The sequence below is a fragment of the Pongo abelii genome, chromosome 15 (genome assembly GCF_028885655.2).
Source record: "Pongo abelii isolate AG06213 chromosome 15, NHGRI_mPonAbe1-v2.0_pri, whole genome shotgun sequence".
Lineage (NCBI taxonomy): Eukaryota > Metazoa > Chordata > Mammalia > Primates > Hominidae > Pongo > Pongo abelii.
In genome coordinates this window covers 102,449,816-102,521,904 of record NC_072000.2, presented here as the reverse complement: position 1 = coordinate 102,521,904, position 72,089 = coordinate 102,449,816, and the positions used below count along the sequence as shown (strand labels likewise).

At 39.6% G+C, this 72,089-nt stretch overlaps 1 long non-coding RNA gene across 1 annotated transcript; it reads left to right on the top strand.

Annotated features, from left to right (window-relative positions):
- The first annotated feature begins 13,598 nt into the window (after positions 1-13,598).
- Positions 13,599-41,470, top strand: LOC129049973 (uncharacterized). The gene is made up of 4 exons (XR_008513452.1): positions 13,599-13,741; positions 21,840-21,988; positions 28,064-28,187; positions 41,121-41,470. It is a non-coding gene; the product is annotated as an uncharacterized LOC129049973 (long non-coding RNA).
- Positions 41,471-72,089: the final 30,619 nt, after the last annotated feature.

Here is a 72,089-nt window from a genome sequence, read left to right as displayed (position 1 = left end):
TCCATTTCTGATTTGGTTGCCTATGCTTGTGGGGTATTACTCAAGAAGTCTTTGCTCACTCCAGTGTTCTGGAGAGTTTCCCCAATTTTTTTCTTTTAGTAGTTTCATAGTTTAAGGTCTTGGATTTGAGTATTTAATCCATTTTGATTTGACTTTTCTATATGGTGACAGATAGAAGTCTAGTTTATTCTTCTGCATATGGATATCCATTTTTCCCAGTACTATTTATTGAAAAGACTGTCCTTTCCACAATGTATGTTCTTGGAATGTTTGTCAAAAATTAGTTCACTGTAGATATATGAATTTATTTCTGTGTTCTTTATTCTGTTCCACTGGTTTGTGTGTCTGTTTTTATGCCAGTATAATTATTTTGGTTTCTTTACCTCTGTAGTATAATTTGAAGTCAAGTAATGTGATTCCTTTTCTTTTGTTCTTTTTGCTTGGAATAGCTTGGGTTATTCTAGGTCTTTTGTGATTCCATAAAATCTTAAGATTTTTCTATTTCTGTGATGAATGTCATTGATATTTTGATAGGGATTGCATTGAATCTGTAAATTGCTTTGGGTAGTATGAAGATTTTCATAATATTTATCCTTCCAATCCATGAACATAAAATATCTTTCCATTTTTTTGGTGTCCTCTTCAATTCCTTGCATTAATTTTTTATAGTTTTTATTATAGACATCTGTATTAATTCGTTCTCATGCTGCTATGAAGAAATATCTGAGACTGGGTAATTTATAAAGGGAAGAAGTTTAATTGACTCACAGTTGTGCATGGCTGGGAAGGCCTTAGGAAACTTACAAACATGGCAGAAGGGGAAGCAAACACATTCTTCTTCACAAGGCAGCAGAGAGAGAGCTGAGAGGTGAGTGGAAGGGGAAGCCCCTTATTAAACCATCAGACCTCATGATAGCGTACTCACTATCATGAGAATAACATGAAGGAAACCACCCCCATGATTCAATTACCTCCTACTGGGTCCCTCCCACCACATGTGGGGATTATGGAAACTACAATTTAAGATGAGATTTGGGTGGGGACACGGCCAAGCCTTAGCAACATTTTTCACTTCTTCAGTTAATTCCTAGGTATTTTATTTTACTTGTAGCTACTGTAAATGGAATTATTTCCTTTATTTTGTTTTCAGATTGTTGGCTGTTGGCATATAAAAAAGTTACTGCTTTTTTATGTTAATTTTTTATACTGCAACTTCACAGGATTTATCATTTTTTTTTTTTTGGTGGAGCATTTAGGATTTTCCAAATATAAAATCATATTATATGCAAACAAGGATAATTTGACTTCTTTTTCCATTTTGATGCCCTTTATTTCTTTCTCTTTTCTGATTGCTCTAGCTGGGACTTCCATTACTATGTTGAATAACAGTGGTGAAAGTGGGCATCTTTGTCATGTTCTAGATCTTAGAGAAAAGGCTTTCAATTTCCCCCCATTCAATATGGTACTAACTGTGGGTCTGTCATATATGCGTTTTATTATGTTGAGGTATGTTCCTTCTATACCTAGTTTTTTGAGGGTATTTATCATGAAGGATACTAATTATACCAAATACTATTTCAGCAGGAATTGAATGATTACATAGTTGTATTCTTTGTTTTGTTGATATGATGTATCACATTGCTTGATTTGCATATGTTAAGCCATCCTCGCAAGTTTGTTTCTTTTCTCTTGCTGTTTTTATGATCCTTTTTTATCATTGACCTTTAGAAGTTTGATTATTAAATGCCTTGAGGTAATCTTCTTTGGGTTAAAGCTGCTTGGTGTTTTGTAACCTTCTTGAACTTGAATATTGATATCTTTCTCTAGGTTTGGGAAGTTCTCTGTTATTATCCTTTTGAATAAATTTTCTACTGCTATCTCTTTCTCTATCACCTCTTTAAGGCCCAGAACTTTAAGATTTGCCTTTTTGAGGCTATTTTCTAGATCCTATAGGCATACTTCACTTTTTTATTATTTTCTCTTTTGTCTTCTCTGATTGTATATTTTCAAATAATCTGTCTTCAAGCTCACTAATTCTTTCTTCTGCTTGATCAATTCTGCTGTTAAAAGACTGACACTTTTTCCATATGTCAAATGCATTTTTTCAACTCCAGAATTTCTGCTTGGAGAAATTCTTGATTCTTGCTTGATTCTTTTAAATTATTTCAACCTCCTTGTTGAATTTAACTGGTAAAATTTCCAATTCCTTCTCTGAATTATGTTGAATTTCTTTGAGTTTCCTCAACACAGCTATTTTGAATGCTCTGTCTGAAAAGTAACATATCTGTTTCTTCAGGATTGGTCCCTAGTGACTTATTTGGTTCATTTGGTGATATTACGTTTTCATGGATGGTTTTGATACTTGTGGATGTTTGTCTGTATCTGGGCATTGAAGAGTTGGCTATTTATTGTAGTCTTCACAGTCTGGGCTTGTTTGTACCCATCCTTCTTGGGAAGGCTTTCCATGTATTTAAAAGGACTTAGGCATTGTGATCTAAGCTGTATCTGCATTTCTGATTATTGAGATCCGGCATCTCAAACCTAGTAACACGGTGGTTCTTGCAGACTCATAGAAGTACCGCTTTGATGGTCTTGGATTGAGTTTCAATTTACTAATAAGGGCTTGTCCTGGACAAAGCCAGAGCAAGTAGGGATTTTCCTTGAATGTGTGATTCAGACCAAGTTACTTTAGGAGAACAAAGAAAAACAGAATAACTTACTGCTGTGTTTTGACCTTTGACAAGCCAGAAGATATATCAGATATCTTTCATATACTGACTACTTTATGTTTCAAAACCACCCACTAAACAGAGATGTACCGGAAGGAGAGATAGAGGCACCTGAGTCGCTGTGACTTAAAACTCCTCTTCTCAACACTGCAAGACCTTAGGGTTTTGTATTTAAGACTTAGAGATCCATTAATCAAGTTCCTAAATGCAGGCAGTTTTTACACATAATTCTGCCTGCTCTATGCCTTTCTAGATGATCAAAATCCAGTCTATTTTAGTAGAAAATAAATGCAAATATAGGGGACTCTTATTCTTCATGGGCAATCACTTTGTCCTCATTAGAGTATTCTGCTCACCACTTCCAGTAATGCATGTATATATATTTATTTTTATCTTTCTTTACTGTTATGAGGAAGCAGTATAAACACTCTCACCCCCATTTCCTGCCTCATCTTCAATCAAAAGAGAAATGACCGTGTCCTCAAGTCTCTGCATTCCAGCCCTGAGTACCTCACCTTGCTTCTCCTAATTTTTTGCTTATGTGGAAACCCCTTCTTCCTTTTCATCGACATTGACTTTAGGAAAAATGAAATAAACCACTTTTCACACTTATCATCATTATTGTCATTATTTACCTTAAAAATAATTGCTCAGGTCATTATACCAACTTGGGGTAGGATCTCTGGGAAAAGACTCTCTCATTCACACCTTGGTGCAGCAAACCAAGTGATACTAACACAACTGAATTATATTGTACATGGTGCCCTCCAATGTGCATCATTTGAATTATTTCTCCTCAATTCCCAACCCCTCTCCCTCTGCTGCCCCAGTAGTTGTTACTATTGGAGGGATGATGAGGTGCAGGCCATGAGAAGAAAGTTTGTCCTAGCTAACTGTGGTGAAAAACGGTCTTACTATTGAGGAGGAGTGGTTTCAATCACCCGTGAACATGAAGGCTTGGTAGTCATTAGACCTTTTCTTCAAACATTCCTATCTTTCCTTTGTGGGTATATGAAGTCTCATAGTTTTCAATGAGTTTGAGCAGATGTTTTGGGTACACTTCCAGGTAACAGGCTTCAGAGATTTTTCTCACCCTGGGGTGATGCCTGGCAATATTCCAAATAGTGGTGATTCAGTCTATCTGGACTGGTAGAACCACTACTATATGAAAGAGTCTCTAGTGATATAGGATGGACATATAGCAGGGACTGTAAACACATACTTGTTGCTTGAATTCATGGAGCTGTGGGGGCTATTTGTTATTGCAGCATAACTTAGCTTTTCCAGGATCCCAGACAAAGCATTGCAAAAGGAGGAAAGAGAGAAACTACCTGTATTCTAGATTAGGCTCCACCTGGTTGAGACTATTAAACCATGGGAAAATCAATGTATATAAACCTAGCATCTTTATCACTAAGATGTATATAGCAAGCTCTAATCCCCTACCTATTACTTCAGGTAAAGTAATAGACATTAAAAAAGCTTTTAAAAATATGAAAATTTTAAATGGCATTATGGTTAGACTGCTCTTGGACCTTGGTAGCTAATAATTTTGTAAATATTCTTTTACTGTATATATTGGATTATCATCTCTCTCTTATTTTCTTTCTAATTATAGAGTATTTCTGATGAAATAAAAATATAAATCATAGCTCAGAAACACATGCTACATCAAAGTACTAATTGAAAGATTGCTTTTCAGCTTTTCTTAAAGATTGAGTTATCAAAAGTCCTTATTATCACCTTCCCTATCTCACAGAATAGAAACATTGAAATAATATTTTTAAATTTTTAATTCTTATCAAAATAGTCTATGTATGTAGTTTAATGAGTCAAATAGTGTGTAATCTCCCACCCTAATCCTGTTCTTTTCCAAATCCAGCTTCTCAGAGCCAATCACTTGTAACTCATTTATTTGTTTATTTCTTTATATTTTTAAATGATATGCTCATGCTACTATTTTTTGACTTTTCCTTTTTAGTCATTATTTATCTCTCCTTTCTATGGAAAAGGCCACACTAAAGAGTTCGGGATTTGTCTGTGAGTGACCAGAGCCCCTGGCAGTAATTTGACTTATGCGTTCCATAATACATTCCACAGAGGGACTGCTCTGGACCCAGATAGGGTTACAAACATAGCATACCCAGATCAAGTACTCTGTCTCCAACAGGTAAGGTCCCAGTCCTGTCATATTGGTGGGAAGGCATCAGAGAGGGGAGATACCATAGATAAAAAGTTCTGTCATCAAAAAGCCACATGGCATGGATGTGAGAAGAAAGAAATGGGAAAGCTGTCTTTAGTGGATGCATAACTTCTCTACCCCTACTCTGTATAGTTCCTCTCTCCACCCTCTTTGTAAACCAATTGGAACTGGCCTCTGAGTCTGTAAGAGAGATATTGCTACCATGACAGTTACAGTTGATACAGTTATGTTACATGTCCAAGACTGGTCCAATCTCAAATCTCTTGATAAAGAGTCTATTTTTTGTATTATTTTATGTTTTTATACCCCTGATTGGCTTTATCTTGATGACAAAGAGGTAGAAGATCTACTGCCTATGTTTGAGGCTTGTTAAGAGACCAAAGATGCTGCCAGTAGATGGAATCTGTTTTGTTGGAATCCCAATTTCATTTACAGCCCTCTTAGGCCCTTCTGGAGTAAAGCAGTTGTGTCCATGGGCTGGGGAATACTCTAGTCTAATGTACCTTTGGAAATGGAAGGAAATGAGAAGTAACAAGAAGGTGAGGGAGAAAGTCAGAGAACAGCGACTGCTCTACAGTTGGCAAATAGTTTCTTTCATGTTCCATATCATATTTATAACACACCTGTGAAGTAGATGTACCTAGTAAATAACCCACATGGTGCAGGTGGGAAAATGGTCCAAGACACTTTCCAGGAGGCATCTTGGAATAGCGCAAGGTGCATATCATTTGATCCAGCAATCCCACTACTGGGTATCTACCCAGAGAAAAAGAAGGCATTATTCTAAAAAGATACTTGCACGCACATGTTTATAGCAGCACAATTCACAATAGCAAAATTTTGGAACCAGCCCAAATGCCCATCAATCAATGAGTGGATAAAGAAACTCTGAGATATACATATATATATATATATATATACACAATATATTCACACATATGATTGAATACTATTCAGCCATAAAAACAGAATGAATTAACAGCATTTGCAATGACCTGGGTGAGATTAGAGACTATTATTCTAAGTTAAGTAACTCAGGAATAGAAAGCCAAACATTGTATGTTCTCACTGATATATGGGAGCTAAGCTATGAGGATGCAAAAGCGTAAGAATGATAACAATGGACTTTGGGGACTTGGGGGGAATAGTGGGAAAGGCACAAGGGATAAAAGACAACAAATATGGTGCAGTGTATACTGCTTGGGTGATGGGTGCATCAGGTTCTCACAAATATCCACTAAATAACTTACTCTTGTAACCAAATACCACCTATACCCCAATAACTTATGGAAAAATAAAGGTTTTTCTTTAAAAGTTTACATCAGAGAGGAAAAGCATTAGAAGAACACTTAAGTAATGAGTGGCCCAGGTCACACTTCAGGGCCACCCAGAATTATTTCCCAGACATTCATTGCATGGGACAAATCAATGCTCACCAGCCTTGGTCACTTTTTCACTTTTCTTCTAAAGACTGTTGCTGTTGCTTTTTTGGAAATAAAACAAAGACACTAGCCAAAAAAGAAAAAAAGAAGAAGTTAAACCAGCTCTTTCTAGATCCCAGTTCTTCCAGGCACTAAGGACAATAAATGTTAAACAAGCTTAACACTATATGAGCTTTAAGCATTGTTGTGGCTAAGCTGATCTTACACCTTAGTTATTTGGGATCTTGGGCAAACTCCTAACCTTCCCTGAGCCTCAGTTTCTTTGAAGTATGAAATAGAAGAAATAGCTGCCTCAAGGTTTTGGGTAAGCATCGAAAGCAATGCTATTAAATATGCATTGTTTATATGTGTCTGCATTGTTGAAGTACTTTGTACATATTAACTCATGTATGACAAGCTCATGATGTAGGTTCTGCAATAATCACCATTTCGGTCTTTCAGAGTGAGAGTAGCTTCCCTGCAAGGTTGAGTGATGTGCCCAAGCTCACTGTCTCTTTGGTGGAGAAACGGAGATTTAGCTCTAGACATTGTGATGCAAGACTCTAATCTCATAACCACTATGAGGTACTAAAGCATGTAACTGGGCTGCATAGGTCATAGATTCTCGGTCAATGTTGGTGTCTTGGAGCAACATTGACTCAGCAGTTCAATAATGTCAACTAAACCTCTGGAATTTCTCCTAATCCATTAACTACTCATGTTTCCTCCTAGCACAGTTTAGATTGCTTCAGGAATATTTTTGCCAGGACCCTGAAATCCCTTACCCTTTGCCTTTCATATCTTGGTAAACTCAAATTCCAAATGAACTCTCTGACTCATTCATCTTCATTCAAGAAGCAAGTGCTGCTGAAAGAGATAACCGAGCAAGGCAGAATGCATTAATGTTCAGCCTCAAAGGCAGGATCACTACTGCTGGAAGCCCTCCTGTCTTTTCTTGTTCCATCAAGGTCCCATTTTCAAAACAGATATTTTAAACCCTTAGCACTTCTCTCAAATCTCTGCAATTACTCCCACAACACATAGGAAATGACAAAATTTTTTATTTCTTAGAGAAATTTGAAACAATAGGATGAGAATTCCCTCAACTTCTCCTGAATATCACATCTTCAACTAACCTATATCCTCTTCTTCTGTCCTGGTAACTTCAAGCAGGGAGTCCCCTCTCTCATTTGAGGTTATCCCTCACCCCTTGTTCTAAGACAGACTTCCCTGCTTGGTCAGGAATCTTAAAATCTCAATTATTTCTTGTCTGTCTCCAGCACGTTTAATGAGATCTTTCACAATGATTTTAGATAACTTACGTATGATCTTCCCATTTTTAGAGAGAAAAAAAATCATTGTTCTCAACCCCTCATTAATGAGCACCTTATCTTGAGCATCCCTTTTTGCAGACAGCTCCTAGAAAAAGTCTCTTTCTTTTTCCCTACAGTTCCCAACATTTGCTTTTTCTCCTACTTATCTGCCTTCTGCTCACATCTGCCCTCTTGATGAGTTCTCACTTGGGCCATTCTCCTACTGATCTTCATGAACTTTCATGCTCATTCTGTTAATGATCTTCATTGTCTTCATGATCTTTCCCAAGCTTCCAGAACACAGGAACACTCCTCCGTCTCTAAGTTTTTTCTTCTCAGCCTATCGTCCATTACTGTCTTTTGAATGCTGGAGTTTCTTAATCTTGAACTCCATAGTTTTATTTTGAACTTCTTCCCTAGGCCAATTCATTCAGATCTGTGGCTTTTGTGGTCATTTCTAGGCTGATGACTCTCAACTGATGGACTGAGTTGAGCTTCTTCCTCTGAGTTGTAGACCCTTACATGTAGATACCTACTCATTATCTCTACTTTGAATGCTGAGGGTTACATTAAATTTAAAATGTCAAAAGCCAAATTCTTTGTCTTCATCACTCCTCTGTCTGAATAAATGATATCACCATCAAAAAGCAGCATAACTCTGCCTCTTAGGAGCCAAGGAGACCTCTCCCAGAGACACATCCTCTTCATCAAGCCATGGTCAACACAAGGAAACTTTACCTTCTAAGGATCTCTCTACTCTTTTCACTTATACCAAGGTCCACCTGCACCCTCTTAGTTCAAGATGCCACCATCTCTCACCTAGACAAGTCAGTGACATCTGAGGCTAGATTCCAAACCTAGCCCAGGCCCTTTTCAATCCAGCTTTGTCCACACTGCAGCCCATGTGATCTTTGAAAACACAAATCTGGTTTTGTTTTTCCCAGGTCAAAACCTCTCACTAGCTTCCCATTTCCCTAGGGATAGTGACCGAAGTCCTCATTACGGTTCTCAAAACCAGCAAGTTCTAAAGCAGATATCTCTCCAACCTCATTTCACAGCGTGCCTGGTCCTTATAGTTTGCGCTCTGCCTACATGACTTGTTCCACTTGTCTGTTAGCATGAAACAAAGAACCCCACACTTAGAAGAGCCACACAGCAACCATCTTATTTGATCAGAAATCCTATGGGTAAAAAATTTAGAAAAAAAGCCCAGTGGGAATGGTTGTCCTTGCCTCTACTCTGCTCTGGATGTCTGAGACCAGGTATTGGGTCTTACATGAGCTTGGACTGGAGGGTCTACCTACAAGATGGCATCTTTCTTCACAAGCCTGGAGCGTGAGCTGAGATGGCTAAAGACAGGCTCAGCTGGGACTGTTGACCAGGGCTGGGACCTCAAAGGGAGCAAGTAGCAGTCTTTCAGAAGCAAGTGTTCAATGAGAACCTGCCAGAAACTGTCTAGCTTTGCATGACTGAGCCTGGGAAGTTACAAAGCATTGCTCTGTCATAATCTATTCACTGAGGCAGTCACAAAAGTCTACGTCATTTCAAAGGACATAAACTCCTCCCCTTAATAAAAGGAAAGGAGAGTCAAAGAATTCAGGAATCACCTTTTTCAAATGTTTCATTCCCTTTTTCCATTCCTTAAAGATATGATCCACTCTCCCACCAGGAGAGAGCTGTGCCCAGCTCTGCCCTTTCACTCCCACAACCTAATTAATCCTGTCCATCCTATTGGCCCCAGTTCCTTCTTTTCTTCTGCAAGGAAGCTCTTCCTAAGACTCGGAGCTGCTCAGATCCCCTCTTTATAGAGGCTTCTTCCACCATGCACATCTTTGCCATTGACATTCACTCACTGCCAGTGTCATTCTAATCTGAAGTTATTGATTGATGCATCACCCTCCTTCATTAGGTAATGAACTCCTCAAAGGCAGAGACATTAGTGGATGAATGAAGAAATGAAATGAGAAGGAGCTAGAAATGGAACACGCTATCTGTGACGGTGCCTGCAGAGCTCTCTGCATCCCATTATGCCTCACTCTATGGAAAGGTAGACCATTCTAGCTCACGAGGCAGGAAAGGCAAGGCCTGTCTTCAGAGCACAATGTTGGGAGGTCCTCCAGGAGACTTCTCTTGCCTTATTTCCTAATCTTTCCAAATGAATGAACAAAAACACTTTATGGCCTCCCCTGGCAGCCTCTGGCCTTTTCACGTGGCAGAAAATGAAGGTATGGTTGCCAGGCTTGCCCAAGATGGTTTGCATGTAAGCAGGAGGGCACAGGGTGAGAGGCAGTAACAAGAAACAAACCTGCAGTTACACCTGGATATTCCCCTCTTTCTAACCCTGGGGGCACCTGGATGCTTTCCAGGACAGCACCTGGGTCCCCCACTGTCTGGACAGCTGCCATGTGCCTTTGCTTCCTCCTGAATATTGGGCAGAACAGCCAGCACTGTGAGAGGAACGCAGATCCCAATGCACGAGGTGGGGTGTACGGAGGGTGGGTTCTTAAACAAGTCATCCCACCTTCCTGAAACCATGCAGTCACATTTTCCCTGCTTCTTGATTTTCTTCTCCAAAGCAACTCTTCATCCCAAACACACACACACACACACACAGGCACAGGTGACCCCTCCAAATCCCTAAGTCCCAGTAGATGGGGTTAGATGATCCACTTAGTGAAATGTTCCAACAACAAAGAATGCTAACGTGGGAGGTAAGAAGACAAGGGCATTTTTCCTACTCTCTTTTAAGAATTTACCAGGTCCAAAAGCACAATATTGAAAGAAGGTAGGAAATGGGCTTGGCTCCATTTTGGGTACTTTTTTTTTTTTTTTGAATATAGGGTGTCAACTTTCTAACAATCAAGTCTTGTTTTGTATTTACTTTTAAAAAGCTCCCTTCTTGGGGGCCGCCACTTAAATGACTACAGTGCATAACCCTGGGCAAGTCACTTCCTCCTTCTGTGTCTCATTTTCCACTCCTCTAAGCTAGGACAAGGATGGAGTAATTTGCTTCTCAACCGCTTTATTCTAAGGCTGCACTCTTCAACACAGTTGTCATAGCAGCCACATGTGGCTGTTAAGCATTTGAAATGTGGCTAGTCTGAATTGAGATATGATTGCAAGCATAAAAATATACACTAAATTTCAAGCATGCAGTATGAAAAATAATGTAAAATATCTCATAAATAATTTTTATTAGCCCAGCGTGGTGGTGCACACCTGTAGTCCTAGCTACTCAGGAGGCTGAGGCAAGAGGATTGCTTGAGCCTAGGAGATTAAGACTGTGGTGAGCCATGATCACATCACTGCACTCCAGTCTGGGTGAGAGAGCAAAACCCTGTCTCCAAATAATTATAATGATAATAATGATTATTTATTTTTATCTTTATTTCATATTCAAATTATAATATTTTTGATATATTGCGATACATCAAATTTCTGTCTCAAATTAATTTCACCTATTCGTTTTTATTTTTTGTAATGTGCCTACTAGAAAATGTAAAATTATATATGTGGCTTGCATTATATTTATCTGGGCAGCTCTGTTCTAAAGAATAGATTTCCTGACTTATTAATGATCACCATTCTAACTGGAGTGAAATGGTATCTCATTGTGGTTTTGATTTGTATTTCTCTAATGACCAGTGATGATGAGTTTTGGTTTTTTTTTTCATACGTTTGTTGGCCGCATAAATGTCTTTTTTTGAAAAGCGTCTGTTTGGCCGTTTGCAGTGGCTCACGCCTGTAATCCTAGCACTTTGGGAGGCCGAGACGGGTGGATCACTAGGTCAGGAGATCAAGACCATCACAGCTAACAGGGTGAAATCCCGTCTCTACTAAAAATACAAAAAATTAGCCAGGCTTGGTGGCGGGCGCCTGTAGTCCCAGCTACTCGGGAGGCTGAGGCAGGAGAATGGCATGAACCCGGGAGGTGGAGCTTGCAGTGAGTGAGATCGTGCCACTGCACTCCAGCCTGGGTGACAGAGTGAGACACTGTCTCAAAAAAAAAAAAAAAAGGTGTCTGTTCATATCCTTCTCTCACTTTTTGATGGGGTTGTTTTTTTCTTATAAATTTGTTTAAGTTCCTTGTAGATTCTGGATATTAGCCCTTTGTCAGATGGATAGATTGCAAAAATTTTCTCCCATTCTAAGTTGCCTGTTCACTCTGATGATAGTTTCTTTTGCTGGGCAGAAGATCTTTAGTTTAATTAGATCTCATTTGTTAATTTTGGTTTTTGCTGCAATTGCTTTTGGTGTTTTAGTCATGAAGTCCTTGCCCATGCCTATGTGCTGAATGGTATTGCCTAGGTTTTCTTCTAGGGTTTTTATGGTTTTAGGTCTTACATTTAAAGTTTTAATCCATCTTGAGTTAATTTTTATATAAGGTGTAAGGAAGGGGTCCAGTTTCTGTTTTCTGAATGTGGCTAGCCAGTTTTCCCAACACCATTTATTAAATAGGGAATCCTTTCCCCATTGCTTGTTTTTTTCAGGTTTGTCAAAGATCAGATGGTTGTAAATGTGTGGTGTTATTTCTGAGGACTCTGTTCTGTTCCATTGGTCTATATATCTGTTTTGGTACAAGTATCATGCTGTTTTGGTTACTGTAGCCTTGTAGTATAGTTTGAAGTCAGGTAGTGTGATGCCTCCAGCTGCGTTCTTTTTGCATGGGACTGTCTTGGCTATACAGGCTCTGTTTGTTCCATATGAAACTTAGAGTAGTTTTTTTTTTTTTTTTTTTTTTTTCTAATTCTGTGAAAAAAGTCAATGGCAGCTTGACGGGAATATCATTGAATCTATAAATTACTTGGGGCAGTATGGTCATTTTCACGATATTGATTCTTCCTATCCTTGAGCATGGAATGTTTTTCCATTTGTTTGTGTCCTCTCTTATTTCCTCGAGCAGTGGTTTGTAGTTCTCCTTGAAGAGGTCCTCCACATCCCCTGTAAGTAGTATTCCTAGGTATTCTATTCTCTTTGTAGCAATTGTGAACAGATTCTGGAGAGGATGTGAGAAATAGGAACACTTTTACACTGTTGGTGGGAGTGTAAATTAGTTTAACCATTCTGGAAGACAGTGTGGTGATTCCTTAAGGATCTAGAACTAGAAATACCATTTGGCCCCAGCAACCCTATTACGAGTATATACGCAAAGGTTTACAGATTATTCTACTATAAAGACACACACACATATATGTTTATAGCAGCACTATTCACAATAGCAAAGACTTGGAACCAACCCAAATGCACATCCATGATAGACTGGAAAAAGAAAATGTGGCACATATACACCATGGAATACTATGCAACCATACAAAAAGAATGAGTTCATGCCCTTTGCAGGGACACGGATGGAGCTAGAAACCATAATTCCCAGCAAACTAACACAGGAACAGAAAACCAAACACCACGTGTTCTCACTCATAAGTGGGAGCTGAACAATGAGAACATATTGGCACAGGGAGGGGAACATCACACACTGGGGCCTGTCGGTGGGGGTGGAGGGCAAGGGGAAGGATAGCATTAGGAGAAATACCTAATGTAGATGACGGGTTGATGGGTGCAGCAAACCAACGTGGCACAAGTATACCTAGGTAACAAACCTGCACATTCTGCACATATATCCCAGAACCTAAAGTATAATTAAAAAAAAAAGATTATATCAAGTAAATTAATAAAAAGCAACTGGATAATATAAATAGACATTTATCTCAAGAAAAAATGATTTCTTGCAATTTTTAGACGAAGTTCCATATAGATTAATAGCCCCTCAATGACTTAGGAAATCTAGCTCTGTTGTACATAGCTGTTAAAATAAACATCACAGTCATCAGTGATGAAAGACAATAATAATGGTTCTTCCAATTTAGACTATTCTGCAAATGTCTCTCAGACAAGTGTGATCAATGTTCTAGAATTATATATTACCATCACTACATTCCAACAATGCTCAGAGAGGACAAACGGCTAGACCATGGTCACACAGATGAAAAGTGACAGAGGCAGGTTTACAAGGTCTTCTTTCAGATCCAGGTTTCATGCTATTTAAAACATCTACCCAAGGGAAGTTTGATTGAGGTAGGTGTTCATAATGTATTTTACTAGAGTGCAGCTTCAGGTAATCTAATTTTAAAATTATTATAAAATTATAAATCTGCTCTGCTTTTCCTGAGAGTAGAGGTGACCTGCTAGTATTTTGGAATGAATTAAATATCTCTCTCTTTAAAGTATACTTTTTGTGGTGAAGGGTTTTTGTGGTGAAGGGTTAACAACAAACCAAATACTTCTTATATTCACAATCTCTTTGTATCCCCTTCCCCACCCAGGGATTTAATACTAGACTCTTATTTTATAAATATGGTCTCTATCCCTTTAAATAATAATAACAAAAAAAAAACTTTCTCTTGTTCCCTGAACTTCATCTACAGCCTCCGAGGGACGGGAGCTTTGTCTATGATCAGTGCATATTCCTCTCTGTGTAAGAATCACAAATGTTGATAGAAATAGCCATGGGGTGTGCAAAGAACCCATTTCGTATGTCAGAAGAGTTGGGCCTCCGTTAGATGAAATGTCAAGGGAAGGCAGATATCTCAATGGGAAATGACCTTAAGAAAGCCCCGACCTCGCCAAAGATGACCTTTTTGCAGCAAGAAACATTAAAATTACAACCATATTCATGTTTCAGTTTCAAAGACAATATGTATTTCTCCTCCACACTCTCCTGGCTTGGCAACCTACATATCTTAAATAAAGATATACCGGGGTCCTATTTCTCCTTGGCAGGGCCGAGTTGATTTATTTCTGTCTGAACACACCCACGGAATGAAGCTGTTCTTTTTAATTCCTCAAGGGGCTCATTGGAGGTCCATTTTATTGCTATTTTAGCTGAATGTTTTACTACTATATCTGTATTTAATATTTCCAGCGTGGCCTCATTTTTGGAATTTTTTCCCCCAAAATCCCACAGGCACCCTTGTATTAACTAAAATATATGTCTTATCAATGTGTTAATCAAACTAAAAATTCTGAGGCTGTTAAAATGCAGCTATGGAGAAATGTCCATATCTGATAACATTTGGGTCTTTAAGTGGCAAGGTAGAAAGTGACAGATCAGGGGCAGAAATTTATTTTCATAGCAGTGACAGAATGATTCTTGTCAAAGTCAACGTTGAGAAACTGGCTTTACAAGGTACTTACTTTACTCTAGCTTATTATTTTTATTGTTTGTTTATTTTTAATCTACCTGCTTTTCAATGCCTCGTCTTACAAATCCATTTTCTTGATCAGCACTAATTCCGTGGAACATGGAAAGCCCTTTTTCTCAACACCTAACTTCTGAAGTAAAACAAATATTTCAAAGCACCTGTCATTGTCACAAAGGGAAAATGACTTTGGAGCTCTCCAGGCTTTGTGTGTGTGTTTTTCAAGGTTACATGATGCAAACCCTCCCAGTCCCCTACACGAGTGGGAAATTAGAATTAGAACCCTTTCCAAAACAGGGCACGAATGAGAGCTGCAAACTGTTTACTAGGGCTAAGACATGGCCAAATGCAGATGCCAGAGGCACGTGGTGAGGTGTGTTGGAAAAGCGCTATTGCTACTTTTGATCTGTCTTACACTGGTCAATTCACTCCAATCCTTGACTTCAAGTGAGAAGAATCGCACCTATGTTATGCATCTGCTGTGAAAACAGTGAAATCGTGTGAGGGAAACTGCTGGGATAATGCAGATGTTCACATTTTCTCAAATTTTCTTTCCCAAATATTTTTCTATCTGCCTGAAAATACCTTTTAAAAATGTCTTTAGTACATTCTGTTGGTCATAATTTTCTCAGTTTTGAGCTATTAGAAAATATCTTTTGCTCAAAGCAGTTTACAGGTTCAATGCTATCCTTATCAAAATACCAACATTATTTTTCACATAATTAGAAAATTCCATTCTGAAATTCATATGCAAACAAAAAAGAGCCCAAATAGCCACAGTAATTCTAAGGAAAAAGAACAAAGCCAGAGGAATCATGCTACCTGACTTCAAACCATACTACACAGCCACAGTAACCAAAACAATGTGGCACTATGGAACAGGTTAGAGAACCCAGAAATAAAACCACACACCTAAAACCATCTGATCTTCCACAGAGTTGACAGTAACAAGCAAGGGGGAAAGAACTCCTGTTTGATAAGTGGTACTGCTATAACTGGCTGGCCATATGCAGAAGATTTAAACTGAACCACTTCCTTAAACCATATAAAAAATCAACTCAAGATGGATTAAAGAATTAAATGTAAAAGATAAAACTATAAAAACTCTTAATGAAAATCTAGGAAATGGCATTCTGGACATAGGCCTTGCAAAGATTTCACAACAAAGATTCCAAAAGCAATTGCAACAAAAACAAAAATTCACAAGTAGGACCTAATAAAACGAAAGAACTTTTGCACAGAAAAATAAACTATCAACAGAATAAAAAGACAACCTAAAGAATGGGAAGAAACATATGCAAACTATGCATCTGACAAAGTCTAGTATCCAGAATCCATCAGGAACTTAAATCAACAAGCAAAAAAACAAAACAACCCCATTCAATATGGGCAAAGGACATGAACAGACACTTCTCAAAACAAGACATATACACCGTGTCAACAAGTATAAGAAAAAATGCTCAACATCACTAATCATTATAGAAATGTAAATCAAAACCACAAGGAGATACCATCTCACATAAGTCAGAATGGGTATTATTTAAAAAAAAACAAAAAAAGTAACAGATGATGGTGAGGTTGAGGAGAAAAAGGAATGCTTATACACTGCTGGTTGGAATGTAAATTAGCTCAGCCACTGTGGAAAGCAGTTTAGAGATTTCTCAAATAACTTAAAACATAACTACTATTTGACCCAGCAGTCCCATTACTGAGTATATACCCAAAGGAATATAAAGCATTCTACCATAAAGACACATTCACATGCAGGCTTATTGCAGCACTTTTCTTAATAGCAAAGACATAGAATCAACCTAGATGCACATCAGTGCTGGACTGGATAAAGAAAATGTGGTACTCATATACACACCATGGAATACTGTACAATCATAAAAAATAACAAAATCACATGCTTTGCAGCAACATGGAGGCAGCTGGAGGCCATTATTCTAAGCAAATTTATGCAGGAACAGAAAACCAAATACTGTATATTCATACTTATAAGTAGGAGCTAAATATTGAGTGTACATGGACACAAAGAGGGAAACAATAGACACTGGAGCCTACTTGAGGGTGGAGGGTGGGAGGAGGGAGGATAGAAAAACTACCTATTGGGTACTGTGGTTACTACCTGGGTGACAAAATCATTTGTACACCAAAGCCGAGTGACACACAATTTACCCACGTAACAAACCTGCACGTGTACCCCCTGAACTTAAAATAAATGTTGGAAAAAAAAAGAAAATATTTTTATATATTTCTTTTTAATGATAGTTCTACTGAGTATCCAGTTCTTGCTTGAAATTTATCATCTCTCAAAACTTAGAAAACGTTGCTCCACCATCTTCTTTTTCCATTATTTCTTTTGAGAAGTCTAGTGTTAGCTTGGTAATTTTTTCACTCTGGCTGCTTTTAAAATCTTATTTGAAGTTCTTTAGTTTTACAACAGTGCATTGAAGTGTGAAGTTCCTTGTTTGCTTTCTTTAATACTGCTTGATGTCCGTTGCAATTTCTATATTTTTCTACGTTCTGTATTTCTACATTTTATCACCTTTTTATATTTTCTGTTTGCTTCCCTTTTTTTCAAATATGCTGAGCATTTCTTCTGATTTGCCTCCTTAATCACTAATTTTCAGTTCATTTCTCAGTTAATGTTTATGTATTTACTAGGTTTTAAATTTCAATAATTTTATTTCTAGAAAGACTATGTAGCTCTCTTCTCTAATCTGCTGTGCCATGTTTGATAAACTGTTTCTAATTATTTGATTTCATCTTTTATTTCTTGAGATATTTCACATTACTTATTTTATATCAAATCTATAACTCCGTGTGTGTCAACATACACTTATGCATAGGGACTAGATGTGCCATATGATCTGAGAAAGGAATTTCATTTGCTTTTGCTGAGGGCCAGAGAACCCTGCAGACCTGGTACTATTTTTGGCTCTTTGTAAGGTTGCTGATGTTACATGGAGGTCTGAGGTCAAGCTCCTCCATCTTACCAGGCTCTTGGGCTTGGCTTCCTTAACGTAGACTTGCTCATTGCTCAACTTCCTTGTTCCAGTCTCAGCTCAGTCATGCTTGTTTCTTTGTTTTTATGTCTTAGAGATTCCCATTATATTCTATCAATCCCATAAAAGCATTAAAACTATGTTTGTATTGTAATATTCTAATCATCTCAAGATCTGGTGTATCTTAGCCGAGACATCTTTCTGGTCTCCTTGCCTGCTGTGCTACAGAAACCCACTTGCTGGAGTTATGTTTAGAGAAATATTTTCATCTCTATCATTTAGTGTCCCCTGGACTTCCATGTAATGAAAATAAAAATAGTAATAATAACAGCAACTGTATACTGAGAATTGACAAAGTCTCAGAGACCATGCTAAACATTTAACAAATAGCATCTGTAGTCCTCTCAACATGGCGAAGAAACTGCATTTCTCAGAGTAAAAGTGCATAGTATTTATTTGTTACACAACTAGTTGGTGATGAAAAAATATTAAAAAATAGCTGTTGATGAAGCTGGGATAGAAAGAGGTTTGGCATAATATTCTATACATTTGAGAATATGCTGTGAAATATCTCAATTTTTAAAATATAAAATTATATGAACTCTTCATAAAAGTACTTTAGAAATATAGCTAGAAAATGAATTAATTTACCCCAAGAGAGTGACCTGATCACTCTTTTCCAGCAATGAATATTTTATGACTGATCATGTCTTCACTTCACCTGGGACACCAGCAAGCTCTGCAACATATTGGAAGGTCAAATTAGTCAGATATGACTATTACATTATTTATATTTCTCCTTTAGTCTTAACATTCTAGTTCTATGTATATTGCATTGTACTATTGCATTATTTTGCATTGCAACCATTTTATAAATTAATTAATTAATTAAAAAAATTGAGCACCCTAGGTACATGATTGCCTTATGTAGAAATGGTCTACATTACTCAGATTTTGTTTTCAGAGCACATGTAAGACTCTAGCAGGTCTAATGTCCACATCACGCAATATTTTAGTTTTCTTTTTGGAGGGAGAATCTCCTTCTAGTTCTTCTAGTATACCAGGTAATGACAACAACAACAACAACAAAATAATAGCAGCAGATGCAATTTTGATAACCTTAGAAACTTTGCAAAAAGTTTTTCTTCAGTTTGTTTTCTATGCACAACAGCTCTTCCTGGATTTGTTGGGTTCTGCACATTGTAGAGAGGAGAAAACAGGTGATGTGAGGCTTTCCGGTTTGCCAATACCACAGGAATAATAAATGTCTTTATTGTAAGGAATTGGCTCATGTGAATATGGAGGCTGAGAAGTCCCACAGTCTGCTGTCTGAAAGATGTAGACCAAAGAAAGCTGGTGATGTTGTGCTGAGAACCAGAGAGTTGATGATAAAAGTCCCAGTCAAGGACAGGAGCAAGTTGATGTTCCAGCTCAAGCAGTCAGGCAGAGAGAGCTAGTTCCCCCTTCTTTTGCCTTTTTGTTCTATTTGGGCCTCCAACAGATTGAACTATGCCCACCCACACTGCTAAGGGCAATCTGCTTGACTGAGTCTGTTGATTCAAATGCTAATCTCATAATAATGTTGAATCTGGGCACCCTGTGGTCCAGTCAAGTTGACATATAAAATTATCACAGCTACCAAGTGGGAGAGCCAGGAAGGACAACCTCACCAGTCTGGAATTCTTCTTTCTCACTTTTGCTTCCTCTATGGAGAAAATGAATACTGATCACTTCCTTTTTCTAACTTTCCAGGGAGAAATGCCTTCTCATTTGTTTTACCCCTTGAGATTGCACTCTACATTTTTATCTTATTAAGAAAAAATCATGTATTGCTCTTCCCCTTGAAATTCATTATTTTGTAGCAGTCTTTCTATTTGGTCCTGGGGACACTGAGTGCCAGTGTGAGGGTCTATGTAATGACCTGAGTGACCACAGCATACATCGGGTTCTCCCTCATTTCCGATAGTAAACACTTCTCACAAGAACCTCTTCATTGGCCTCCCAAGGGATCTGCTTATCCTCCATTAATATGACCCTCTAGCCTTTGGAAAAGCCCTCTTTTTTCCTACTAGATTTGAGCTGGGGAGACCAAGACTCAGCAACAGGCACCATGTGGAGTCAGAGAATCTAGAGATGGGGTTGTGTTTGAAAAACCTGGAAGCTGTTTATTAGGGCTGACCGGAAGCCCAAGCACAGAATTCCATTTCCTGAGCTGTCATACAAATACTCAAAGCTACTTCACGAAGAAATGAACAAAGCAAAAAACCTGGGCACCTGGGTGCAGGGAAAGGGTGAGGTGCAAGGTCAGAGAAGGGCTGACTGCTGGGCAGCCAGGACACTGAATTGAGTGGACAGGCAGCATGGTGGGCTTGGAGATCAGTGGGTTAAGAGTGCATCCCTCCAGAATTGCAAAATCTCTCTTTCATATACGTGCTGTGTGACCTTCACTAAGCACTTAACCTCTCTGAGCATCAGATTTCTCATCTCTAAAATGAGGAGGACGATACTTATGGAGGCATTTTAAGAAGTAAATAACATAATATGCATCGTGTTTGTCACACAGTAGGCTATCATTCTATGAACACAGATTAATTCTTTTGAAACTTCCTATATATCAGTTCCCTATTGCCACTGTAACAAATTACCACAAGCTTAGATGTTTAAGACAAAACAGTTTTTTTATTTTAAAATTGTGAAGGTCAAAAGTCCAAAATGGGTCTGAGCTGAAAGCAGAGTGCTGGTGGGGCTGCATTCCTTCTGGAAGCTCCAGGGGAGAGAAAATCTGTTTCCTTCCCCTTTCCAGCTACCAGGGCCTGCCCACATTTCTTGACACATGATCTGTTTCTCCATATTGGAAGCCAGTAGTGACATCATCAAATCTTTTTCTGTTTTCATCTTCACATCTCCTTCTCCAACTCTGATCCTGCTACCATCCCCCTTGTAATAACACTGGGCCCATGCAGGTAATCCAGGATCATCTCCCCAACTCAAGATCCTGAACTCAATCATATCTGCAAAGACTCTTTTCCCACATGAAGTAGCATGGGTACAATTTTCAGGTATAATAATGTGGACATCTTTGGGGGGTCATTATTCTGCTGGTCACACATTGTAGGGACCACATGATCCCAGATACACATTTGGAGCCGCGTCTAGAGACAGGGTTCACCTGGAACCCACTGCAGAGAGAGGTTTTGGGTGAGTGGTGATTCTGTCATTACACTTTGTGAGCAGTCCAGTCCATCTCTTCCATAGTTGAAAAAACTGTAACCAGGGAGGCAAAATGTGTTGTCCAAGGGTACAGAGAATGAGTTTGAGGTGATTCCTTCATATTTAACTTAAACAGAAAACTTTCTTACTCTTCATTCATAAGCAAATGTTACTTATGGCTCCTGCATTAAATTCTCCTTATCTTTTTTTCAGGGCGTTAAGATTCAATTGCCCATTATCCTATGACTGGGCTTATTTAGGTTTAATCTTAACACTTGCCATTTTCTGAAATTACCTGCTTTTAATTTGTTTGTTTTCCAAATTGACTGCATTCTTTCAAACATTGCCTAGTTCAACAAGTAAACATTGGATGGATGGAAGGATGGATAGACAGATGGAGGGATAGACGGAGGGATAGATGGGTACTGTGTGTTAAACACAGTGCTAAGCATTTCATATGCTTTATATGATGTTATCTTCATGTCTCTGCAAGGTAAATACTATTGTTATCACCACATTAACATGAGACACAGAGACATCTAGAAGATTACAGGATGCGACCAAGCTCACAAGCAAGTGGCAGAGTTGGGACTAGAATACAGGCAGTGCACTCCTGAGCTATGAAGAACTTCACCCTGCAAAGTGCTGGGCAAACCCCTCATTCAGAGCCAGGATTTTACAGGGCAGTGCGGTTACTTTCCAGGAGGGAGTAATCTCAAGACTCTCACGACTATGTCTGCTCTGCTTTCTTCGCAGGCTTTTAATTTCAGTCTAATTCAAGTCAGCAGCACCGGGCAGCTCCTGGGAAATTGGTTTACACATGCGGACGAGCCCAGTAGCCCAGAGCTAACCCACTCACTATCCCTGACCACAGAAGAGCAGATAAGGAAGCAAGGTTTGTCGGGGTAAGTGTGAGGAAGTCATAGTCCATGGGCCATACATAGCTGGAGCTGAGTCTGAAACTGACATTCAGGAAAAAGGGAAGAAAAAATACCCTGGATATGAATTCACTGTCAACTGTAACACATATTTAAAAATATCCTAGCCAAGCGGGGTGGTGCATGCCTGTAGTAGATCCTGCTGCTTGGGAGGGTGAGGTGGGAGGATCACCTGAGCCCAGGAGTTCGAGGTTGCAGTGCACTATGATTGCACCTATGAATAGCTACTGCACTGCAGTCTGGGCAGCATAGCAAGATCCCATCTCAAAAAAAACAAATCCCTGTACATGGGCTCTACATTTACACTTAAAAGTAGTTATACTTACTAATCATCTCATTGAATCACCCTAAGAAAATTCATATAAATTCATGTAATAGAAGTTACTCCATTTGGCAGAAAAGAAAACAGGCTCGGGAAAACAGGGTAACATGCCTGTATCTGTACAGCTGGTAGGTGTTGTTATGATTTGAACCCAAGTACCTGCTTCCTCCATGTCCTGGGCTGAATGGTGGCCCTCAAAAAAGATATGCTCATGTCCTAATCCCTAAAACTTGTCTGCAAATATTACCGTATATGGCAAGAGCTGTGATTAGGTTAAGTACTTTTACAGAAGGAGTTTCTCCTGGATTATCTGGGTGGCCCATCAATGCAGTCCCATGTGTCCTTATCACAGAGAAGCAGAGGGAGTTTTGAGACAGGAGAGGAGGCAGAAAGTAAAATGATATGGTCACAAGCCATGGAACATCTGGAGCTACTAGAAGCTGGAAGAGAAAAGAGAGGATTCTTTTCTAGAAACTTCAGGTTTGATTTTGGATTTTAACCTCTAGAACTATGAGAGAATGAACTTCTGTAGTTTTTAGTGACCCAGCAAAGCTAATTTTGCTTTGTCGCAGAAGCCAAAGGAAACATTAGGTTGGTGCAAAAGTAAATGCTGTTTTTCCATTAAAAGAAATGACAAACAGCAATCAATTTAGCATCCTCCTAATAATACATCCCATCATATCAAGTTTCCTCTGGCTTTCATTAATCTAATAGATTAGAACAAGGTTGGGCTTTTTCAATCAAGAATGATATTTTAATAAGAAGGTTTTGAAGATGCATATTTATCGTGCCTTAAAAACACACTTTTGAACATTTTTTAACAATCCATATATAAGTAAGTATGTATTTACGAGATACATGCTTTTTATTCATTCATTTCAAAGTGAATTGCCAGTAACGGGTCTTTTCTGATAGTGTGTGAGCAGAATATGTTCTTCAAGACAAAAAAAAGATTTTTTTTTTTTCGAGATGGAGTCTCGCTCTGTCACCCAGGCTGGAGTACAGTGGCACGATCTCTGCTCACTACAATCCGCCTCCTGGGTTCACGCCATTCTTCTGCCTCAGCCTCCTGAGTAGCTGGGACTACAGGCACCCGCCACCACGCACGGCTAATTTTTTGTATTTTTAGTAGAGACGGGGTTTCACCATGTTAGCCAGGATGGTCTCCATCTCCTGACCTCATGATCCGCTCGCCTTGGCCTCCCAAAGTGCTGGGATTACAGATGTGAGCCACCACGCCTGGCCAAAAAATGATTTTTTAAAGGTATCTTTAAGGCTATTTAAGAAGACAGCTGCTCATCATATAGGACTGAAGCACACAAAAAAGTCTTGAGTTCCAGTCTGGCAGCACTTGGCCTGCTCTGTCTGCCCAGAATTTAGTGATCATCAAACCTGAAATGGTGAAGGATCACAGGAAGGGTGGTGGATTCTGGAAGGATATCCAGCACCTGCAGACTTAGTAGTTAGAGCTCCCTTAAAGTCTTGTGCAGGAGAAATACCTAAAACATAAAACTCAAAGCCAGCCTGCAGCATCCTTTACGCTATCAAATTGAATCAGTGGAGAGAGATGATCGAATTCACCACAAAGTCAAAGTGGAAGGAACAAAATTAATGATTCACCCTGAATAAATAAAACCTAAATGGCTTTGCGAGGCTTGGTCCAGATGGAACTTTGAAATGCTCTTCAAACATTTGCAAAGTGCTAGAAGATCCTAGGAACCTAAAGACTGTGAGGGTGGCAGTGATGTGAAGATGACAATGGTAGTGCCGACAGAGTGATGATAATAACAATGGCAACGATGGTGGTCCTGATTGTCGGGAGGATGAGGACAGTGGTGATGATGTGCAGATGACAAAGCTGATGATGATGGCGGTGGTAATCGTGAGTGCAGTGACTATTAATCCAGGCCCTTTCCATTCTGCAATTCTATTGTTTGGCATGACAAAGTTGTATTAGGTCCTTGGTTCAATTGAAACAAGCATATTTCGAATTATGCCCAATTCTCGAACTAATTATTTTATCCAATAGATATTTTGCAAGAGAGGGTAATATTCAAAGTGCTGTCCTCAGCCCTGAAGAGCACATTTTAATAAGAGTCTCAAGGAGTTCAGAGTTACTAAAGACAGAGTGTTTGTGTTGTCCCAAAATTCATATGTTGAAATCTTAATTTTTAGTGTGATGATTTTAGGAAGGGGGCTTTCAGTAGGTGATTAGATGGGTAATTAGATTATCATCTTCACAAAAGAGACATCAGAGAGCTCCCTTGCCCCTTGTGCCATGTGAGGACACAGAGAGAAGACAGCTGATTATAAACCAAGAAGGAAACCCTCAGCAGACACTGGATCTCATGGCACCTTGATACTGGATTTTCTAGCCTTCAGAACTGTGAGAAATAAGCTTTGGTTGTTTGTGCATCATCCAGTTGACAGTATTTTGCTTTAGCAGCCCAAGAAGACTGTGGAACAGTCTAGGCAAGGAGATGCAGGAGTAGCAAGAAATTTTAAGAGGTTTAGGAAACACTGCCTGGTGAAGAAACACAGGTCAGTAGAGAAGTGTGAAGGGGCATTTAACTTTCTAAATGGAGAGTGTCACCCTTGCCATGAAGAGCAGGTGAGACATGGAGTGGAGAAAGAGCATGTGCCAACGTGTCCCTGTGGGCAGCAGAGAAGGAATGAGATGGGTGTGTGTGGTGTGTGTGTGTATGTATTTATGCATATGTGGGCATTTTGTATGGCATGTGTTTGAATGAGTGTACATTTATATGTGTAGGGTGTTTGTATATGTGTTATATGTGTGAATTTGTGGTGTGTGTATGTGGTATGTGTAGTTATGCATGTGTGGCTTGTGTGTATATGTATGCTGTGTGTATGTGAGTGTGTGTGTGCATGCATGTGTGTGCTTTGGGGATGGTAGAGTGAGAGCTGAAAACCTTAAAGATATGTTTTATGTGTAGTGAGATGAAAAAGTCTGAGTCTTCCTGCACTTGAATAATAATTAGAATTATTGACGTATTTGTTTAAATAAACAATGAATGGAGTAGTAAATGAATTAGGGAGTAGTTAAGAGTTTGTGACTTTTTACAACATGCCAGGCCTGTGTTGAGCCTGATACATAGCTAATCTCACATCACCATTAGAACCTCCTCATGAGGCTGATACTCTAATATTCATATCTCCCTTTGACAGATGAGAAAAGGGAGGCACAGGGAGTTGAACAGCTCGCTCAAGGTCCCAGAGTGGCCCATCCAGATTTAATTCCAGGCATGAAGCTGAAAGCTCCAGTGCTCTTGACCACCAGGCCCTACTGCAGGACCACCCATGGGCAAGCACCTTAAGGGGTCTGGGCTGCCTGGCTGCATTCATGAGCGTTTGAAGGGTCTCGACTGTGTGGGGGCATGGGCGTGAATGACCACAGAGCCTTGGCCCAAACTGATGCTTGGATGAACAAACACATCAGCATTAAATTGTGCCTGCCTCTGTCACAGAAGAAAAAGTCGCTTTGGTCTCTTTCTTCTTTTTGTTAGTTTTTTTCTCAGGCACGTGTATTAATATTTTGCTGTCCTCTGACATTTAGAAATATTCATTTTGTAAATACGGTCTGGGCTCAGGGGTACATGGTGATACTCAGGGGCCTGGGAGTGGGGCAGCTCTGGAGGGGACAGATGGAAGCAGAAATCTGGGGCTAGTCTTCTTACTTGTGCAGCCTCATGCTCCTCTTTGCATCTCTGAGCCAGGCTTCCTGCTTTGTAAAGTGCTTAATTCACAAAGTTTAGGACCATATCTAATACCAAAGTACCTGGTTATTTCCACATCGTAATAAATGTTTGCTAATTAATGGTTATTATTACTATAAAAATGTCTACTTAATGATTTTTTTTATTGCTTTGTTTGCTCTTTATCTCAAATGGACTTTCTCTCCTCTTGGAGCATCCAAACATTCTTTGGGTCTTTTGACATAAATGCTCTTGCTGCTGGCCCTTCCCTGACCTGATAAACAGCCAGTGCTGTGGAGCTGCTGCTGATTCTGCAAACAGGGCTTCTGCATTCTGGCTGAGCTGAGGTCCTGGCTTGGTCACTTTCCTAATTCCCAAGTCCTTCTAAAGTCATTCCCAGCTTTGACATCAGCTCCGCAGTTAGGAACCTCCCTGATCCCTCATTAAATGAGCACCTGTTAGAAGTCACAGCCCATGGCAGACAGGTGTCATTTATTTGTTTGAAAGATGAGGAAATGGAAGTTCAGGAACAGTTAAGTGGTGTGCACAAAGCCACACAGCTAGAGGCAGAACTGTAACTTCTGCTTCAAGAGAAAGAGGATAAATCCTCAACAGCTTCTGCCCAATGAGCTCATTTGAGGACATCGGGGACTTAGGCAGATGGGTTTGCCAACGCACATGCCTTCTGGGGCACGTGTTTCCTGGACTCTGCCCATCTGGGTCTTACTGCTAAAGAAGCCGCTCCCTGACCTGCCCTTCAGCCTTTCCTGCCCTATCTGCCATTGCATGATGTGCTGTTTTCCCGTATGTCTGGCTGGTGCCCTCTCCCCTCTCTGGTCTTTGCTTTTAAATGTTGCCACTCTGAGGAGTCTCCCTGACCACCTGTTTGAAATGCACCCTTCGATCTCCCATCCTGGCACTTCCTATCTGCCTACCTTGCTTTATTTTCCTTCACAGGACTATTCCCATCAAAAATGCTATATATTGCACTTTTCATATTTTATTTATATTAGCTTATTTGATTTATTACTAGAAATGTATAAGAAGGCATTCACTCCCATATCCTCATCACCTACAGCGGCAGTTCTAAAATAATATTCCTTGAATGAAAATCCTTCAGGCAAGTATTCTTGCCAAAGTAGGCCGGGCAATTCCGATGATTTTGGGAACTAACAACCTGATTAACCCTGATCGATAGGATACTGACCTGACTGAATTATTGTTATAGCAGTTACCCTCGATTGCATGTCAATTACCTACAACCACATATACTAGAATATCTTTTTTTGTTGTTGTAGGATCAGAAGCACTATAAAGTATTGTCCCCTTCAGAGGGGACGAATATCTTGCTCAGCATCATCATGTGAAAAAATAGCAAAGTCTGGATTATCTCCTGGGCCAAACTGGCTCCAAAGTCAGTCTTTAGCCCATTGCTAGAGAAAGTTTCAGATTTATTGAAAGTCAGAATCTGATGTGGCTCTTTAATAGATAGAGATTCTCAGGGCCGAACAGTAAGGTTTCTGATTCCAGGGGTCCAGGGAATCACATTTTTCGATGCTCTCCTACGTGGTTTTGATGTGTTTGGCCCATGGACCTGGGTTTGAGAAAACCCACGCTTTCATCTGCTGCTCTCCATTGAAATAGCTAGAGTGAATTTGATTGGAGTTTCCTTAGTAGCCGTACGTAGCTGATATTCTACGCATGCGTGAGACAGGAGGGTGAGGAGGGGGGCAAAGTAAACAGGAGAAGGAATAATTGATTGGGGGATTTTATTATTTTATCCCCCCACCCCAGATATTTATAGCTCAAATAATGCTGCAAAGAGACCCGTTGACTCTAAACTCATAAAATGCCTACTTGGGAGTCAGACTGTAATTTACTTTTCTAAAGATGCCTCAATTATATCCAAGGAAAAGCCTGGTTACATTTTTAAAACTCAGGAGCAGCAGCTTTTAAATTTATTCAGACTAATGAGCGTGTATAAATTTGGCAAATGCTAATTCACAGGAGTCGGTTGCGGCGGTGGGAGAAACACAACAAGAGTGTCACAGCCAAGGAACAAAGTGAATGGGTGATGGGAGTGACAGTAAAGATTTCTTTTAACATCACTGAAAGGCGGCTGAAGTGACAGGTAAGAGGAGAGATGCAGAAGTCTGCAGCACTTGGAGAATTTGTGTACTATCAGGAAGGGACGCGTTGACTTGGTACCGATTTAATAAGTTCAGCCGAGAATAAGAGCCGGGGATGGAGGCTGGGACCTATGGCAGAAGTGCGTCCACCCTGCTTCCTTGGGAGCCAGATGTTGATCACAGTGCCTGGAGAATGTGGCTTCTCTTCTAACTGGAGGCCCCTCCTTTTGCAAATTTCAAGGCATCAGGCACATGGTTTTAATCTGTCTCCACAGATCTCAGAAATGAATTTAGCCTCCTGTGGAGACAGCTTCCACTTAGGATCACCTCGAAGGGAAAGAAATCCTAAATCAAAACCCATCAGTGTACACCTGGATTTCAAGAGAGATGCTCCCCAATCACATCTGCAGGCTTCTGAGGTTGGAAGCCTCCAGCCCAAGAGAAAGCAGTGGGAAGCAAAATTTTGAAACCTTAATAAAGGTGGCTTTGGCTTTGAGGCCTGCAACTGTGTTTTAGGGGAAGGAGGGATGTCTGAATGGAATGCAGACCTCAAAATGGCTAAAGTCTCATAGTTTCAATTTCTTTCTGCCGAAGGCAAGCACCTTCTCATGCTGATCTGTTGAGTTAGGCTTATTCATGATCCTGGGAAACCCAGAGCCCACCTTGAGTGCACCCCTGATCCTGGGAGACCCAGAGCCCAACTTGAATGCACCCCTGCTTACCATTCCGGCCTTTCCTCTCCTCACTTCTGCCAGAATTATGAAGCTACTTGCCATTTTTATAGATTAACTTGTGTCTCCCAAATTCGTATGTCGAAGCCCTATCTCCCTATATGACTATATTTGGAAATGGGGCCATAAAGGAAATAATGAAGGTTAAATGAGCTCATAAGGGTGGGACTCTAGACCAATAGGATTGGTGTTCTTATAAGAAAGGAAGAGACACCAGACCCCTCTCTCTCTTCATGTATACAGAGGAAAGGCCATGCAAAGACACACTGAGAAAGCACAGCTCTCTGCAAGCCAGGAAAGAGCCCTTGCCAGAAGCAAACCCCGTTAGCACTCTGCTCTTGAACCAGCCTTCAGAACTATGAGAAAATAAATATCTGTTGTTCAAGCCACCCAGCTGGTGGTATTATGTTATGGCAGCCTGAGCTAAGTTTATATTCTCAGAGTAATCCCTATGCTTCAGGCCGTATGCCAGTTGCTTCTTTTGTTAAGAATGCCTTTTCTGAGGATCATTTGATCTATCGCCCCCTTGAGGATCAAATGATCCTCAGGTCAAGTTCCTGAAAGGCACCCTGGATTTTTCTAGATTGAAAGGGTATCCTTGCTTAGTGCTTACTTAACACCTCATGCCCCTTCTCTTGTAATGTTGAACCCATTATTTTGAAAATGTGGCATTGCCTGATTTGACCCTCAACTAAGCTTTAAATACCTTGAGGCCCTAAACTCAGACTTACATCTTGGTGTTTGTAGAACCCACTAACCCACCTTAGTATATGTCAGGGACTCAAATGTCATCACTGCTTGTAGATTAGATTGACTGATGGATGGATGAAATGAATTGATAAGTAAACAAAGACTAGATGGATGGATGGACAAGTGGCTGGCTGGATGGGTAGATGGGTGGATGAATGGATAGTTGGATGAATCGGTGGATGAATGGATGGATAGATGAATAAATGGATGGGTAAGTGGATGGGTGCATGAATGGATAGATGGATGGAAGGATGGATGGATAGATGAATGGATGGATAGATGGATGGAAGGATGGATGGATAGATTAATGGATGGATGATTAGATGCGTAGTTGTCTAAAAGCCTATTGCCTTTCCTAGTTCAGAGCTCCCAGAAGTACACAGGATAGGAAGAGGTGGAGGTTGAGGCACCAGAGTATTCTTCCCTAATGTACCATGTTCTCTTCATCAAACCTTTATAACTAAAATGTCTTTACTTGTTCCCTTTAGTGCCCCTGCCACTAGCTGCTGAATCTTTGCAGCATTGAATAGATATTCTTAGATCTTTGCCTAGAAGCACACTGGTCACTTTATTTATTTTGGATGTTGTCACATCCCATTGTTGGGCTAATTTCTATTCAAAGTAGCATCTGCAGAATAATATGAAATAGCAGTAACTATGAATCAGGAACTTCAATGACTGTCTCATTTAATTCTTACAAATAAATACCTCAAAATTGGTATTATTAACCTCATGATATAGCTGAAAGCCATGAGGCACAGCCAATTGAGGGCAAAGACAGGATTCAAATTGTATGTCTGCAACCCTAGTCCAAAATCGCAAGATGAATGAGCAGCTCTGCTGCCCTGTGCCTTCTTGAAAGACGGACACCAGTGCTATCTGGAATTGCACCTGCATTTTCTGTGAGAAGAATTAGGTTGGGAGACATATTTCTCTTTGAAATCGTTTTTCTAGGGACATTTCCTACTGTGCTGAAAGCTGACCTCTTGGACAAACACACTGTCATAAAATTGTGCTATTTGCTACAAGTGCATTGGGAGTTTTAAATCATCAAACTAAAGTACCCCAGGCTCTGACAGTAAAATTTTCATTCAAAGAAGGACTCAGCTTCACAACATAATAAATTATATATGACTGGGACATATGAAACATTTAAAGATATACAGAATTTCTCTGCATTTGTGTTCAGTGAGTGAGTTCAGCTCTTGAAGTACTTTTTTATGTCAATCCTGCCTATTCATAAGAAGGAAATAGGCCCCTTTTTCTTTCTCTGCAAATGAGAACCACAGAACAAGTTGCCTTCATCCCATGTTCTAAAGTTCAGATTTTATATTTGGTTTTTTCTCTTTTTTCTCCAAGAATGTGTTGGGTGAGGCAATGACACAGTGATAGCAGGACTGTAAGTGCAGCCTGTGTTGACCTCTGAAACCTGAGTAATTAAACATCAGAGACACCCACCAGAGAGACTGGAGGGGGCCAATCAAGACATGTTAGGATTTGGATTGGGGGCTATAGGTAAAGAGCGAAGCTCATACAAATAAAAGCTGTAATTGCCAGGAACCACTTTTGAAAGGTTGCTGAGTTTAGAGAGACATGTATTAAAATGATTGAAACATTGCATTCCAAGATACAAGGTGACAAGCACTATCCTGGCACATGGTAGGCAATAAATGACAAGATATCTTGTCTTTCTGGACAGAAAGATGGTCCTAGCATAATGCTAATACACTAGTGTGTATTTGTCAGCAATTGCTGTGTTAATGCTGTATAACAAACTACCCCCCAAATCAGTGGCTTACAACAACAAACATGTTCATGTTTATGAGTCATCTGCCATTTGATTGAGCTAGGCTGGGGTCTTTCCTGAGTGGCTCTAAAGCAGGATCATGAGCAGCCAGACTTGCCTCTAGACTGAGGATTGTGTTCAATAACATGCTGTGTGTTTCTTCCTTCTCTTTGGACTGGAGCCATTAGAAGCATGCTCTGCTCTTGGTGAATGGCAGGAATCCAAGAGTCAACAAAAACAGGCAATGCCTTAGGGGGCCTTGGTTCAAAACTGGCTCACTGTCCTTCTAACTAATTCCATTGGCCCAAGCAAGTCATATGCCCAACGCTGATATTTTTGGGGCAGAGGAATATCACATCTGTGAGTGGTCTTAAAAGTCACGTGGCCAAAGGCATGAATATATAATTCAAATACAACTAGAGTATGAAGAATTGCAAACACTTTTATCTACCTCTCCTGGGCTTTCCTGATCCTAATCTGCTGCAAAACTTTGAGTAAAACCACCTCTGTCTCCAATTCCAGCAGCAATCAAAGTGTGGCCCTGATCAACAGCACCAGCCTCACCTTGGAATTTATTAAATATGAAAAGGTCTCATGGCTCCTCCCAGACCTTGTGAATCAGAAACCTAAGTTCAGGTAGTTAAAGTTACTTTTGCAAGTTCACATGGCAGTAAGTGAGGGTCTGACCCCAAAGAGCCTGTTCTTTTCATACATCTCACTGTCTACCAGGAAGAAGGGGGAAGGGAAGCAAGCAGAGTTGGCAAGTTAGTCAATATTTTCTTAAATGAAAATGAGAGTTAAAAGCACTTCCCAAGTATGCAGACAGCTCCATTCATGTGCCTTTCACCTCTAGCCAAGCCCACATTCCAGTGGCGGTATTTGGTTAATCATCTTTTGTGCAGAAACTTGATCCCAACCCTCAGGTCCTTCACTGTGATTTAGTCTATTTTTGTTTTCTGAACTCTTGTGTGTTTCCTCGGTGACTTCCAGGCCCTCCCAGCCCTGGAAGGGGAATGGTGAGGCCTCTTGACAGGTAAAAGCCCCTTGTCCTCACAGGCAGCCTGAGCCTGAGGGACCTCCCCTCCGGCAGCCACGATGCTGCAGGGTGACATCCCCTGAAGACATGAGTGAGGGTCAGCAATGTGCTGGGCACAGGCAACACTGGGAGCTGGATGGAGCATCTGCATTTAGTGACGCAGGGCCCTATGGCTGGGGAGGGACAGGCTGAGGCCACAGCTGGCTGGAAGGGCTGAGAACTGAGAGCCAAGGGTCTGGTTCAGACACAAACCCTGACTCTTCAGACCTGTGTGAGCGAGACAGCCTTCCTGGGCTTTAGGAAGCTTATCTACCAGCGTGAATGAAGATCATTCTTATTATATTATATATGTTACTATATGGTAAGATAGAAAATAGCACATATTAATACAATATAACACTATATCATATTATAACACATGTACATATATGCTAACGTATTAATATGTTAGAGTTTTATATAACTATATATAATATAACTATGTCATATTATACATATTAAATTTGTATTATATCAATACATTATTTTATGTCATTTATTATGCCATATTATGCATACTAATATACTATACCTACATTATGTTATTATTATAAATTGTAATTATAAATTACTACAAGTGTGGAAACATGATGTATATAATATAATCTATTATAATAGAGTGTATAATCATATTTGTGATATAGATGCTATAATAGTATTGTGTTATCTTGTTATTACTACTCTTATTACAATGGTCATCATGTGCTGGGTTTGCCCTAAAGCTGAGACTCCCACCCTGGTTTCCCGAAGTCTAGAACATGTGTGCTCAACCCCAAGCAAGATTTGCCTCTGTAAAATCAGGGACTTCAATAAAAGTATGCTTCCAAATCCCCTACTACTGTAGGAAGCTGACTGAAAGGTAAAAGGTAAAAGACACTCTGGTGTCAGACAAAGCCAGATTGGAGTCTCAACTCCGTCACCTAGTTCAGGGCCAGGCCCCTCCTGAAGTCTGTTTCCTCATCTGTAAATGGTGGTCATTTTAACACCTAAATTAGAAAAGCTAAGTAATTGCACAGATGGCTCATGTTTCAAGGCTCAGCACGTACCTGGAACATAACAGGTATCTACATAAATATGAGTGTGTCTTGGGGGCACATGGACAGGTCTGGGTTGAACAGTGTCAGGTGTGCAAGCTAGGCCCCAGTTCACCAGCTGGGGACTTACAGACAAGCCTCATAAACTGTTTGAGACCTTCTGACATCAACCCCTACCTCTTGTTGTCATTGGTAGGGTGGAAGTGATACAGTGCACAAAGCTCTTGACTCTCAATAGGTCTCTAGTCACTGGCACTCTTTACCAGAGCCCCTGCTCTCCTTCCAGAGCTATGACAAGTTCCACTGTGGATGGCAAGGAAATGAGGGGGCAGCAACCTGTTAATGAGACTCAAGAGTGTTAAGACCCATTTTTGTTATCTGGATTTTCAAGGCCAAGTTCAAAAATGAGGATCCTGGAAAGGTTGGCAGATGTCTGCTGAAGCTACCCTCTCTGTTGTAAAAGTCCATAAATGAGAAGTGGCTACAGTGTATAAACCTGTGGACAGCTCTTCTTGTACTGTCACCCACTCTCATAGCTCACCATCCTCAGGCACCCTCTTATCTCTGCTCACACAGTACCCACCTGAAATGCCTAACCTGCTAACTCCACCCAGTGAAAGTCTGTGAATCCCACAAGGTGTGTCTTCAATGTCTCCTTTCCTCTGCTCATTCCTTCCACAGACATGTATTGTACACGCCTTAGGTGCTCAACGGTAGTCTGTGGATTCCCCAAACAGTACAGTAGTTTCTTTTAGCCCTTCCCATTGCACTTGTCAAGGGCATTTGCTTTTGGCATTCAAATTTGTGTCTAGTACATAATGGAGACCTGGCTACAGAAGTATTGCAGTACTGAAAACAATCTCTGTTATCCATGGGCTTGAAATTTACCCTCCTCAAGTGTAACTGGAGGAAAATACAGTAGTCACCAACTACAAGCAGTTACTGAAATTCAAATTAGTTGAAATAAAATAAAACTAAAAATACAAATCCTTATTCTCACTGACCACATTTCAGGTGCTCAGTAGCTACATGTGGATGTGACTGTTGTATCACCCGGTGCAGAGAGAAAGCATTTCTACCCTTACAGAGCATCCCATTAGACAGTGCTGCTCGGGATTCTATATCCCCCCGAACCTCTGCTATTCCCTGTCACTGGGTCCATTTCCTTTAAAACCCTAACCAATTATTTGCACTCTTATTTGTTTAATGGTGATTCCCTGCAAGCAGACTGTAAGCTCTGGGAGAGTAAGGACTATCTTTATCTCTTTTACCACTTCCACCCTTACACTTAGAAGAGACCTGGCAGGTGACAAAAACATATTGCTAAAGTGAACAAATGGGATGGTGAGTTTCTATCCACTAGAGAGTCATAGCTCTCTGAAGGGACACCATGCACCATTTTTCCAGCCTTACCTGGTCCCCACAGATACCTTGTGGTGTGGCCTTTGCTCTTGCAGGGTCTCAGTCCCCTGGGACATCCTCCTACATCCACATCTTCATGACTGAATCCCACCCAGACCTCAAAAATGAAATGAAAGGCCACCTTCAGGAAGCCTTCCTCAATCCAGTGCTTCCCTTTTGTCTCCTCATCTTCTTCCCCCTTAAAGGACTTAAGAATGATGTCCCCCAACTTTGACCACCTTGGCTTTTAAACTGCAACTCTCTGGAAGCTTCACACCTGTTGCCTTATTGATGGCTGATTTATACACATCTGTTCATGTTTCTTATCCACTACTTGAGAGCAGGGTCTACGTCTAGCTTACAATCATCTTCCCAGGCTCTGAGAAAAGCATTTAAAATACAGCAGAGGCTTAAAACATAATATTTGAATGAATATATGAGTAAATAAATGATCATGTTTTAAAGCTATGATTTTACTATTTTTAAATGATCATTACCACTAAAGAACATCAGTTCTTTATTTTTTAATCCATGGCTTTTTATTTTTATTTTTTAAAGATTCTTACCAAACGATACAGCATAAAGCTCTATAACTTATAAAATTTGTAAAACCAAATTCTAAAATTAAGAATTTATTATACACAAAAGTTAAAGAACCTAGGGCTGGAAGAAGCAAATTTCTATACTGAAATGTCTTTAGGAATGGGCACATATTCGTTTTTATTTTGCAACAAAGTAATTTCATTAAAATAAGAAAAAATGTGAACCATTAGTGTTAACTTACTTGTTTTTTAGATGAATATTAATCTTATATCTAGAAGTATATATCTTGCATCAGCATTTCAATAAAAAAGCAATAAATGCAGAAGCAGCCCTGTATCCCTTTTTCATCATATGTTCAGAAGTACCATGAGGACACTTTTGTGTGTTTAAGGCTTGCAAAGTCTTTGCCCATCCACTGTCACCTTCCACTTCTGTATCAACCTTACCATTTGGGATTCTGTTGAATGCTGGCTTTCCAAATATCACCAGCACAACCTGTGGATAGTAAAAGCTGTTTACTGCCTACTAAAGTAATGGTTAACCTCAAAAGAGCTGAGGCTGTGTCTGTAAGGTGGGGCGGGGGAAGGCTGGAAATTATTCCAGATTGGAAATTCAGTTTAAAGCAGGTCTTCCAATGGACGACTTGACTGGGATTAGGTAAGAACCCTAATACAATAGTCCAGACTGAATAGGATTAGCAAAGTGAACAAGGGATTGAAAGAATGTTTAGGTGCAAAGTGTCGATTATTTTTTACATTGAAGAAGAGTTGATGGTTGTTTTGGGAAGTCCTTGTAATGAACAATGAAGTCATCAAGCCATTCGCCTGGGGCCAGAATCTTTGGCCTAGTAAGGTCGTGCTAACCAATGCAGTGGAAGAGTAAAGTTGTGTTAATGTGGGGAGTAGATTGAGTGAGGACAGAGAGTTTCAGTCCTTGGTGATTTGATCCAGCTGTGTGTGCAGGTGGATGCTTTTGGTTCTCAAGCCACACTGGACAGAAGAGAAGCAGATAGCTTTTACCTTCCCCAAAATTACACAGCTTTGTGTTACAGATACAATCTCCTTCTTCTATAAAAATATAAATATAAAAATATAGATACATATACATATGTTTCAATATGTAGAAACACACACACAGACACACACACATATATATATATTTAAAATATATATTTAAAATGATTGCCTGCCTTGTTCTTGAACTCTGGAGTGTGAATTAAAGATCCCTCCCTGTCTGCAGGGAACCCACCCCTAGGAGGGTAGAAGGTGGTGTAGAAAGTTGTTCTTCCCTGTCTGTAACAGCATTTACAAAATAAATCCTTAATTTGAGTGCTTTTTGAAACACTACAGTTGATTTCTGATCTATTAAAATGTTATATAAGTAAAGATATAAATACACATTGATCAGGATTTTATTCAATTGTCTTTCTCGTTTGAGCCACCTTCCAGGCAGGTGGCTATTCACAGCATTGAGAATTGTAAATGCTGGTTTGCAGCCAGTACTTAGTGACTTAATTTCATTCTGTAAAATATTGGAGGCGTGTGGAAAGGTGCTATTCTCTTTCAAGGAAGTAATCTGCAAAATGAATGCTAGATTGGGTATTAGGGCTAATGGAACACGTTAATAATATAGCAGGTTAACACTGACGCTTACTTACAATAAAGCTGCCAGAGCTGGGACACTGAGGCCCTGAAGGAAACATTCTTCACTGTGTTCACGCTTAGAAACTCCCTTCTTACTTCACGGACACAACTAAAATGTTATGTTTCATACCTACTGCAGCCACAACACAGCGTCCAACACACAGCTCTCCTTTCTCCAGCTCTGCAGGCTGATCTTGTTTTACACTATACATTCTCCTTGTTCTAAATTTTATCCAACTCTCTCCCTTTTTCTATGCAAAGAATAAGACACTTGGACAAGGCCATTGATGGCAATTTCCTGAGGCTTTTGAAGCCCCTGTAGATAAGGATGAGAACCAGCATTCTAAAATAGGAAGGTCAGCAAAGCAAAGGATGGCAATGAGGCCACCCATGGGAAAATTACAGGAGCAGAGGCTGACCCAAGAGGGAGCCCGAGGTGGGGCAGAGGTTCCCATCCAGTCTCACAAACTCAGGGCACCATAATGAAGACAAGGTCCCTGCCTAAATAACCCTTTTCCCCGCCACTGTGTCCTTAGACTCTAGAGTGTGAATTTAAGATCCCTCCCTATCTTCAGGGAGCCCTCCCTGCCCCCTTCTGCAAAGTGAGTCTAACAATCCCTACCTAGCAGGGGTGTTGTATTAGTCCGTCTTCATGCTGCTGATGAAGACATACCTGAAACTGGGTAATGTATAAAGAAAAAGAGGTTTAATGGACTCACAGTTCCACCATGTGGTTGGGGAGGCCTCACAATCATGGCAGAAGGCAAAACACGTGTCTTACATGGCAGCAGACGAGAGAATGAGAGCCAAGCGAAAGCAGAAACCCCTAATAAAGCCATTAGATCTCGTGAGAGTTATTCACTACCACGAGAACAGTATGGGAGAAACTGCCCTCATGATTCAATTATCTTCCACTGGGCCCCTCCCACAACACATGGGAATTATGGGAGCTACAATTCAAGTTGAGATTTGGGTGGGGATACAGAGCCAAACCTCATCAGGTGTTGTATCAAATGTGGTCACATGTGTTAAAAGACTTTGTAAATTGTAAAATTTAGAAGAGGGTATAATCAACATCATACCAACAGTGAATATATATGAATGATGGAATTAAATCTTAGTTTGATTTTATTCTGTATAGATCTGTGGTGTTTGCAATAATAAATATGCTTTTCTTGTTCCTGGCATGAAAAGCTGTAAAATAAGAGATATGTATGTGTGTATGCCTGTAAAGAAAAAAATGAATGAAGGCAGAGTCATTCCAACCACTTTATTTTACCGAAATTAAATAATTTACATCTATCACTAGGCAGCATTGTATTCACTATTTGCTTTTTGTTGTCATTGTTGTTGTTGTTGTTTGAGATGGAGTATCACTCTGTCGCCCAGGCTGGAGGCAGTGGTGGGATCTCGGCTCACTGCAACCTCCACACCCCAGGCTCAAGCTATTCTCCTACTTCAGCTTCCCAAGTATCTGGGATTACAGGCACCCACCACCATATCCAGCTAATTTTTGTATTTTTAGCAGAAATGGGGTTTCACCATGTTAGCCAGGCTGGTCTCTAACTCCTGACCTCAGGTGATCCACCCACCTTGGCCTCCCAAAGTGCTGGTATTACAGGCATGAGCCACCACATCTGGCGTATTCTACATTTGAATCTATTTATTTAATAGCTCCATCCTTTTCCTAACTGAATGGATGCTCAGGAGGGCAGCCATTGCTCTAATGGTTTAATTACATGGTCTTCTCAGTCAGGGAAATCCCAATGTTTGTGATGTAGGAGTAAGAGAATGAAAGGAGAACCAGGCCCTCTCCACAGTTCCCTCCCACCTTTGAGCCCATCCTGCAGCAAGGACTAAATGCAAGTCTACAGACTTTATGGCACGTAGAGACAGCTGCTCCTGTCCCACTGGTGACACTATCCTCCCTGCAGAATACAAACAGGAAGAGGCCCACATAGGCACAGGCAGTAGAAGTCAGCTTGCAGCTTTAAGCAAGGGATTCTGGGGTCTTGGGTAGGGGAAATGTGATGGAGAAAGAGGAGTGGGCTCTGGATGAGCAGGTCCCTTCAGCCCCAGGAAGTCCTCACCTAGATGGGAGGGTTGAGGTTGAAGGAGAGCCCAGGAGGACCCTTGAGAATGGAAGGCCTAATTCTGAGACCCACAGTACCTCAATTTAAGGGTGACACTGTCCTAGTGTTGACTATGGTCCTGCCTGAGGGGTGTCCAATAAACCTTGGCTAAATAAAGGAATAAATGAAGTGGACTACCACATGACATTCATGATCTTAAGAATGACTTAAAAACTGAAGGTGAAAACTTCTAGAAACTTCTCTCTGCTTATGCTAGAGAACGGAAAACTGACATTGGGAGGGGCTCTGAGTTTTCATAGTGGTCACACATTTGAAGTGGCGCTATTTCAGGGTAGATATCTTTTCTTTCTGTTTTAATTATATATTCAGTTTTACCTGTTTTAACTCACTTGCCTTCCTTCAAACTAATGCTAATCATGGTATATGGCCATATTCTACAATTATTCTATGTTTCTTATTGGAAGTTTAATTGCATGAAGGTTGGGGTGGGGTGACAGCAGAAATCTTGATGTTGGAAAATTTGGTAGAATTAAGAAGGAAAATGAAAGATGTCTTGGAATGCTCTTTTCTCTGGCTTCATAAGTTACAATGGGCAAGGAGAACTTGGAAGGAAACAGTTTATCACACTCACGGTCATAGGACAGATATTTATCACATGATTCACTTTAGCCTTGTAGAATGAAAGCAGAAGCCATAAACTGTGCACAGAGGAGAGTGCAAACTGTTGTACTTTCTGAATTCATTGAAGATGACGTGAAAAAGTTGTTTGGGTGCTTTATTATGTGTGGAAGGGCCATAAAATCCAGGCTGAGCACCAAGAGGAAAGTGCGGTCAAAGATAAGGGAGAGTGTGTAGGGACGGCACTGCAATTAAATTTGAAAACCACTCTTTATAGACACATTAAAAATCACACTCCAACCAATAGAATGGATAAGCAGCCTCATTGTATCAGGAACCTGCCACTATGAATGCACATCCTGAGAAAGGATCTGTAGTGTTTATTACGTCTCAGTTATGAAATGATGAAGCTTGTGATTTAAATACCATTTAAAGGCCAGGTATCACCTACTTATTCATTTAACAAATAGTCATTAAGTGCCACCTCTATGCCAAATTCTGTACCAGTAGCTGGAGATATAGCTTTAAAAAGTCGTGGTTTCTATTAGGGAGAAGCTGTCGAACTTGGGAGAATGACTACTAACCGGGAAGGTAGAGGACTGAAGAGGAGGAGCTAACTTGGACTTTTTAGTAGAGAGTGAGATTATCTGCCTATGGCTGACTATATACTCTATGCACACTTGTTTGTTTGCTTTAATTTTTATTTTTAAATTCTGGGGTACATTTGCAGGATGTGCAGATTTGTTACATAGGTAAATGTGCGCCATGATGGTTTGCTGCACCTATCAACCCATCACCTAGGTATGAAGCCCAGCATACATTAGCCCTTTTTCCTAATGCTCTCCCTCTTGCTACACCTCACAACAGGCCCCCGTGTGTGTTTTTCCCCTCCCTGTGTCCGTGCATTCTTATTGTTCAGCTCCCACTTATAAGTGAGAACATGCGGTGTTTGGTTTTCTGTCCCTGCATTACTATGCTGAGGATAATGGCTTCCAGCTCCACCCATGTTCCATGTCCCTGCAAAGGACAAGATCTTGGTTTTTTTTATGGCTGCATAGTATTCCATGGTGTATATGTACCACATTTTCTTTATCCAGTCTATCATTAATGGGCATTTGGGTTGATTCCATGTCTTTGCTATTGTGAATAGTGTTCCAATAAACCTATGCATGCATGTATCTTTGTAATAGTATGATGTATATTCCTTTGGGCATATACTCAGTAATGGGATTGCTGGATCAAATGGTATTTCTGATTCTAGATCTTTGAGGAGTCGCCACACTGTCTCCCAAAAACCACAATGAAGTACCATCTCACGCCGGTCAGAATGGTGATTGCTAAAAAATCAAGAAACAACTGATGTTGGCGAGGTTGTGGAAATGTTATTACAATCTTAAGTAAGGTTTTACGTGCCCATGGAAGAAAGTTTTCAAAATGCAGAAAAGTAAGAAGAAAAAATATCATCGCTTAGAAACAACAATAGATCACCTTGTATTCTATTTCCTTCTGTTCTTTTACCTGTGCATATATTTTGACATCGTGGGTATTTTTTGTTATTTTTCTTAATAATATAAGTACTTACACGCAATAATAAATGCTCGATAACATGTTTTTCACGGTTTCAAAACATTCAGTCACATTTGGGATGCTGCACATTGGAATGGGGTGGGGGGAATTTTTGTAAAACTTCAATGCCTGGGAACCTCCTCCCCCAAGACTAAATCACTCAGTCTCTGGGATGGAAGACAGTTCTCAGTATTATGAGTAAGTTAATCATTATTATTTTATTATTAGACAATTGAATTTTGCCTGAGTTGTTTTTTTGTTTTCAATAATGTTTACAGTCCTGTAATGAACATCTTGGTAGAAGGCAAATCAGCATTCTCCATTATTTCCTCAACACAGAATCTGAGCGATGGGATTAGCACATAAAAAGAATGCACCTGTGTTAATGTATCATGATTTCTTCTCATTCCTCAAAGGGGAAGAGACAATTCAGAGGTGGCGTAACAATGTAACAGAGGGGAAAAGTCAGACTTAGAAAGTTTAAAAAATTGGTTGTTTTTGGCTCCAACGAATGTGTCCTTTCCACTGCAACTGTGTTACCTCACAGGACAATCCTTCTAAAACTTGCATCCGTATAATTTTTAGTGCAGGTCTGGTTTTCTCAGGCCAATAGCCATCAGGAGAAACACTTAAGAACCTGCCTCCTAGTGACTTGTACAATTCTGGATGATCTGAATGCAACTGCAGATAGAAGACTACAGTGAGATTTGTTGTCACAGACAATGACTAACAGATAATTATTCCTATCATCTAGTTCTTATCAGAAATAAAAAGATTAAAATAAAAACTAAAATCCCAATCATCACTTTATTATTATGTCCACTTTGTAGATAAAGAAATTGCAGTTAGGGAATTGAAGTACCTTTTTTTCTTCCAATATGACACAGCAAGATCTGACTGCAAAGCCAGGATTTGTTCTACTGTGCTTTTATGAAAAAAAAAAAATTACCTAGGAAGTTTATTCAAAATTGTAGCTTTTCCAAAATGTCTGATTCCACAGGTCAAAAGATCCTAGAAGTCTATATGTTTATATAGTGCTATAAGTGTTTAGATTCTGGTACAGGCAGTCTGTGGCCTTCCACGCCAGACTGCCTTTGTATTTGATCCTTTCTGGTTTCAGATATGTTACCAGCTGAAGTAGCACAGCTTCAGATCTGGGCTCCTCAGATCTTCTTCCAACATAGAACCTTCTGTGAGGGATGTAAGTAGCCAACAGCCTCCAGCGGCCGTGCCCTCAATATCCAGAATCTTCCACAGGGCTCACAACAAAGCCATCACTCCCTGAGCTGCTCCTAGCTAATAACTAGATTTGACTGAGGGGATAGAGCCAGGCCTTTTTCGGCCTCTAACAGAATGTCCCTAAAAGGGAATCCATGCCTTTCTCAGAACTGCTCTGCAGCCTGCGGCACTTCCTAATCTACCCTCCTCCTTTTTCTCTCTCCTCTCACAGGTATCAGACCCACAAATCTCCCTCCTACTTCTTCTCCGTCTACCCTTTATCTTTCCTGGCATTCCTCTTGATAAATCTCCTACGGTTCAGATGTAGTTTTTGTATCTGCTTCCTGGAGAACTCTAACACAAGATGCTACCCATGAGAGTAGACCAAAAATGCTCCAACCTGGTGGGGAGCCAGGGGCTGCCCAGGGCACACCCACTCCCGGGAGCCACTGCAGACATCTCTTTACGGATCCGTGTTGAGTGATGTCCCATTGGTAGCTTGAAATCAGGCATGGTAGAAGCTTTTACACCACAGAAATTAGTCAAGGCTACAATCAAGACTGTTTGGTTTTTGTCTCTCTTTCTTAGAACACCACTGTCTCTAACATTGCTAAAGCTAGGTGTATTAGTCAGGGTTCTCTTAGTGGGGCAGAAATAATAGGAGATACATATATATATATATATATACACATATATATATACACATATATATACATATATATATATATATATATATATATATATAGTAAAGGGGAGTTTGTTAAGTATCAACTTACACGGTCACAAAGTCCCACAATAGGTTGTTTGCAAGCTAAAAGAACTGAAGAACTTGGAGTCCCCTGTTCAAGGTCAGGAAGCATCAAGCATGGGAGAAAGATGTAGGCTGGGGGGCTAGGCTGGTCTCTCCTTTTCACATTTTTCTGCCTGCTTTATATTCACTGGCAGCTGATTTGATTGTGCCCAACAGATTAAGGGTGGATCTGCATTTCCCAGCCCACTGACTCAAATGTTAATCTCTTTTAGCCACACCTTCACAGACAGCCTGAGGATCAATACTTTGTATCCTTCAATCCAGTCAAGCCAACACTCAGTATTAAGCATCACACCAGGATTCTCAGGAATTCTGATCCACAAAGCGTATCCCCTCTTCATGGTGGGAGCAGTGCAGAAGAGCCAGAACCCACCCCCTTGTTGTCAGTCTCCCACGGACTTTTCTCCTGATGCCGGATAAAGCCCTGTTGCTTCATATCCCAAGAGTCCAGCATATAAACTCTGCTGTCCACCTACTTGCGGCTAGAGTTTGTATTTTCAAGTGGTTTTTGTCATTCCTGCTTGCTCAAAATTCTCTAATAGCCAACAACACTATATGTGTGTGTGTGTGTGTGTGTGTGTGTGTGTATGTGTGTGTGTATGTTGTGTGTTTGGAGAGAGAGAGAGAGAGAGAGACAGAGTCCGCTTTGTCATCCAGGCTGCAGTACTGCAGTACAGTGGCACAATCTCAGCTTACTGCAACTTCTGCCTCCAGGGTTCAAGTGATTCTCATGCCTCAGCCTCCTGAGTAGCTGGGACTACAGGCATGAGCTGCTGCACTCCAGGCTGGGCAACAGAGTGAGACCCTGTCTCAAAAATAAATAAATAAATAAAACACCCAAAGTAGTAAGACTGACATAAATACGTAAATAAATAAATATATTGGTACATAAATAGTTTGGGTTCAACAAGGAACATTTCTGCTTTGCATGGGAAGAAGAATACAAATTTCCTTAGGACTGTTGATATAAAAACAAAAAATCGTATTCAAAGATTCTAACTTTTGTTTTATCAGTGAAATGTAAGTATCAATTTTCTTAACTGTAAAAGGGGTTTCCTAACACCAATATCAGAGTGCTGTCTGTGGGTCCAGTTACTTTATATACAGTTTCCAAGATGCTAATAAGTGTTCAATGAAAGGAAATATGTTGTCTGACTTTTTTGTTGTTGTTGTTAGACAATATGGAAAATAAAGCACCAACCTTTCCTCGCTGAGTATATTTATTATTAAAAAAGAGATTTTTTCCTGGTGTTTCTGTAAGTGAACACTAATGTACTGAAAGTTGAAAATAAATAAAACAGGCAGACAAAAGGCTAGGCAGAATTCACAGTACAAATACCTCTGTTAAACCTTGCCACACCAGAGTGACCATGTGGGAGACAGGGGGAGGTGGGGAGTTGTTTAGGAGGCAGAGAAGCAGTGATGCTGGGAGATGCATGAGCTAGACTGTCAGGGATGTCAGTGAGGGGCTCATTATGAAGAATATGATTTTTTAAATAAATAATAAAAACTTCCTAAATGCTTGCTCTAACTTTGCCCTACAAATTCCACACTGAGCCGAGCAGAGACGTTAAAGAAGATCCATATTGTGCAAGGCGTGCTGGATTTTGTTCCTTCCATCAAAATCAGGTAAGGGCAGGGGAGTGAGAATGGGGAGGTTGCTTGACAAATTGCCTTGGATTTATTTTTCATCATTTATATTATATTACATAGGGTTGGAACGCACCTCAATGGATGGACAGCATAATAGTCTGCACGTTTAATATGATTTCTGCTACAGGCAAAATAGTACCAGATAAAGCATTTGTATCTTAATGATAGGTAAATAATCCTTTAGTGTCACAGATGAACATGTGACAGACAGGCATTCTCTATTCATGAAAACACCTTTATTTTCCTACCCCATTACAGCAGAGATATTACTACATCAGTGGCTATATTCCCACACTGATAGACAGAGAATAAACAATCACACATGCACACACACACCAGCAAGATAATGGTAGCATAGTCACACAATAATAGCTCCTTTATAGATGTTAGAGAATTTCTCTCTCCCATTTTGCTACTATATGAGAGATGGCACCGTATGATAGAAAGAAAGCTGGGCATCCATGAGACAGGGGTTCAAATCCCAGGTGCTCTCCTGATTAGCCGTGCAATTTCAATTACTGTTTTGCACACTGTAATGTGCTCATGAATCATCCCAGCATCTTTTTAAAATGCAGGTTCTGATTTTCCAGGTTTGGGGTGAGCCTGAGACTACATTTGTCACAGACCCTGTAGTAAGTGACACTCAGGCTAGTGATCTTTGGAATTCCACATTGAATCATGAAAACTTAAAACCTATGATTCATGTTTTGCAAGCCTCAGTTTCTTCGTGGGCAAAATGCAGATGGCTAGTGTTTAATAATACCATGACGATTATACCAAACAATGCTTATAAAAGCCCTCCCTGTGTGTCCTGGCACATACTGTGCTCCATCGGGACATGCTGTTACTATTATTATTAATAACGTGCTCGTGAGAACAGTGCAGAGATTAACCACCTGATGGGAACAAGGTAGGTTAAATTAGATGCATGTGGCTCCATCACTTTTTCTTTTTTTATCTTACAGCTAATGACAACGTTGCAGATTTACTTAGCTCTATACATTCTGGTGGCAATGAATTGTGCATTCCATCTCCATCCTCCCCAAAATGATAATAAAATTTGGAGAGAAATAAAAGAAGAAAATCTGTTTGCCTTAGAAAGTTTCCACAGCTCAGCAGAGCTGCATGTATTGGATAGTAACTTCATTTCCCAGGGACTGGCAGAGCCCATAATCCATGAAAATGGAGCACAAGTCCCTGCATGATGTACTTGTGCAGGAAGCTGCTAAGATTCACTTGCAGCTCGGCGTGAGCCCACCGAGTTCTCTTTGATAAGTTGCCCGACCTGAGAAAGCTGAAAATGTGTCCATTATTGTGGAAGCTGCTGGGAGGATATGGTATTAGAAGTGGAGAGAGTGGAGGATCAGGGATCCTGGGGTGGAGAGTGTGCCTCCCAACCTCACACATTCTGAGAGAGGGGGAGTCTGAATTGGAAAGCCCAAGTTTTACAAGCTACTCAGAGCCCTGGAAAGGGAGGCTTAAAGGTGCTTTGGGTTGCCTTTCACCAAATACGCGTGGGTGGCATGATTGAGGTGTCAGGAAGGGGCTCAACACCTGTGGAAAGAGGAGAGCTGGCACCAGCCAACTTTGCCCTTCCACTGCAAGAGGAAGAGATACCCTGATGTTAAAATTGAAAGCCTGAGAAAAATAATGCATAGCACAGGCAAGGCCATGGGGTGCTAGGCCCCCACATCTCCAGCTTGGGAGAGCATAAACAGTTTCTGCTTTTCTGGAGGGCAGTTTGGCATTGTGTTTCAAAACCTTTAAAAAAATGCACACCCTTGGACCCTGCAGACCTGCATCTGGAAAATTATTCCAAGGAAACAATATAAAAATGTGGAAAATTTAGCTTTAGGGTGCCATGCCTGGAATCAGGATGCAAAAAAAATTTTTTTTTGGTTATCTTCATGAGTGGGGTAGCAGAAAAAAACAAAACCAAAATGAGGACAATAAGAGAGAGAGAAAACAAAAAACAAAAAACAAACAGAAAACTATTTCAAAACTATAGGCATCTCCCCTTTCCCAAGAGGTGGAGGCTGGAGTCGGCCCTTGGTGGAGGTTGCTTTGTGGCTTGGAAGCAATCTCTACACAGGGAAGAATATTAAGCAAACACCCTCCTCAGTATTCATGGGCAAATCTAAGAATGCAGGTGTGTTAGACTCAGAAGTTGAATGTCCTGCTTTGTTAGGTAAATTGTTAAGTGCTGTTAGCAGACTTGGATGCTCCGATAGCACTGTTTCTCTTCTTGGTAAGAATTCATGCTGGTTGCAATTTGCTTAGAAATAGTGGCCATAAGCCCTGCAATATATAGGTTGGTGGCAGGCAGTGAGGGGTTGTGTACGCAGCTTGAGGACTTGCTCTCAATCCACTGGGCTGGGACAGATAAAAACATGTGCACAAATAAAAAACTAAGTAGATACAAACGTACTGCTACTACTACTAACTTCTGTGAAGAACAAAAATAAAGGAGCGTGATAGCAATGGAAGGGAGTTGCTTTAGTTTAGATGGGATCTGAGGACCTCTCCAAAGAAATGACAAGTGAATGGTCCATTAAGGAAAAAGTAGGGGGCAGGGGCAGTTGCACTCAAATTGTGGAAAATTCTTGGTTACAGAGGGGGAAGTGTTGCTATGAACCTGAAAAATGGCATGGTAGTTGAAGAGGACGTCAGGGCATGGGGAATTTTATTTTGGTTGGATAATTTTGTAGCAAATTTGTAAGCTTATAAGAATGATCCAGCAGAGAAGGAAAAATTGGTGATATTGAATAAAATGAGAAAAACTGGAGGCATACAGTTCTTGAGAAAGCAAGAATATATGGGATAGAGATTGTAAATAGGGGAGTTTGTCTTTGGGATGAGTTGCGGTGGTTACTCCATCAACAGGGTGGAAGTCAGGGTTTGCACATAAGGACAACAGCCAGGATCACTGGGAAAATTCAGTTGGGGATTTCATATCTGAATGCATCAAAGATAAATGCAATCGGATATAAACTCTCCAACTAAATCTGTCTTTGATGTAAGGTGAGGTCGTCAGCAGACCGTAGACAGTGTGCCTGAGGAAACAGAAGCTGTGAAATCATCATGTCTAGAGCTGGGAAGAAAAATTTACTTAGACAATGTAGAAGAATCATCTGGTTGGATTAAATGTGTTTCAGATGTGTGATCATTTATTGATGTGTCCACTCAACACCGTTTTGTAACATTTTCCAGCCACAAGCAGCTTTTGGGGAGCAGATGCAAAGAAGGTAAGCAGTTGGGCATAACTAGGTATTATGGTTAATTTTATGTGTCCATTTGTCTGGGCCATTCACCCAGATACTTGATCGAATATTACTCTAAATGTTTGCAGTGAAGGAATTTTTTAGATGAGGTTAACATTTAAATTGATAGACTGAGAAAAGCAGATTGCCCTCCATAGTGTGTGAGTCGGCCTCATCAGTTGAAGGCCTTAATAGGAAAAGCTGATCTCCCTGGCCTGCTGGCCTACTCTGCAGATTTTGGACTTGCCAACATCCACAATTCTGTGAGCGAGTTCCTTAAAATAAATCTGTATATATGTACATACTATTGTTTCTGTCTCTCTGGAGACCCCTGACTAATGAACAAGGTTTGGAAGAGAGGTAGGGTTACTAAGGAAATCTGATGAATAGAGAATGGGCAAGAGAAAGCAATATGCTTTCAAGGGATCCTTAAGGTCTTGGTGAGAGAAGTTGTATATAGTGAGAGGCTGTACCAACCAGAACAGGCTAGGTTATGCCGTGATAAGGAACAAGCCCCAAATCTCAATGGCTTATCAAAACAAAAGTTAATTTATTAAGGAGGTTGAAGTGCTCTCTGATCATTGTGGTCACTCAGGGACTTGGGCTAAGGCTCCATTTTGACAATGGCTTCCACAACCACTGCAACAGGAGGGGAAAAGGGTAAGTGACTTGCATTGGCAGTTAAAATGTCACATGTCACTTCTGCTTACGTTTCAAATTTCAAATCACAAGGCTCCATCTAATTTTAAGAGGTTGTCAGGGAGCAGTTCTACTGTGTTTTGGAAAGGAGAGTAGTCTGAAATTGGTGAAATAATTTTAATGATTACCATCAGTAACAGATATAAAAAAAGTGGTAGGAAAAATGGACTGGAGTACTCAAAGACGCTGCAGAATTTCTGGACTGGGAAGACTGGAGTGAACTGGAAGCTTAGAGATGTAGCCAGAGAGTGTTGAATGGCTTGAAGTTAATTCAGAGGTGGTGAAGCTGTTGGAGATGACAACTTAAAGACAGGAACATGTACATAGATACCTAAAATAGAGTGAAGGGTAAGTTCCTTACAACAGTCATTCTCAGACTTCAGTGTGTATCAGAATCACAGGAAGGACTTGTGAAAACACAGATTGCTGAACCTCACTGACCTAGAGTTTCTGATTCAGTGTCTGAAGATTTACATTTTTAATAAATTTGTACATAATACTGAGGATGTCTGCCTTATTAAAGGTATGGATGCACAAGGAATAAGAGGCCTTAGCATTAGATGAGTTAGCAACACGGTGTTAATGTTATTATGAATGACAACTGGAGCCACTTAACGAAAATAATTAATGAATAATAAGGAGCCATAGGTCATTAATAGATGACAGCAACAAGAAAAATAATAGTAAAATCTAATCATATGTATTTTGAAGATTTATCTTGTGGAAGGAAGGAAAGGAGATGATTTGGAAAGAGCATTGGGAAGTAAAGAGGACATCCACCCAGTCTCCAGATATTAAGGTATATGGGATGATGTGGGAACAAAACAGTGCCCATAATTTACATGTGGTGAAATGCATAAACCTTGTGTGTGTCACTGAATTTTGACTAACGTGTACACCCATGTAACTCATGATCCCTTCAATATCCATCACCACAGATAGTTGTCTCATACTACTTTCTAGTCAATCTTACAAATATTAATTGTTTCAATACATGAGCTTGGTATATCTCCCTTTATATTTATGTCTTATTTGTTTCCTCAATATTTTGTAGATTTCAGTGTACAGGTTTTGTGTCTATTTGATTTAATTTATTCCAAAATATTTTATGTGTTTTATGCTATTGCAAATCATATTTTTATAATTTCATTATACATCATTCACTCATAGTATATAAAATTCATTCTTGTATATTGAATTTATATTCTGTAATTTTGTTAAAAATCACCTTTCATTGTTAATATTTTCTTTTTGTTGAATTCTTTGGAAAATGTATGTAATTAATTTTATCATTTGCAAGTAAAAACAATTTTGCCTCTTCTTTTCCTATTTTTTGTGCATTTTTGGATCGTTTGTTTGCTTATTGCTTGAACTAGAAACTCTAGTACAATGTTGAATAAAAGTAGTAAGAGTGCACATCCTAGGCTTGCTCCCAGTCTTAAAGGAGAAATTAAATATTTCAGCATACAGCATGATGTTAGCTGCAGCTTTTTCATAGATTCCCTTTATTTGTTTGGAGTGGTTTTGTTTTTTCTCTAATTTATTGAGAGTTTTTATCATAAGTACTAAGTTTTATTAAATATTTTGTCATCTTTTAAATGATAAATGATTTTCCTTTATTTTTAATTTTCTTTTAATGTTAAATCAACTTTGCATTTCTAAGACAAACCACTTTGTTATAAAGCATTATCTTTTTTATGTATTGTTGGATTTGATTTGCTAACATTTTTCTAACATTTTTTGTAATGTCCTTTTCTGCTATGATTCTAATGTCAATAGAGAGTTAGAAAGTTTTGCCTCCTCCTATATTTTTCCCAAAGAATTTACATTTGATTTTATTACTTATTCCTTAAATTTTTGATAGACTTCACCAGGCAATGCTACCTGAGCTTAGAATTTTCTCTGTGGAAAGACTTTTAAATATACATTTAATTTTTAAAAACATAGATAGAGGATATTCAAAATTTCTATTTCTTTTTATGTCAGTTTTTCTAACTTGTGTATCTAAAGAAATTGTCTATTTAACCTAAGATTTGCCATTGTTTTTATATTCTTTGGTCCTTTTAATTTGCTTAGGATAACTCCTGTTTCATTCTTCGTATGAGTCTTCAAGCTGTCCCCTCCTTTATGTCTGATATTGCTTTCTATCTTCTTTTCTTGATCAATTTAACCAAAGGTAGAGATTTTATTACTCACCATTTTAAAGAACCATCATTCGGTTTCATTGATTTGCTCATTTTTTTCCTACTTTTTGTCATTTTTGAAATTTTTTTTTTACTATTTTTGCTATTATGCATTAGATATAATTTGTTCTTCTTTCTCTAGCTTCTTAAGGTGAAAACTTATGTCAGTAATTTAAATCCTATTTCCCTCTTAATATAGTTATTTGGAGCTCTAAATTTCCCTATGCGTGTAGTTTTAGCTACATCCTGAAAGTTTTGTAAATAAGGTTTTTATTTTAGTTCTATTCAAAATATTTTCTTTTATCTCTTATGATTTCTGTTTTGATCCATGGGTCATATAAAAATATATTGGTGAATGTGAAAACTTTACAGGTATCTTTTTTGTTATTCTTTTGTCACTTAATTCAGTTTTCAAAATTATCGAGGCTTGGTTTATGGCCCAGAATATAGTCTATCTTGGTGAAAATTATGTGGGCTTTGTACCATAAATATTCATTAAGTTTTATAAGTTGGTTTTTGGTTCATAATGTTGCTCAACTTTCCTTTTTCCCTACTGAATTGTTCTAAATCTACTTATTCTATCAAATATTAAAAAGCAGAGGGTGCAGTCTCCAAATATGATTGTGAATTTGTCTCTTTCTCCTTTTACTTTGTCAGTTTTTTTCAGGTATTTTGAAACTTTATTTTGTATATATACATTTAGTATTGTTATATGGTCTTAAAATGTTGACCTGTTTATCATTAATAAATGATGATTATATTAGCATTATTAAATGTCCGTCTTTATCTCTGGCATTGTACTTTGTCTTGGTGTCTTGTTTGGCTTTCTTACGGTTAGTGTTTTCACGGATTATGTTTTTTTGTCCATTCCTTTTAAACCTATATCTGTCTTTGCTTTTAAAGTGGATTTCTTGTAGGTAACGTAGGGTTGGTTGTTGCTTATATACTCATCTGAAAATTCCTGCCTTTTAATTGGAATGTATAGTTCACTTGCATTTATTTATTGATATTGCCATTTCAATTTTACCATTTGCATTACTTTTGACCCATCAATTCTTTATTTCTTTATTCGTTTTAAATTCTGGACTGTGTATTTATTATTTATTTTTAAGTTTTACAAATCTACTATATTAGCTTTTAGTTATTCCTCATTTATTGCTTAAGGCATCTATATATTATCAAAGTCTACATACATTAATAACATAACCCTTCTATAAGAATTTTAAAATAGTATATTTCCATTTCTCTCCTCTTATCTTTTAGGCTATTATTTTCATACATTTTACCAGATGTCACAAATCAGAGGACATCATGAAGCAGGGTGTGAGCTTCTACTGCTACATGAGTCTGTTCTTGCAAGACATGTAGAGGAGCAGATGAGGAGAATTGCAGGTAGGTGAGGACTGCCGAGCTCTTTCAGTTTTAAAAATGGACATAAGTTAGGCATTCTTTTACATGTCCTTTCTTTTATCTACAAAATTTCTGTAAAGTTTTACCAAAGAAGAAAACATTTTCTCCACTACATATATAAAATTAGAAATGAGAACTATTGCATACTTGAACATGAGTATTTAGGTATATCTGTTTATATAGCTTATTTTGAAGAAGAGAGTATATAATAATAAGCTAAACAGGTATTGAATAACTGAAAAGAAAAGAAACACTAAGGAGACATAGGGATAGTAATTGCAGGATCAGAGTTCAAGGAAAACAAAATAAGTTGGATTACTAAAAGGTGGGAACTTGGAGGAGAGCCTTGAAGAACTGGGATTCAGCCCATTGAGGCAAGGAAGCCTCCAGACTGGTGCAGGTATTTCTGGAGCCCAGAGGAGAAGCCAGAGACCCATACTATGGGCAAAAGAGCTGCCTGGCAGGTGCTGGTATCTCCGAGGAGGTTTGATGCACTGGATCTCTGGAAGGACCACAAGGAAGGCAAGTCTGGGTATTGGAACCACCTTTGGCTGCCAGGGGTCTGAGCTCTTGCTGAGACAGCACTGCCAGTGACAAAAAAGACAGTTAAAAGGAGTAGTTCTTTGTCTCGTTTCTTCCTTCCAGGCTCCCTCTAGCATATATTCTCAGCAAAATCTAGTAGGGAGCAGACTGGCAAAGGAGAAATGCAGTTTGAAGGTCTGAGTTCCAACATCATACAGAGGAGTATAAAAGACTAGGTATAGAGTTGTGAGATGATCACTTAGAATTGGTGACCCTTCCCCAAGCCACACTGGTGGTAGATGACACTGAACCCAGAGGGTCACCTATCTTTGAGGGTCTCAGCAGCAAACACGATCCTTCTAAAGATGCTAAAATACGTAGATATAGTCTATGCCCCTGCAGATACCTTGCACAGGGCCCTGGAGAATCTCCGAAAAGAGAACAACCAACAAGCACTATAAGGAGAGAAGGTTCTTGCATCAACGGGTAGGGGCCAGCAGATACCATGATTTGGAAATTGATGAACTATGACCCCATTTTTGTATTCACAAACTTTTGAAGCATGCTAGTTATATGAATAATATTGAATAGAAGGCAAATGTGATGGTAAATAGGAGGACATTGGCTAAATAAATTCAGATACACTTACACAATGAATAACTCTGCAGCTATTAAAAATAATGCTGTAAAATAATATTTAGTAATATGGGAACATGTTCATATTAGATTTTTTTAAAGTTTATGAATGTGTTAAATTTTCAATATACAAATGTTTATTTTTATATTTATTGTATATTATATGTATTATAAGTATATTATATGTATGATACATATATCTATTATATGTATCATACACATAATATATATGTATGGTACATATTATATATGTATAGACATATAATGTATGTATTATATGTACATATGTAATATGTAATATATGTATTATACATCAACTACATATTACAAATATAAATTATATATAATTTATATATAAATATAATTATATATACAAATATATATAATTTATCTATAAATATAATTATATATACAAATATATATAATTTATATATAATTATATATAAATTATAAATATAAATATAATTATATTTATAAATATAAATATAATTTATATATAAATTATAGATTTATATATTAATATATACAATATAATACATTTAAATATTGATAGCTTATATTAGTATGTATAATTAATATGATATATTAATATAAGTAATATATTACTTATATATGTAATATATAAATAATATATCATTAATTTTTGTATAAAATATATAAAGACAATATTTACATAGAGTAAATTTATATATTTGTGTTTATATTTTTTATATATTACTTATGCAGAAGTTTCTACAGTAATTGTTATAGTGTATCTGTATAGGTTCAACCAGATATGATTTTTACTTTGTGTGTTTATATTTTTAAATATGTCCTGAATTTTCTACAAAAAAGCCATTTTTTACTTTTATAAAAATATTTACTTTTTAAAATTAAAGAATAATGTGAAATAATTGGAATATCATCTTCCCAAATCCTTCTCAACTATTTAAACTCCTTTCTACCCTATCTTGAGTATAGAAACATACCTTCATGTACTATAGAATACATGATAGAATACATGCTTTCCTATACTCTATACTTTCAACATCGTCAACCTCAAAATGGGGAGTAAAACGTTAGAAGGTTTCTTACATTCTGAAGCTCTTCTATATGACCAGCCACTCACAGCCACAAGTCCTTGGAATGGCAATGGAAATACATCTCTCTTCTTTAGTGAACAAAGCCTTTTCATGCTATTGTATTAGGCTTTGTACTGGGCTGCTCATGTCTCTTAAATACCTTTTTTCTGGCCACTTCTGGAAAACTCCTATTCAACCTTGAAAGTCCAATTCCCACTTTCCTACTCTGCCACAATTGCAAATTTCTTGAGGCCTCCCAGAAGCAGAAGCCACTATGCTTTCTGTATAGCCAGCAGAACCATGAGCCAACTGAACCTCTTTTTTCTTTAATATAAATTACCCAGTCTCAGGTATTTCTTCGTAGCAGTGCAAGAACAGACTAGCACAAACACCTAGATTAGTGTTTGAGTAAACAACTCAGTACTAAAACTTAGCCAAGTTTATACATAAACTAACAATCACACACAACAATAGAAAACTAATACAAATATGTTAAATTTCAAGGGACAAAATATTAAAATAGTCTAAATAAAACCTTTGGTAACGAACATGGCATATAGCACACTCAATAAACATCTGCTTTTTATTATGGCCATCATTCTGAAAATTCAAATTTTAAAAATTATATATATTCCCCATATGCAAAAGGCAGCATGATATAATGGTACAATCTCTAGACACAAAATAGGAAGAATTAGAAAGGGTCTTGGTTTCAAGTGGGAGTTGAGCAATGAGAACACATGGACACGAAGAGAGGAACAACACACACAAGGGCTGGTTGGGGACGGGTGGGGTGAGGAGAGGGAACTTAGAGGATGGGTCAATAGGTACCGCAAACCACCAGGGCACACGTATACCTATGTAACAAACCTGCACGTTCTGCACATGGATCCTGCTTTTTTTTAGAAGAAAATAAAATAAAAAGAGTGCCTTTGTCCCAAAATTTACCTGCTTATTTATTTTTGGCAAGTATCTTTGTTTCCCGATCAATAAAATCAGGATGACAATCCATGATCTTGTCTTAAAGTAGTAGATGATTAATTGACTTGAAAATTCTAATTGTTCAAGTCACCTAAAAATGATCCAGAGAGGCTTACAATAAAATAAACTATAAGTCAATGAAATCAGAACCAGAAATTTAAAATCAATTTAGAAGGATACAAAAGCATATTTATTTTTAAGCTGATAAAATGCTTGTGATTGAGCAATGAATTGAGCCCTGAGACTCCAGCAGCAAATAAAGATGTTGAGATACATTTATTTATTATTTCAACAACAGCAGCAGGAACTCATTCTGTAATGGGAGGACATATGCATTTATTAGGTCACAGGAACGTTTCTTGGAAATATTTCAGTGTCACAACTCATAAAAGGAACAGTGAACAAGTAATGGGTGTACTCCAGTATAATGGATGCAAGTCAGGTTGGACTGAATTCAAGTCCCAAATCTGCCAGTTTTGAGATATCACTCTGCGCTAAGCCAAAATACTTAATGTCTCCAAGCCTTTGTTTCCTCATCCCAAAATTAGGAATTTGCATAGTATGTACTTCATTGAGTAGTTTGTGATGTGTTTAATGGAATTGGAGCTTCTCAAGGGTTTAGCACAGTGTGATACAGAATTTCAATATATGTCACCTAGTTCATTCAAATTTTTATTATCATTGTTATGCAGACACCTAAAAGTTCTTCATATGATCTTTGGTCATACTAACCCATGGTAGATGTCATATTAGTCTATTCTTGAATTGCTATAAAGAATTACTCGAGACTGTGTAATTTATAAAGAAAAGAGGTTAAATTGGCTCATAGTTCTGCAGGCTGTACAGGAAGCATGGCTAGGGAGGCCTCAGGAAACTTAGAATCATGGCGGAAGGTGAAGAGGAAGCAGGCATGTCTTACATGGCCAGCACAGGAGGAAGAGGGTGAAGGGTGAGGTGTTACATGCTTTTAAACAACCAGATCTCATGAGAACTCATTCAGTATTATGAGAACATCAAGGAGGAAATCCACCCCCATGATCCAGTCACCTCCTACCAGGACCCTTCTGCAACATTAGGGATTACAACTCAACATGAGATTATGGCCAGGGAACAAATCCACACCATATCAGATGTCTTCCCATCTATAGAATGAATATGGAAGATTCATTCCCTCTGCATATGTTTTCTGAGCACCCCATGATGTGCCTAGCACTGTTTCAGGAGGTGACCCTTAAGGTTAGGTTAAGGCCTCTGATCTCAAGGAGCTTGCTGGGGAAACACAATAAAAAGATGAAAAATAAATAGAAAGACAACCGTGAATACTTCTATGCAGATAATTAAAATGGGAGGTGCTGTGGACAGCAACTGATGGCTGCTGCAGGTAGACAGCTTGGGTGACCTCTCTGAGGACATGGCACTTGGGTGGAGACGGCAATGCAATTGGAACCCATTATAACAAGGGCAGAGAAAGGCACTTTGGTGGAAGCATCCACAGGGCTAATGCACTATAGTGGGTGTGAACTTAGAGGGCTCAGGAATCAAGGAGAAAGTCAGTGTGGCTGGAGCCTGTTTAGCAACAGGTGAGGTAATGGATGCAAAAAGAGAGCAAGAGAGAATCCCCAAGGGTTGGCTTCTGAAAGACCTGGTAAGCAGGTCAAGGGGTTTGAACTGAATTCAAAGTATGATGGAATTCCCATGGGAGGAGTCTAAGCAGAAGAAGGATGTAAACACTTTGCACTTCCTCAAGAGCCTTCCGGCTGCTGAGCAGAGAGTGTCTTGCAAGAAGACAAGAGGAAAAGCCCAAAGGCCAGTCTGCAGGTGGTGAAGTTGTCCAGGTGAGGATGGGGGTGGCTAGGACCAGGGCGACAGAAGGAACAGAAGTGGATGTGAGGACACTGGAGCTTGGGTCTCCTGGATGTGGGAAGGACTGCCTGTTGGCCTTTGGGCTGGTGACATCAGGTGGACAGAGACTCAAAGGGACCTCAAAGCCTACACAAACATTGGGAACATGAAACTGTATCCCATTTGTGCTCCTGTCCCCACAAGAACTACTCTCCAATACTTCTATAGCCAGCAGCTCCATTTACCTGGGAGAGAATCACAAGATATCTGCTATATCTGTCTGGTTGTCTCTCTAGGAAATCAACAAATCAACTCTTTCTCCCCATACCATGCATTTGTTTACTCTGTACAACCAGGCCACCCGGATAAAGCTCAAACTTCTTTACATAATTTTTAAGATACTGTACAAAGGGACTTAGAATCCAGCACATGCCATCAAGTTATGATCACATCGGCACTGCACCATCATTCTCTGACTTGCTCTTCTTTCTCCATCTCACCCCCAGTATCCAAGACTCCAGTGATAATAGAGATGTGCTCACTGTATCTGCATATTTTTTGCCTGGAATATAGTGACACTCAGTTAATGTTGGTTATTTTATTCTAGGTGTTGCTGTTTTAGTTATTTTTCTGGTTAGTGTTACAGTAATTTTTGATGATCTTGGTACTCGTGCATTTATTGATCCACTTGTCTAGAATGTTCACTTCTATCTCTGCACTGAAGACTCAGTAAAGATTGGTTGAATAAACTGATCAAGAGAAGTTATGTTTACTTCTCTAAAGCCTACACAAACATTACCACCACCTCCAGGGAGCCCTCTCTGACTACCTCAAACTTAGGCATTTGTGCTCTCATCAGTGCCCCACAACATCTGCTCAAAATGCCATCTCTTTGGGTTCTGGTTGTTTCCCCACTACCTTGGGAGATTCCAGCAGGCTGGGCTATTATTTACTGCAAAATGTATGATAGACTAAGGTACATATTTGAAGTATGTTAAACTTGGAAAGAAAAAGATAAAGATGAGAAAAAGCCAGTTTGTTCTTTCAGCCAAAGCAGCTATAAAACCATCCATGCCATACTTGGGGATTTAGGAACCAGTGCAAAATGTATTTGAGCCCTGACATGTGATGATACTTGTGTCCCTCCTAGATGCCTGTTTTTTGTTGCCTTCGAGCAGTATGGCTGCTCACGTATGTATGGAATTATCCATCCTCTTGGACAAGAATTGTACCTTTACCTTTATACCCCACCTCTTCTAGTATTTGGTAAATCAGGAATCATCTCCATGCTGTGTAAGCAAATAATCACTCAGACAACCCCATTGCCTTCCTCTGAATGCATGCTAAGACTGTGCACCAGCATCTGGGGCTCAGCACCTATGCTCACATGCCAGGACACACTCCAGTCAGTGCACCGACCCACTGAGCCACCACCCTACACCACATGCACATGTGTACAAGCACTTTCTGAATACCAGGGTTAAATGTTGGTTTGGACATGTCTGAAGACTATGTTGCAAATTTTAAAGTTCAAGCGATATTTCTACCAGGAAGTTGGCCCTCCTCTGTGATCAGGAGCCACTCATCTATTTTGTTTGCTTATTTCATCTGCAGGTTTTTCTTCTTGCAGCCCGTGTGATGACTTCTCACATGGGAGGAGATAGTGTACCTGCTTCTCTCTTATGAATGACTTTTAAGTTCCTGAAGAACTAGGACCTTGTGGTATATTGAGCTCTCTATCTCTGGGACCCAACCTCTTATCTGCCTCATGTTAATTGTTTAGTCCACTGGCATTTAATTTAGGCTTTGTTAAATAAATAAATAACTGAAAAAAGAAAAAAATAGCATAGTTATCCTTTAATTATTGAGATTCTACAATTTTCTAATTGGGACCTTGTTAATTGACATACTTTGAAATACTTTAGAGATATTTCAGTATTATCTATAAAAGTCCAAGGTGGCAGGGAGTAATGCTGTTTACCTGAGTAGATAGTGAAATAATGCTAGGAAGTGCTACCGATGTGATTCAGACCCTGCACCTGCCCCACCTGACCTACTCCCTGAAGATCACCTCGGCCTGAGAAAACAGATGGCCTTCTCCAAGACGATGTTCATATATATGAACCTCACATCTCAAAGAACATGTGTCTGACAGGAAATTGATGTCAAGGCACACTGCACTTCAGCAACTGTAATAGGGCGAAATTAACCTCTGCTCAAGTAAACCCTTCCCAAACGCAATGATGGAGATTCATAAGCTGAGAGCTTATCTCTGTGGGACTTGCATAAGCTCTAAAACGGAAGCTCCTCTTCTGAATAAGAGACTGCCATACACCAGTAAGTGTGTTTATCCAAAGAGAGGATTGTTTTATTTATTTATTTTTTCCTTAGGATATCAGTCCTGCTAGTCTACATTTCCACGGGTTCATAATCTTTCAATTAGATACTCAGTTGAATATAAATTATTTTGCCAGTGATTCTTGCTAGGGAATGTTTGGGGGAAAAAAAGAGGAAGAGAGAGAAAGCTTTGCAAACAAGAGGTCTCATCAGCTCAATATTATACTTTGTCATTAACGACAGTGACTGTTTTCATTCATTATTCAGCTCAACTTAACAGTAATTTGTGCCTGAGAGCAGGAGCAAAAAGGAGAACAAATGAGGACTGGAGAGAATGTGTTTATATTAGAAATAATTTTAAAATAGTATCTCTAATGCATAGTGGATTGAATATTATTTTCACTATTTAAATTCAATTATATGCACAGTGGTTTTGCTTTTCTCTTAAATGATAAAAGAGTTCTATAGTGCCTTAAGCGCGATGATAGTTTGAGTATATGTATGTATGTATATATATATTTCTTTCTTTTTTGTACCACATTCTATATATACTTTTTATTTCTAAATTAATTATCTTTCTGTAGGAAGCTTTTTAAGGTAAAGGACGTTCTCATTTAGGAGACACTTCAGAATACGAAGAGAATAGCTCTGAAGCTCACGGGTTGCACTTGTTCGTTCCTCCTGTGAGCATGTATCTTAGGCATGGTGCTGGCATAGAAATCTCCAGGAAGTAAAGATGAATCCCAGCCCAAGGTAGACATATTTCCAAAGGGGGCTGGACTTTGAGCAAGCCATTGCAATGAGGCGGTGACACATGGCAGGCAGCAGGCACATGGGAAGAGAGGCAGGAGAGGCAACACCAAGACAGGAGCTTGGGATCTGAGACATTTGCTAGCAGTGATGTTGAGAAAGGATATTTGGGATCAAGAGCAGAACACAATCAAACAATATGATATCTTGGGGATTCATAGGTAGATCAAGTTCCTGGGAAGCAAAGGGTAAGGAGTGAGTTGGTGACGGGATGGACAACTTAGTGGGCTCCTCCTTGTGCGAGGCCTCTTGTGAGGACAAAGGCAGCTAGATAGATGATTGCAAGCAAATGAGGAAAGTTCAAATAAGCTCTGTGGCTTGGTTAATGGTATAATGGTAGTACTTAGTTAATAGTACCAATGTCAATTTCCTGGCTATCTTTGGGGGAAGCTGGGTAAAGAGTACACCAGAACTCTCCACATGAATTTCTTTCAATTTCCTGTGACTTTAAAATTATTTTAAAATAAAAGTAGTTTCAAATATGCCTATATATATTTATATATGTATATTCATATATATGTATTTATAATATACATCTATTTATATATGTATATTATATATGTAAATATATACATACACTGAGCAAGCCATTGCAATGAGGTGGTGACACATGGCAGACTGAAAGTCATTTTTCTTTCTCAACAAATTGTTGTAACATTTTATAATGGCTGCATAATAGTTTTTTGGGGGAGGAGTGTATCTATTCATTCAATGATTCTTGAATGGAAGATTCTTAACATACATACATATGTAACATACATATATATGTAAATATATGCATCTATACATACATAAATATATGTAAATATATACATCTATACATACATAAATATATGTAAATATATACATCTATACAATGGGGATAAGTATAAGTATTTTTATATATGTATATTTATGTGTGTGTATATATAGATGCACGCGCACACACACACACACACTTTTTTATTAAGGACTCTAAGATATGAAGGTGAAAGTGAGCCAGCAAAGACTCCAAAGCAGAGATGTGTTTCCTAGTAAGGTTGGACTTTGAAGGGACTTCAAAGCTTTTCAAATCACATCCTTTCTCCATCATGTAAAAAATTAAATTGACTCCCAGACAGGATGAACTAGGGTACATAATGTATTGGTGATTGAGCTGTAATGAAATATCAGGATCGTTCATTGGTTTGGTTGCTGTTTCATTTTTTGACGTTTGTGTAATCAGAGGAATTTATTGGAAAGAGGACCATCTTTTGGATTCACTCTGAGTTTGAATGCTGATCTTGCTGGGTGCAGACTTTGCTGGTTGTGTCCTGAAGTCATTTATGGTGCTCTCTGGGGTTCACTGCCCATTACTGACTCCACTGTTATGACCTATGGGATGTTGAGTCAAGTGCACCTCATTCTCCCCATCTGCAGCACTGAGGAAAGCATGGCACCTGACAGATGGGTCTGTAGCAAGGACTAAACTGAAATATGTATGGAAAGACCTTAGCATTTGTTATGGTGCAAGCATGTTCAATAATTAACTATTGTTATTATTCAAGCTGGCTGAATCTGGATGTGTTATTTAATCTTTATTAACTTCCAAGTTCACATCTAAACAATGGAGATAAGTATATATACTTAAGCAAGACATTGAGAAGATGGAGTGAGATAATAAGTCGTGGGCCTGGAACAGAGAGGGCATCCATCCATGTTAGTTTCTCCCTCCTGACTCTCATACTGGATAGCCCCTGTGGGTTGAAATCTACCAACAGCACATAGCTGGGGACCCTGACCTCGGCTCATAGCCAGCTCTGCTCCAGACTCTTGGCCTTAGTCTCTCACCTTGCAATATATTCTCATTTTATACAAAATAGACACATTATGAAAAAAATAAAAACAAAGAATAAATAACAAGAAACAAACCCTCATTTTGTGTGTGTGTGTAGAGCCATGTGCTATGAATATTTTGGCACTATTTCCTCCTGGTTCTTTCTACATGTTTTTATATGGGTAAATTTATCCAGAGAGAGGACAATTTTGCCCCCTCTCATATTAGGGGGTAAGGGGAGTGGAGGTGAAAGTCATTTTTCTTTCTCAGCAAATTTTTGCAACATTTTGTAATGTCTGTGTAATAGTTATTTGGGGGAGGAGTGTATCTATTCATTCAATGATTCTTGAATGGAAGATTCTTAACATCCATACATAAACAAATCATATGTATATGTGTGTGTATATATATATATATATATACACACACATATATATATGGCTGTTATGATTGAACAACGCTGTGATAAACACACCTTTATTCATATAACTTGGAGAGTATCTATTGGCTTGCTGACATGACAAACTTAACTAATGTTGAATTCTTACCTTCTCTCCTGCATTTGTGAATGTCATAAGCTCCACCCTGAGTTTTAGCCCTTGGATTCTCTGGAGTTCATCAATGGAGGATTGCAGCCTCTTTCTTGGCCTGCTACCTGCCTCCCCACCTCTTGGGTACCATATCCTTTCTCATAAGAACTGGATCCATCATTCCAGGGTCATTGCTGGTCTAAGCTCCTGGTCATGTCTACTTGCCTGAGCCTGTTAGAGTTAATATTACTATTCATAATTGTTCAAAACAACAACAACAAAAACAAAACACAACAGACTATTCTATCATACTGCTTTTTTAGAAGGCATTTTGGCTCTCATCTTCCCATTAATTTGATTTTGAGTGGAAAAAATATTAGGTATTCCAGGAGGCATAAAGTGAAATAATTTGGTTTTAGGTGGGTTAGCTGTAGTGCAAATATTCAAAATTGTAATTCCAATTCGAACAGCATGAGCTTTGAACTACAGCAGAGCCTAGTTCCAGTCTCAACTCTTCTACATTCTGAATGTGTGAAGGATGAGAAAGTGATTAAGCCTCTCTGAGCTTCAGTTTTCTATCTGGAAATGGAAGATGGCAACACATACTGGAAGAGTCTCTGTGAGGGCTTCTGATCCTTAGGTTTGCATCGGTCACTGAACACTTTTGTAGCCAATGCAGCCTCATAGACAGTTGCAGCATTGGTGTCAGTGCTAGAAAATTATGACCCTACCCTTACTCTTGGTGTGAACTTGGACAAGAGAGTTACACTCTATGAGCCTCAGTTTCTCTCCTTGAAAAAAAAAATAGAGAAACACATATTTATTCCTTGGGGCTGTTCCATCAAAGGAGATAATGCATTTAAAGTGCCTGGCATATGCCGGAACTCAATAAATATTCATCTCTTCTCACCCTCCTTCTCCTCCCTAATGCCATCTTGGATTTCATCACGAGGCGTCTGACCAGGCGACGAAGGTCATGGAGGAGACACAGGCAGTGTGGAGCCACACTTCTCCAGGCTTTTTTGAAAATGATTGAAAGTTAAACTGGGCCAGGAGTCTGGTGACGTTTGGGTGAGAGACAGAGTTAAATTAAGGTTTAATCTTAGCCCTTTCCATGTGTTAACAGGCTGCGCAGAGAGAAGAGTTTGAAAGAGATTCAATGCTGAATTTTCTCACTAATCTGAGGAGAAGAGAGACATGGAAAGAAAGAACATGAGAGAGAGGGAGAATCAGAGTTCATATGGCTAATTTTCTAGCCAGCAGCTACTGGAACGTTTCCATTAAGAGATATGAGAAGAGACAAAGAGAAATAATAACTGAAGATGGCTTTCTTGGCCAGAAAAGAAGTTGTTCTGCCGACGTGGAGGGCAGTGGGTGAGAGCGCAGATGAAGTAGGTGCCCAGGGGACACATTTCATTTTAATGTCGTCTCTTTAGTACCTCTCTATCTGCACATTCAATTAACATCGGAGGGAAAAAATAAAAAGTTCCTCCCATGTCACCCTGCTTGGGGAATAGAACTGGGGAGACACAGTGACCTCACATGTTCGTCTCAGAGAGTGCTTTCCGTCTCTGAGCTGGCCTTCAACGTTCAAGAAAATTGATATATTATTTTTTTTCCTTTTCTATTTCCTTCAGGAAAGACGAGGTTTCAGTACTGTTTCAAATAAAAGCAGTGGAGTAATTTTCTTTCCCGTAGGTTCTCCCTCAGCCCCGCGAATCATAAGAATCAACCCTCATTCCTTTTCTACCATCCTGTCAGGTGCATTTTGCTGAGTCACTGCATGTTGGCCTGAAACAGGGTCCATGTGTCTCCCCACCATTTCCAAGGCATGGAGGTGGGAAGTGGGAAGTGGGGAGGGTGAGCTTTGGACTGAACACCCAAGGCCCATGGCCACCAGCTATGAGGCTTCCCCCAGGCTTGTCTTTCTCCATATGTCTCTCACAGGATTCCAGTTCTCCAGTCAAACCAATGATGCTTCTTTGGCCCTGTGCTCCCTGAAGTCCTTCCTTTATATCATAAGTAACCAAGGAGCCCTTCACGCCTGATTTTTGAATGCTAGTAAATTTTCAACATCCTCATCCAACTCTATTCCCCAGGCTTCCCTGCTCCAAACTCCAAATCACCTGAAAAATGTGTTCCAGTCACCCCACCTCTGCACCAACTTGAGTGAGTCTGAACTGAGAAGCATTCATTCCAATTTGTCATATTTGTGGAGGATTTTTCTTAAATGGTCACAATATTTCTAGTTCCATGGGCTCTTCCAAGGCTTTGTCACTTCCCATCCACAGGCAGTTTCTGTGTTCTTCCCCTTGAACGTGGGAAGCATTTGTGTCTGCTGCCTTGACCAACAGGGTGGAAGAGACACTGCATGACCTCTGAGTGAGTAAAGGCCATGCAGCCCTTGCTTGACTCTCTTCCTTGAGATGTCATCCTTAGAACCTCCATGTTGTGAGAAAGCTCAGGCCACTGGGAGGAACATGTAGGTGTTCCCATTGTTGACAGCCTACAGGCAATATCAAACACCAGACATGTGAATGAATGAGCCTCCAGGTAGGTCCAGCCATTGAGCCAGCCCTCACTCAGATGTACCAGCTGTGACCCCAGACATATTGGGGTAGAGACAATTAGAATATCTCTACTCCGCCTTGTTCCTGTTGCTGACCCACAATCTGTGAGTCTACTGCTGGTCATGAAAAAAAACAAATTGAACTTTCATTCATTCATTCGTTCATCTATCCACTTACTCATCCATCCACCAAAGACACATTTACTGATATCCCACTGTGTATCATAGACTATAAGCATGGGGGCTGCAGAGATAAAGAAAGAAGTGAAGGTGCTGAGGAGCTCACAGACATACTACTCATTCTGCTGCTGACCCATCACCCCAAGTGACAAAAGAGCACCCCTCCTAATATTCTGCTTCAGATTTTCACAGTTGCTCAATTATGCATACATTTCTGCTTTGCCATTCCAACTAAGTGCCTTTAGAATAAGGGATCAACTTTGTTTCTCATGGTGCTTAGCACGGTTTTATAAATTTAACACGTTTGATATAGCTTGTTAATTTTTGAAAAATCAGTCCATATACTGCTTCAAGTAAATAAAATACTTGAAATACTGCTTCAAGTAAATAAAAGAATTACATTTTGGAAAAATACCTTAATAAATGAAATCCTTGTGCCAATAGGAGAAAAAGAAGAAAGATACGAATGATTTTTGGGTCCTTATTAGATGACTGGGGCCTGATATTTCATTTAATCTTCATAGCAAACTTATACAAATTATGACAATCCTCAAATTGCAGATTCAGACTTTAAGATAAACTGGCTAAATTGTATGACTATCAAATGTGGCGCAAGGAGTTTAGCCAATGCCAGGGACTCTTTTGCAGCCACTGTGGTGACTCCAGCACATGAAGATGCCACCCAGATGACATTTGCTTTCAAGACCTTTGAACAGGCTGCCTTGAAAAGAATGCCTTCCAATGTGCAACTCCATATCTTCTGTGGCTCTGGTAAGTGAGGACTTTACAGCTTATGTTCACTCTGGATGCCTCCTCTTTCCTGTAATCATTTCCAGGCCTCGTGGAAAAGTGTTACCAATTAATACTCCCATTATAGAACTGGAACAAAACAAAGTGCAGGACGTGGGACAAATCAGTTAAATATCCTCAAGAAGCCTTAAAAATGGAAATGAAAACTATCATGTTTATCACAAAAACCTCACTTTAATTTTCTTTGTACTTTGTGAACAGGCATTTTGTGAAGCATTGCTAAACCTAGTGCAGTAAACACAGAAATGCAGCTGAGGAGTAAGGAATCATCTTTCCATGAAAAGCGAAAAGCTTCTCTTGTCCTGCTGGTTTGCTCTGTGGGCAGAAGTGAGGGGGCTGAGAGGTGGGAGGCCTGGACCCAGTGCTCCTATGCTGCATTGCTCGGGGTGACCTCGACATCCAAAGACTTCATTTTTAAGAACAATCCATCTGTGGTGAGGCTGTGGGTGGTAGTCTCTAGAAAGATGATGTAACTGCTTATTAAAAGAAACTGTGGTGTTGGGAATTATTCTTCAGATAGCGGGACTTCTTGCAAGAAATTCCAAAAACCCCAGAAGCTTCTGGATAGCATATGTGGGTCGATGGATGAAGACATACTCTTTCCTCTGACAAAATCTTTCTGTCTTGCTTCTAGGGAGCTGTGTAATTGAAATCAGAATTCAGAAAGTGACCGTCGTGATGTCGTTTACCCACATCTTTCATCATGAGAAAACTAGAGGCACTGGAGGGAGGAAGTCACTTGCCCAGAGTGGCCCAGTGGTTAAGAATGGTTGTGATGAGCTATGAATGGCTCTGTGGAGCCAGCACAGTGTGTCTGGAGGCTGGTTCTGCACACCTTGGACTGGTCCACTCACCTCACCTATGCTCAGTCCTGTTCTCCGCCTTCCTGGCTTCTGACCTTATTGTGGATTTTTTGGTCCAGGCCTCACTCCTCCTATAGAGTTTCGCTGCTGTTTCTCTTCTTAGCAACATCTTCCCCCAGAATAGGGCCAGGCATGTAAACACAAAAATATGCCGGGTAAAAAAGTCCCACAGAAATTGGGCACAGGTAAAAAAGTCCCACAGAAATTTAAGAGAGGATCACTTAAATTCGAATGTGTAGACCCTCCTGGCTAAAGCAATATGTCTGCCAGTTGGAACTGGCTGGAACTTGCTGTAAACAGCAGACTTGAAAACCAGCATGGCCCAGACTATGAACTAGGTTTGATGTTTTGTTTGACAGGCAGGTCTAGATGACCACTGAAATATCATCATCTCCTCGAACACTTTTGCTTCTGAAAATCGTTTAAAGTTTTTACCATGTAAAGTGGTAGCTCAGTCCCCGTTTTCCAAGATTGAGCCATCCTTCTTTCCTTTGTGTATCACTACTGCCATATTGCCATGAAAATAATAAGAATGAATAACATTAACAACAACAAATGTCACTGCTGGATATTCACATGTCAGGTAAGATGCTAGGCATGTTTTTATTTATTTATTTTTTATTTTTTTGAGAAGAAGTTTCATTCTTGTTGCCCAGGCTGGAGAGCAATGGCATGAGCTCTGTGGCTCACTGCAACTGTGCCTCCTGAGTAGCTGGGATTACAGGCATGTGCTACCATGCCTGGCTAATTTTATATTTTTAGTAAAGATGGGGTTTCTCCATGTTCCTCAGGCTGGTCTCGAACTTCCGACCTCAGGTGATCCACCAGCCTCGGCCTCCCAAAGTGATGGGATTACAGGTGTGAGCTATTGCACCCGGCCTGCGTAATTTGTTTAAGAGCTAATTCTATCTCATGAAATGAAATCTCTTCTTTATTCCATTTTACAGATTATCAAACTAAGGCAGAGCTGTTAAATAACTTACTCAAGGTCTAGAAAATGGCATAGCTAAGGCTCACTCACATGCATGTCTTATTCTAGAGTTCATGTTCCTCATTACTGGGCATCCCTCTCCATCAGCCATCAGCAGCTCTGTGAAGACCTCCGGAACTCTTTTCTAACTTAATTATTCAGGATTCTTCTCTACTGCTTGACCCATGAGTTTTTAAAAGACAAGCACAAAGGGCTTCACACATTGTAAGGACTCAATAAACATGTATGCATGGGTCAGTGATGCCCCTGCAAAGCTTTGAAACTTAGAATTGTATGTTGACATCATCATAGATCATCGTGTTGCTAATGGAACCAACACAGAGCCATGCATGAAGGCAACACGTGAAAGAATAGTTTTTTTTCTTTTACTTGTTTTGTTTTTAATTCACAATTGTCCCCTTTAAATCATGATGACATGGTCACTGCATTTTGCTGCATAAAGGGCTTTTCCTAAAATGCGACACTTCATTCTGGTCTCTTCCAATTACATCCTAACTTGATGTGAATAAAATCAAGACTTTGCTGCCTAACATGATCATGTTCTCATCTTGGTGAGTATCCATCAATGCCTGACTACATACGACAATGACAGAGATGAGGTACTCATATGTCCCCTTCAGACCAGGGAGGGCAATGCCCACAGGGGGCTTTGAAATAATTCCTGAGATTATCAGGAGTACTCAGAGGGCTGTCAGGAGGGAAAGAATAGAGGAAATCTGGATTTCTCTTGGGGGATCTGGTGAGGAAGAGGGAACCCTGATCTAGATAATGTAACACCTTGTCAATAACAAAGAAAACTTGAGATCTTCTCATGCAGCTATCCTCAAAATTATTTCTCACACTGTGAATTTCACACGATGCTCTGAAATAATGGGAATTCATAATCGAATAATTAAGAAACACATACGCCATACTGGAAATGTCACAATGCACATTTGCACTTAAAAAGCTCTGAAAAATACAGTAAAGAAATCTCTCAACTGTAACCCAGTATGTTATGGTTTTCTTTGGCCACTTTGTTAGGAATTATTAGTTACCAGTAAGTAACCATTCTCTTCAAATTTCCTGGTAATAGAACTCTGATTTTGTTCACATTGGCAATACTCCTGGCTAAGTTAAATTTTCCACCACTTCTTACAGCTGGATGTGGTTATGTGACTACATTCTGGTCCATGAGATTAAAACAGAAGTGTCCTAAAGGACATCAGGAGAGACTATTTAAAAAGAGCTCTTTATTTAGAAGTTTCTTCCTGTCTACCATGCTTTGTGCTTCCTCATTTTTTTTTTGCTTCTGGGAATGTGGATGTAATGGCTGGAGCTCTGGCAACCATCTTGAAGTACAAAGTATCTTGTAGATGAAAGTCATTGCTAAGGATGGTGGAGATGGAAGATAGAGGATCTGGGTTCATTAGTATGCTAGCCAAAGACTGCTTACCTCTCTACTCATTTATCTGTTTGTTTAGAGGTGGGGTCTGTATTAGTCTGTGTTTATGTTGCTGATAAAGAAATACCTGAGACTGGGCAATTTACAAAAGAGAGAGGTTTAATTGAACTTACAGTTCCATGTGGCTTGGGAGGATGCACAATCATAGTGGAAGGCAAGAAGGAGCAAGTCATGTCTTACATGGATGGCAGCAGGCAAAAAAAAAGAACATTGCAGGGGAATTCCTCTTTTTAAAATGATCAGATCTCTTGAGAACCATTCACTATCATGAGAACAGCATGGGAAAGACCAACCCACATGATTCAATTGTCTCCCACCAGGTCCCTCTCACAACATGTGGGAATTATGGGGGCTACAAGATGAGGTATTGGTGGTGACATGGAGCCAAACCATATCAGGGTCTTACCCTGTTGCTCAGGCTAGAGTGCAGTGGCACTATCATTGCTTACTGCAGCTTCAAACTCCTGGGCTCAAGAAACCCTCCCACCTCAGCCTCCTGAGTAGCTAAGACTACAAGCACATGCGATCACAGTTAGCTAATTGTTTTAACATTTTTTTTGTTGTAGAGATGGGGGTCTCACTATGTTGACTAGACTGGTCTCAAACTTTGGCTTCAAGCAATCCTCCTGCCTTGACCTCTCAAAGTGTTGGGATTACAGGAGTGAGTCACCATCCTGGCCACTACTTCTTTTATTTGAAAAAAGGAACGTCTATCTTGCTTAACCTACTGTTACTTCTGGCCGTTTTTTGGTGGTACTGGAACACAACTCCTGAGAGAATTAATCATTGAACCCTTTTTCCACAGTATTGTTACTAACATCCTTTGGAACACATTCTGGAAAACAGAAATCTGAGCCAATCTTCAATGCCTACCTCCGCAGGAAAAAAAGCTGAGGCTCAGGAAATGGCAGTGACAGCTCAGTGGTCACACAGCTGTCTGGCTGTACAACTGGGTTTTGGCCCAAGTGGCCTGAAAATTGGTCCCTTGCTCTTACTGCGCTTCATGCAAATTTGCCAGATCAATTCTAAAATCATTTTAGATCAGCAGTACAAATGAGCAAGTGCATGAATTATAGATCTTTGAGCACCTCAGAGAGGAATTCAGTGAAAGAAAGCTGTCTTGGGTGACCTTGTAATGGAATGTTTGCCACTGGGCATTTGGGGGAACTTGAAATCTCCCTGTCACTAAGGCATGAGGGAAAGTCTCTCTAAGAGGAGTCAATGTGGTTGCCAGCCAGAATGACACTTTTGTCTTCTGTCCTTTCAAACCCAAATAAATCAGAAAGGCTTTTAAATCCATCCTGCAAGAATGCCGCTGCTGATTGTTCAGGGTGGTCTATCAACTTGTCTCAGAGTCTGTAGACTGATTAAACCACCTAAAGGAACCTGCAAGTCGCAACAGAGGCAAATATGTGGCCCCTGTTTAATGATGGTTCGCAAATGAATAAATCCACTTTTTAAAACTTATTGCTACACGCTCCTCGCTTCTCCTGCCCCTGACGATTCCGCGTGTGCACCTGCATGCGTGTGCGAGACACACACACATGGAGAACTCTGCCTGGCCGAAATGGAAACAGGAAAAGGGGAAGCTGCATCGTTACTTACTCCCCCACTGTTAGAAAGATTTTTAAATTATGATATTGTTACCTGAGGGCTTGATGACAGACTTCTTCAGTTCTCCTCCATCTGGCTCACATCCAAGGCTTCTTTCCTTCCTTCTTTCTTTTGAATTCTGGAATGCAGACAGCAAAATTTTCCATCAGTAAACGAATGTGTCTAAACTCCAATTATCATACCGTGCCACAAAAAGGGGCCCTTCACCATCAATTCACTGCACTTTTAAGCAATGAAACTGTGGGACCTTGTGGTATTCGTAGACTGTGTCATCCAGGATTTTCTAGGCATTTTAGTGCTCTGCCCCATACATCCCCAGTCACACTCACTTTCAAGGGATTGTTTAACGCTTGTGATGGTGTTTCTTATTCTAAATCCCATAGGTTGTCACTTTTTCACTGAGGAACATAGGATGGTTTCACGGCCCTTTTTCTTTCCTCTTATG